Raw genomic sequence first — 72,089 nt, 5'->3', positions numbered from 1 at the left:
CCAAAATGTGCTTATTAAGTACCCCTGAGTTTGAAGGGGACTTTGCTAGGCTTCCTACAACATGGAGTGTCCTCCCTCCACTACCCTTGGCATAATTGAACCCTTGCTGGGGTGTGATCTTGTCAGGAGTTCAGCCTGCACTCGAGTAGGACCCTGGCAGAGACACATGCCCGACTGGCATGTTCCCTCCCTCCTGATTGATAGTCCGGGAGCTTCATAAGCTTTCTTCAGCCTGAACATCACAGCGACTGACGCCAACCGACACTGGCACACTTAGGGATCTGCAGAGTTTGCACAGTTGCATAACAGACCTCAGCAACTCAGCATATTGGCTAATCTACTTTATTTACATATAAACAAACACGGAGCACTGCAAATGGCTCCCTCTCTCTCTAGCATCAGACAGCAAAGAGCGAAAGAACAAAGGACAATAGTCCCACTTCATGGAACACAGTAACACAAACATCCTGTCTCCGTCACTTCCCACTCTATGGAGTCAAAACACACACCGTCATGTGAAAGACAAAAATCCCATGACTGCAATCATAGATCAGGAATTCTAGCAATTCTTTCCTGGGGATCCATGCTCTTTTTACCTACACCACAGTGTGCCTCAGGCCCTAAATCCCAGATCCAAGTGGAGAGAGCACAGAAGGAGGAATTCAACAGTCTGCTCTTCTGATTTGTTCCATCAGCACAAATGTCTCTGCAAACCCACTTTGTGCACACTTTCCCCAATGTACACATTTTTAAACCCTTTCTTTTCCCTTCTTTCTCTGTTTGTTGGAGAATTGCACCACAAAATTCAGAGAACTAGAAACCTTGTAGGATATCTCAGTGTGCACATTGCTTCAGGAAATGTGGATTAGGTAATTTTGCATTAAAATATTAACACACCTCTTCCCCTTCCTAAAACAGGACTTAGAGAAAGAGATTGGGTGGGTGAGTAGGAGAATGTGCAGGCCCCATGTTCCTCCCAGTTTCCATTCCATTTGTAAAGTTTTTGTTTGCTTATTTTAAGCAGAAGCAAAAACCCGCCACCAAAAACACACAATTGTCATGAGGGGTCCAAGGTCGATCTTTAAAGCTTAGTATTTATTTTCTCCACAGCCAATCCAAGTTGTTAGAAACTCTTGCTGCTTGCAGTACTGGCACACTGAGACCTTCCAAATTGTGGCTGTAAAGGGCCCAGGGATGGACCCAATGTGATGATACACCATTCCTCCCAGGATGCCATGAGTCCCTCCCAGAGCCATCTGCAATGACAACTGGAATGTTTGTGTGACAGTTGCTGCCTCATCAAGGCCTTTTAGCTGACTAGACCTATTGATACATAGCAGAAGTTGAGGGGACCAGACTTTCAAGCTGTCAGACATCATCTGCTGCTGCGTGTAAGTTTATTCAACCTCCCAGCACAAAGTGAAATATAATTTGTACACAACTAATAATTTAAAACCAGAGTTAATTAGCTAACTCCTGCTTAAAATGACTTAACAGGTCTATATTTGACCGTATGTCCTCTTGAACATGTCAAAAGTACAGGTGTGACATTTTTATTTCCAAATAATTTCTACTGACATATTTGGCGCTGAAAACCTTTCACAACTTGGCTGTTAACAACACTTAATTATCAGGAAGATTTTCTCTTTGAGGTGGCTGTATGTGTGTACATGTGTTGTCGCCCAGTTTTTAGAAGGACCACGAGGGCCCTCTTCTCCATCTGGCCCAATGCATGCAATTTCTCAGCAGAACAGAAGATCAGGGTCTCAAGATAGATGCTAGATGTTCTCTAACTCTGTCTTCAACAATTAAGAGTGGCAACTCTCGACAAAGTAAGAAAGTTAAGTGTGAGTGGCAAACAGCTGGCTTGAAAAGCCTCTGGAGAAACAAACTCATTTCCCTTACATTTAATTAACAAAAAAAGGAGAATGTGTTTCTGAAGCAAGCATATTTTAAAAAGTATATTGGGGGGTAGGGGGCAGAATAATTCTTTTCAAAGAAGTGGAAAGCTATTGTAATGCTGTCTCCGTGGAAATGACAGAAAAACAAGAAAGAACTGGTAATGCTTTCAGAATAAAAGCGGCCCTCTCTGAAGCATTTAACTTAGGAATGCATCTAACTCAATACTGTTTACACTGACTAGTCAAGGGGACGCGGGTGGTGCTGTGGTATAAACCACTGAGCCTCTTGGGCTTTCTGATTGGAAGGTGGCAGTTTGAATCCCTGCAATGGGGTGAGCTCTCGTTGCTCTGTCCCCGCTCCTGCCAACCTAGCAGTTCAAAAGCACACCAGTGCAAGTAGATAAATAGGTACCGCTGTGGCGGGAAGGTAAACGGTGTTTCCGTGTGCTCTGGCTTCTGTCACGGCATGCCAGAAGCAGTTTAGTCATGCTGGCCACATGACCTGGAAAGCTGTCTGTGGACAAACGCCGGCTCCCTCATCCTGAAGCGAGATAATAATATAAATAAATATTTTTTTTATTTATATCCCACCCTCCCCTGCCAGAGCTGGGCTCAGGGCGGCTAACACCAGTAAAATTACATTTAAATACAATTTAAAAAACCAATTTAAAATACAGGTTAAACCATAATTTAAAATGCAGCCTCATTTTAATAGTAGCCCATAGATCAAAACCGTAAGGGGAGGGAAACAGAAGGGTAAGACTGAGTCCAAACCAAAGGCCAGGCGGAACAGCTCTGTCTTGCAGGCCCTGCGGAAAGATGTCTCTTGTGACAGAGCGTTCCACCAAGTCAGGGCTAGTAATGAAAAGGCCCTGGCCCTAGTTGAGACCAATCTAACCACCTTGCGACTTGGGACCTCCAAGGTGTTGTTATTTGTGGTCCTCCGTGGGGCATACCAGGAGAGGCGGTCCCGTACTCGCCTTTGACTGGACTTAACTGTCCAGGGATCTTTTACCCTTTTTTTTACCTTTTACACTGACTAGCAGTAATTCTCCAGGGTTTCAGAAAGGAGACATTCCCAGTCCTCTGTGGAGATGCAAGGGATTGAATCTGGGGCTTTCGATGTGTCAGAGATACTCTGCCACTGAGCTGTGGCACTCCCCTCAAGCAATTAAAGGCAAAGAGGCCTTATATTCAAACTCCTCACACTTTGGGCCTTGCTGAACTATGGAAAAATATCCATCAAGTTCTTCTGCCTTCCTTTTCCAACAGTTCTTACAAGGGTGGACTTTGGTCTTTCAAATTTCAGCAGTGACCCGCGCAAGGCCAGAATTAGGAAAAACTGCTTTGCAAAAATGTATATAATTAGGATAAATTCACATTAAAATACTGATGAATATTGACAAGGACTTCTTTTTTTTTTTAAAAAAAAAAAAGGAATCACACCTTGCTGTGGAAATGTGGATAACTTAACAGAAGAGTAGAAAAATGAGAGAACGGAGACTGTTGGATTTGCCTATCCCTAGCTGCACGTAGCCCAGGGAAATGTATTTGGGAAGAAAGAAGGTTGTCCCCATTGGCCACTTAGATTAGTGGTCTGGTTTTTATGTGAAAAAGAAAAAAAAATAAACAATTGGTTGATCTACTGAGCATGCATTCGTTGATGTTTTCTTTGTTACTTTTCTTATCGCTTAGAAATATAAGTGTAATGTTGTTAATGTCAATATGCATGGAATTACTGGATGAATGTTGTTAATAAACATAGTGAAAGTGGTTTTTTAATAATAATAATAATAATAATAATAATAATAATAATAATAAACAAACAAACAAACAAAGGACTCTGACACCTGGATGATGAGGGGGGACAAGATGGCTGCCGAGTGCTTGAAGCAGGGTTTTGAGCTCTAAGGCCAACTCTAAGGCAAGTTTCTGCTCTATAACCAACCCTTAGCACTTGTTTTTATCCTCTCTTCCGTTTTACTTCTTAACTCTTTTCAGTGCTTCGTTTTGTTGTTTTAATTTATTGCTTTATCTCACCTGGATGAAATGTTAGTTGCCCATCCCCTCCCCCACTCAAAAAGGAAACTCTATGGTTAATCAGTAGTTTCAGCTTTTGCTTTGCTTTGCTGTTAAACAGCTCAAAGTTTTCACAGTGGAACTGGCTTTTTCTATTAAGAAAAGGTTACCAAAACCTTCATTTAATTGGCCCATTCAAATGAAAGAACCACGAATTCCAAGCAACAAGCACTTTCATACATCAGCATGAAAATGGAGAGCTGTTTCCCGAAATGGGAATGACACAACCATGGTTCCCTCCCCCCACTTAATGTCTTCATTATTAGTGTAACCTCCATTCCGGTCTTTTTCTCATCAAGTGCTCTGTAAATAAGTGGCAGCATTTTAGAGTGGAAATGACAGCAAGGCTGAGAAGAGCCGCACTCCTTGGATAGCTTTTACCTTAAACCTTAATATTATTTAGTGCATGAGAAACACTGAGGAAGTTTCCTTGGATGGAGCTATGGAAACAGAGCAATTGAGAATTTGTTGTACTGTTCTAGGGCTTGGTGATGTCAAATATAGGCCAAAAGTATATTTAAAACACGCCCACCCCCCAAAAAACCACCACTCCAAAGGCATGCATAAACAAATTGAAGGCAAAAGGTGCAGCATAATATAGGACCTTAAAGGGCTTGATGATGTCATGTTCCTTTTCAGTATACAAAGTGTTTTACTTTCGCTTATCTTTTCTACAACTAGTAGACACCATCACAAGTGCACCTAAAGGGTAGGATGCAGAGGAACAAATGCCTCTTCACAGGGAGCTGTAGAAATTGTAGCTCTGTGGAGGGAACAGGGGATCTCCTCACAACTCTCTCTATCCTCAACAAACTATAGTTCCCAGGATTCCTAGAGGGAAGCTGTGACTGTTTAAAGTGCTACCATAGTGCTCCCTATGTATAGTGCAGATAAGGGCAAACTATAGTGACATCCAGTGATGACTGTCTACTGGAATCCATCAGAAGAATGGGGAGGGAGAGATTTCCAGGGAGCTACCCTGCAGTGTCCTGCACTCTCCCTAACTGGGTCACCCAAACCATTGGAGCAGATTGGAGGGGTGAAGGCCATGACTGGTGGAAAGTGGATTGCTGAAAACTGGCCCCTTATCTCTTCGACTGATTCCCTTCCATCACCAGACAGTCCCTATTAAATACCAGCCACAATGACTTCCTCCTCATGCCAATGCTTCTAAACCCCCCCTCAAAAAAAAAAAAAAAAAAAAGCAATAAGGCTGAGCCAAAAGGGTCAGCAAAGCTGATGAACATTTTAATCAGGTGGGCAAACTGTCACTCTGCTGCAGTGTGACCCCCTCCTCCCCTGGCTTTCTATTCAGTTTGCAAGCACTTTGCCAATCTAAAACAGGTGAGAGAGAGAGAGAGAGAGAGAGAGAGAGAGAGAGAATGCTGTTTTGGAACTGGAAAGGGCAGGATCATAAACAACTGGGTAAGATAGATACTGGGTTCAGTTTCAAGAATAAAATGTATGATTGTACGGGATGTGCAATTTGATACTGTCAAATCTTCCTCTCTTGGCAGATGGGGAAGAATTACCTCCCCCAGCAAAAAATAAAATAAAATAAATTGCAGATTGGCATCACAGATTGCCCCTTTGTTCTTGACTGGATTGCATACTCCCTGAAGAAGGAGGTATATATACCTTGGGAGTACTCTTAGATCCATCACTGGCACTAGAGCCACAGGTATCCTCAGTGGCCCGGAGTGCTTTTTTCTGGCCTTGGCTGGTACACCAGTATTGGCCATTCCTGGGCAGGGATAGATTGGCCACATTGATCAGGGCCTTGGTAACATTGACCCAGGACTACTGCTCTCTATGTGGCTGTGAAATCACTTGAAGGCAAAGGCTGTAGTCCACAGGTAACCATCTACTTTGCAGGCAGAAAGTCCAGGTCCAATCAAACCCCAGAGGGCCACTGCCAGTCACTGTAGACAAGACTAAGCTAGAAGTACCAATGTAAGGCAGCATATGTTCCTACTTGGGAGAGACCTGAGAGGGGAAGTGGTGCTGAAGAACAGCAGCTCAGGGAAACAAAGACTGCGAAGAGAAATGGGATTCCCCACCTACTTGACTCCACTTCATACTCTTTTAAAGCAGAATGTTTACTCCAGAAAAAAAATTATAGGTGAACATTTAGGGCAGCCCTTGAAAGCAAGAATAGATCAGCCTGCGGTACGATGCACTGTGGGTATTGTACTTGCAGAGATTTCACGTGTCTGTCCTTGACTTACTTTCAAGAGTCTGCTGCAATTGGATTCTTGAAGATGCTTCCTCGCCCCCGCTCCCTTTCCTGGTTGTTTCTCACCTAACAGTGACACTTTCCAGCATGGCTCTCTTGTGCTGTGTCTTGACATTCTGCAAGGACCAGGAAGCAGAAGATAAAAATCTTTCCTATTATCCCTCCAATGCTGTGTCACAGATGCCAGCTCCAGCACAAATTATAAAACTGCAGGGCAGATTTATTGCATGACAGTGACTATAACAGCTTCAGAGGGGAATAATGACTTCACATCAGGAAGCGTAGGCCTCTTAAGACCCTGCCTCTATGCTGGAACTTTACAAAGCAAGCACTGAAAAGATGCAGCTTGGTGTGTGTGCCAAAATAACTTTGTTAGAAGGCATTTGAACCTCATGCAGCGTCCTTAAATCTGGGTGTTCGGTTATAAAGATATTGCAAAGAGATATGGTGAGGCATCAATAAAAGGGTGGCAGTGCGGTAGCAACCAGAGCATTTGTGTGTGTGTGTGTGTGTGTGTGTGTGTGTGTGTGTGTGTGTGTAGATGATTTCCCACAACACTAGGAAACAAAACAGCAAACACAGCATTTTACATTCTGCTTATTTTTTTTACACACGGAGAAAGGTACCTCCTTTTGCTACATACACATCAATCTAGGCCTGCTATAAACCAGATCGGCATCTGCAAACATACCTCCCAAGCACCATATTCTAGATAATTGTTGTTCGGCTCCCCTTTTCCTCTTGAAATTGAGAATGTCAAGTATCATTATATAACATGAGCTGAACAGCATAATTCAATTGGCAGTCTGTAGAATGGTAATGCATCCATTTCCTCCAGGAATTGCTATTTATTTTAAAGCGAGAAGTCATTCTTTTAATGCTTTACATTAAACATAGTGCGCTGCATATACTGTTAGACTCCAACTCTCATCAGCCCCAGCTAGCATGGCCAGTGGTTCAGGATGATGAGAGTTGTAGCCTATCAACATCTCGAGACACCAGGCTGGCAACCCCTGATCTATATTGACATCTATTGAGCTCTATCCTGAATCCTGTTTCAGAACTTAGCTTTGAATAATGCCCAACTAATCATGTACAGCATGAACTCAGCAAGCATGCACAGCCTAGGGATTTGGATGAGTTATGTTCAAGGTACTGGCAGTATGTTCTATGAGTGTTTGAGCACCTCACCCCTTAATTTTTATTATTGAGTCATATAAGCAGATTGCTATGGCTTTAGAGATGGAGGGAGAAATTCAATTCAGATCACATTTAAATGCAAACCTACCTAATCTGAACTTTGCAAAGCAATACACAAACCAAAAGGAACCAGACCTTCAGAATTTCTCAGATCTCACAATGCAGTTCTCCAGCCAAGTAATCTGTCCCAGATTGCATATACCAGGGTAGATTACAAAACTGGCGCACAAAATTACTGGTTGCAAAAATATGTATATTAGGCAAAATTGCATACAAAATTTCATATAGTGGGTGAAATCTGTACTAAAATGCTGATGAATTTTCATGCAGCCTTCTTTTTTCATTTTCTTTAAATGCACACTGACTGATGTGGAAATGTGGAGAACTGAATTTAAGATTAGAAAAAAACAAGAAACAGAGAGAAATTGAACTTGACAGTTTCACTCATCCCTGTTCAGCTTAATGTGTTGGTGCCACGAAGAGGTTAATGACCAAGAAGTAGAGAAGATTAACTTCTGGTCTAGCAGGTTTTTCAGCAGATACATTTCACCATATTGTATGTTGTACTGTTGAAACCATAGATAAAGACTGATTTGGAGCTGTTTATGAATTTCATTTTAATTTGCACACTACCCCATAAAAAGAGCCCTAAATCCAACCGCATTCACAATGGGAATACTGGAAAACAAAACACAATGAGAGAACAGAAATCACAGCTTTTGCTAAGAGATATGAAATAGGAAGATTTGCTTGCAATTTCATCTTGCAACTCTCATTTCAGCTGAACTCTACTTCATATTAAGAAGATGGATATTTGAAATGTAAAAAGGAAACCATTCTCTTAGGAAAAACATTTCAGTTCCATTTAGCTCTGCACAAATTCATTTGTAAATAAATTCCACTTGTTAAAATCCACCATATGAGGAACGCAGCTGGAAGAACTTAAAATAGTAACAGTATCCCATGGAGAATACTCATTTAAATCAGTTCATCCTTCCCTTGTGTGATAAAGGAATCTCTATCCATCTTTGCTTAAAGTTATTAAATAGCTGGGGAAGGTTTAACTCAAATGTTGTTTGTATTTATCATCTTCCTTAAAAACAAAGATAAAGTCCCTGTAGCTAGACTTTCATTAAGGTCTAGCAAGAGCTTAGATTGTTATTCAAAGACATGAGGTGAAAATCTCAAAGCAAAACCTGATTGGGCTTCTTCTGTTCAATATTTGGAATGTGACTAGTGCTAAAGTACAATTTGCATGAGCACAATTGGGCAAATGCATCATTGATTTTAGGGCTTATCCACACTTATATTTTGCCCTGCACATTCTAGACATAGGTCCACACTTTCTCTGTCCATGTCTGACCACTTACTTACCCACCCCCCACCCCACCACTTTCTCTGCAAAAGCCTGCTCTTTACTGTTGATTCAGAGCAAATGGCAATCTGTGGCGAGCACAATCTTTACTGCTGACTTGGAGCAATTTGAGTTTTCCTTGGATTGCCATTTGCTCTTATTCAGTGGCAAAGAGTGGGTTTTCATGGGGAAAACAGCAGGGCTAAATAAATAAATAAATAAATAAATAAATAAATAAAGTGTGCGCTCAGACCTGGACCTCAGAAGCCCAGATCTATGCAGTGGCATAGGAAGGGGGAGGGGGCGGTCCACCCTGCGGGCTATCTCTCAGGGGAGTGACAAGAAGGCACCCTGTGCGGGGGCGCCCCACCGCCCCAGGGCACAGCAGCGTAAGCCGCTGCCATCACACCACCACAGCCATGAGTGGAGGATCCTTCCGCTGTCCGTACGGTGCATGTGCGCCACCACCATATGTAGTGGCACCGCACATGCACCGTATGTAGCAATGCCGCACATGCACAGTACGTAGCAGTGCTACACATCCGCCGCTGGGCGGTTTGCCCTGCCCTGCTGCAGCCACGAGCAGAGGACCACGCCGCCGTGAGTGGAGGATCCCGCTGCCACCTGTACGGTGCATGCGTGACACCGCTGTATGCAGTGGCACACACGTGTGTGCCGCCAGGCGGTTTGCCCTGGCCCTGTGGGCTCCGGCCCCAGGTGCCGGAGAGCTTTCCTTCGCCCCTGGATCTATGGCTAGAAATGTTGAAGGTAAGTGTAGATGAGCCCTAAGACAAGTTCTGATCTCCTGCATCAACTTCAAAAGGACACCTTTTGGTTTCATTGGCTCAGTAGCATGTGTTCTTGGGGTGAGATTCAACTAAGTTTTACTCAGAGAAGACCTATTGAAATTGGCCATGTTCATTCATTTCAGTGAGCCTACAAACTTAGTTGATTGTCACCCTCGGACTTTCTATCACCTTTTTCATCAATGGCTATAATCATAATAATAATTTATTATTTATACCCCGCCCATCTGGCTGAGTTTCCCCAGCCACTCTGGGTGGCTTCCAATTGCGTGTTAAAAACAATACAGCATTAAATATTAAAAACTTCCCTAAACAGGGCTGCCTTCAGATATCTTTTAAAGATAAGATAGCTGCTTATTTCCTTCACATCTGAAGGGAGGGTGTTCAACAGGGTGGGCACCACTACCGGGAAGGTCCTCTATCTGGTTTCCTGTAACCTCACTTCTCGCAATGAGGGAACCACCAAAAGACCCTCGGTGCTGGATCTCAGTGTCCGGGCTGAACAATGGGGGTGGAGACGCTCCTTCAGGTATACTGGACCAAGGCCATTTAGGGCTTTAAAGGTCAGCACCAACACTTTGAATTGTGCTCAGAAACGTACTGGGCTAGATTTTATAAGCTTCTGAACATAGAATTTTATTCTGGTTTCCATCTACATACACAGGATCCAAGTTGGCTTGTGAGACCATTTCTTCCACACCAGGTTCATCTGCCCCACACTTAATATCATATGTGATAGTCAGTGTGGGGCATGTAGAGAAATGCTTGCATCAATGGTGCAACGGATTTTCCCACCCTTACCTCTACCATAAACAAGGGGGCTCCTTTTCCAGACACAAAGACTTCAACCTTGAAAGATGCAACTCCGAAGATCATGTAAGCACCTATCTATATCATTCCACAAAGTTGTTTTCATAGATCTAGTTTCACGAGTCATTCTGGGACTCATTCCATAACTTGAAAAAACACAAGTAGCAATCTTAATACTATTCCTCTTCCCATAGATCCATACAGATCTATGGATAGCATAAGATTATTATTAAAATGAAGGATTGTATCAGTGGTGTTTATGAGCATGAGTGAAAAATGAAAACCAGGACACTGATTAGATTAGAGATAGTTGGACAGGAATGCTCTGCCTTCTTGTTGGCTCTTAAAGAGCTGCACTTTTGACTAACTTCCTTTAAAAATATAATGCAATGTATGGTATTTGAACACATTTTGCTTCAGGCATGGGGTTTCTGGACTGTAAAGGATCCAGGAGACAGAGACAAATTAGTTTTCCCCTTCAGCAAGGGATAATGTATTTGGAACAGATGTTTCTCAGATATCTAAATTATCCATCTACTGGAATACTTTCAAACAGGGCAATATCAGGTTCTCAAGACAGGAGAATGTAACATGTCAGTGATAGAGGATGGTAACCAACAAAGTTGTCCCATCAGGCAAGGACCAGAGCTCCCATCAGCACCACTGCTTAATTGGTTAAATCGAAAATGGTGTATACAGAGTCAATGATTCACCATCAAGTGAATAATAATAAAAATGGGGATTTCATACAGTGTATTTAAGTAAAGCCTTTAGGGTTAGAGGTTGTACCAATTGCTGAATGTGCATGAATGCAACTGACTTTCACATATGCAATAGGACTTTACCTTTCTCTCCTCCCTGCTGAAACCCTCTTTCCCCATATCCCAAGACCTGCTGTGGAAGATTGGGAGACTAGTCCAAGGAGTCACTGCCTTATTCAAGGTTTAGAGGAGGTGTGGTCTTAGAATCATAGAATTGTAGAGTTGGGGGGCACCACAAGGCTCATCTAATCCAACCCCCTGCAATGCAGGATGTAGGACTCGAACCCATGACCCCAAGATTACCGTGCTAGATAGATGTGAAGTCCTCTTCCCCATCCTCCCAGATGTTGCAGTTTCTAATGTCTTGCTGAAATGGGGCCAGTGCAATGATTACATCATGGTAATCCTCCAGGTTTATAAAGTTGCATGCATAGTTTTTTAAATAAAATATCACCTGTAGCTCATCAAACTTTAAACAAGCGAGGAAACAGGCAATACCCAAATGCCTCATGGCACTTTCCTGCACTGTCTTCGCTCCTCCAAATTTCTATTTAATATTTCAGTTCCACATCTAGTTCTTGATAATTTTTTGTGGTGATTTTGTGGGTGGGGTGGAGTGGAGTGGAGTGGGGATGTCAGTTTCTACTAACAATCCTCGGGCTGCAATTTCTTTTCTCATTTTGAAAACACAGAAAGCAAATAGATATATTGGTTTGTTGGTTTGTTTACATATTGCCACCTGGGTACATTTATCAGTGGCACTCAGGCAGTTCTTCGCTGCAGCTAATCCTATGGACACTGTAGGATCTCACTTGAGAAGCTGTTATAAAAAGATAACCTTTCAGCAAGATTTAGATAAATGATATGCTTAAAATTAAGCTGGTTATTTGCAGTGCTGTGCAGTCATTCTACTACAGTTCTAGGGAAAAAAACAGTTTCATTCAAAGAGGATGATGAAGTGATGATCAGGATAATTATTTCATGATAACTCCCAATAGTCCTGACTAAAAACACCGAGAAGCAATATAAATGTACACGTTTCTCCAAATCCATCTTCATTAAGTTTTCTACAACTTAGTATATTTGAGCTAGCTAGAGGTCTCTGTGTAATCTGTCATGAGAAAATCCCGAAAGGTATACAAGGAGCATGTAAAGTGTGCTAAAGGGCAGAGCTGGTCCATGTTCACATTACACCAGTGAGAAACCTTCACATGCTAAAGGAGTAGATGCAACTCTGTTTATCCCCTCGGGTATTTTGTGGGCATCTGCACAGAGTACATGAATCATATGTAATGATGTCCAAATTACGTAGGGAATCACTGGTGGCTACTCCTCCCACCAGCCTGCTGGGGGTATGAACAATGTGGCAGGACCCTAGTGTCAGTTGTATGTATGCATTGTGCATTTCAGGGTGCATTCCAAATCCTTTTTGCACAGATCTCCTCTGGCCTCTCCCTGTGCCATTATACCACCTCATCAAAGTCAGTAGAAGCCTACCATTGATATTGTAGATGAAGCCAACCTTCTATTAGTGGTAGCAGAAATATGTGTGAGAAAGAAAGTAGATGCTCAGGTCTGTTTTTTTTTGGGGGGGGGGAGTTGTGTTTTAATATTAAACAACAATAAAAAGGCTCACTTCCTGAGGAAACTTGGATAATTCCTTTTGCATCCTGAAATCCCATGTTATTATTTTATTTCATTTTCTTGTAACTTTATATCCTGCCTTCCATAATGGGTTACCTGACAGTCTCCTATGTAGACATTGACCAGATGTAGTCTCTGCGTAGCTTCAGCTCTGTGAAGGTTTTATGTGCCTTCCGATCATGTCCTGCTTTTTATTTTAACCTTTTGAATTCTTCTTTCGCCTCCTATTTTTATCTCATTCACTTCACTTCTCCCTAAAACCCTGTTTTCCAATTCATTGCATGCAGTGCTCTTTCGAAAGAACTCCAACTACCATACTTGGGTAAACGAAATGTCAAGCCTGGCGAGGTGTTTGTCTTTCACAAGTTGTGTGGCTCATGGGAAAGATGTGAACTTCCCCCTGACCCCACAATATGATCGAAGGAGGAGATGGTTATAATCTCCCGATGTTTCCATGGGGACACATTGATTGTCTAATCAATTATTATTACATGAATAATCCATGAATATGCAGTAGCCCTAATCCAATTAGATTTCAATTAGGCCTGTTACAGTAATGAGTTACTATTTTAATTAGGCCTGCAAGTTAAGCCTTGATTTATTTATTTAAAATGCTTTGACACAGGGTCCCCGCCCTTAACAGTAAAACCAAAGAATTTTCAAATGAGTCAAGTAAATATTAAAATTAGTAGCAAAGAATACAGTTGAAATAACAATATATAAATGATTGGGACTAACCTTAGCACCATAGAATCAAATTTTCTGGATGATACTCCCAATTTCACACTAACAGGTCCTGAATACAGATGATTGCACTTCAGCCTTATGGGATTTGGGGCTTCTTCTTCAGATGCCGTCCATCAGTTGAACTTTTGGTTGTGAGACATTTTATATATTTCCCATTGATAGGTGATCAATGGAAACAGACATAGGTAGTATTGGAAGAGGTGGGGGGCTTTCATTGGTACGATCTTAAAATAGATGAAACGTTAGGGGGGGGATCCTTACAATGGAAAAAAGCAGGTGAGATAAACATGCTATATGTATAATTTTCTATTTAAAGTTTCTTCATCTAATACACATTTTATCATCCAAATCCTTATTGCCTCTTTCCATGCCATTGAAGAATGTCTCTAATTCTGTAAAGTGTGGAACTGCCAGTTTCCTTTTAGTAGCAGTATAAACATAATTCCAGGCTACCTATACCAAGCCCTCCTACACTATCTGAACGCAAATACATCAATCTGTTTCTCTCACGTTTACACGGAGAAAGGTTGCTTATTGCCAATAGATTAAATGCAAATTCTTAGTATGCATTTAGGATTGCCTGGGCATAGGGCTCTCCCTCCCCTCTCCAGGGTGAATATCTGAAACCTGTGCCAATCCCCTCTTTCCCTCAATAACAAGCATGTTATCTCCCAAATCAACCTCCCTATGGGTAAACATTGAGCTATTGCATCCCATTCTCCATGAGACTGAGATTAAGATGCATCCATGTTACCAAAATGGTGATTATTTCCGAGTCAGGCACATGAACTGTAAATGAGATTAGACAGCTTGTAATATTGCTCATTTTCATTAGTTTTCATCAGCATGAGAATGGATGAAAGGCTGTCTCATTCTCTCCCCTCGTTATCAACTTTCGCATAAAGATGATATATATTTTAATGGCTGCAGTTTTCTAATACATCACCAAACTATATGAATTTGACCTTTCACAATGATGCTGGGGATCTTTATTGACTTGCTATTGTTGGCTAATTGTGTTTTCCGAGACAAAGGCACAGGAAAACATTCTGCTCATCCATGGAGATGCCATTACAAAGAGTAACTGCACAGTTTGTTGTTATTCCTTGGGAAATTCTGTCTGTCTGTCTGCTTTTCTAGGTGCAGTCCTGTTCATTAACAAAGAATACCTGAAATGCCATCAAAAGGTTTTCAGAATTTCTCCCTCAAAGGTCATTTGCAACTGAGGAAAGTGTATGAAAGACGTAAACATATATGCTTCTATTAAAGTTATAGCCTTACACTCATACCTGCTCTTTTGAACAAGAAAGAAAGCATAACAATGCAATAATAAATCTAAATGAAAACAAATATACAAAAGCACAACCTGGAAAAAGATGATATTCATTTTCATAGGCAAGTATCTCAAACATCAATGTCATTTTTCATCATGATGGAAATAGCCATGGAAATAATAAAGAAGGGACACATAACCTTAGATTAGTCACATTTGCACTTCTGTATCATCCATAAGGTTGGAGAACAAATTCAGCTGTGTTCACATTTAAAAGCAAACTTACCTAATTATTTTTTTCCAAAACAACACATGAACTGAAACACAGTCACCCTTCGAAATTGCGGTTCTTTGAATTTTGCAATGCAGTTCTCCAGCCAAATATTGTGTACGGAAATGCATATGCCATGGGAAAATGTGTATATATGTGTATGCATAACATACAAGAAAGACCTTATATTCAAGGAAGTTGCTTTACAAAAAGGTGTTCATTAGGGAAAGAGCGCACTAAATTGCTGGGGCATTTTCATGCAGACTTTTTTAAAAAATGCAAACTGACGTGGAAATTTGGAGAACTGGAAAAATGAGAAACTGAGAGAAACTGAAAATGGCAAATTTGCCTATTCCTAGCACTCACAATTAAATAGTCAAAGGCTAACATAGATATCATGGTCAGAGACTAGCTCTTAAGACATAGTGAGTGAGGATGAAATCCTGTACCCCAGGCGTGGAGAACCTGATCTGTCTGGTGGGCCAGTTCCTTATTCGCCCTACCCATCATAGGTCAGATTTAACAGATGGCCATGACTGCCCACCTGTCAATGACCAATGTCGCAGTGACATCAGGTGATCATTGTTGGGAATTCAAAGCACCATACATGGCTCACAAAGAGCTCTGCAGAGTGCCTTGAAGTGCCACTGATCAACCAGCTTGAAATCATCACCTGACAGCTGATGGGTGGTGAATTCAAGCCTGCTTTCTGCAATGATCAGCTGCACCCTTGAGTTGTCCTTGTGGAGCTCAGTTGCACAGTTGGTCTGGCCACATAGCCATCTGCTCTGTGCCTGTTGCCACACACCCAAGGACCCACTTCACGCAGTTACCTAGCAGTAAGCTCCATCACACTCAGTAGGGCTGAGGAGGCACACATAGGTTTGTCCTGCAAAAGTTCTACTGGTAAATTCACATCTGGTGTACAGTAAACTCTTTTAGCAATGAAGTCCAGCTTCATCTAAACTTCAAGCCAGGCCCTTCCTGGGGAACGATTTAGGACACCCCTTTCTTCACTGACCTCAGACAGTTGGATACTGGCTATCATCTTCTGAAACTTTATTCCCAGATTTGGTGTCAGCCTCTTTCTTCAGCTGAGCAGTAACAAGTAGGGAAAGAAAATAAGATGAAAGGGACCTAAAGGGTAGGTCAAGAAGCAACAGCTTTAAATGGTGGTAGTGAAGATTTACATTAAACAATAAGGCATGTGTCTTTACTGGAGCAGCTGGACAAAGGGTTAAGTCTGTTGAGACAATTGAGGTCAGTGGAGGATAAAGGCTGTGGAAAGGCCCCTGCGAGGGGTATGACTTTGAAGCATTGGTGTGAAATGCATTATAGATTACAACGACCACTTCTATCTCAGTTTCTGTAGTTCTGTGAGAGTCAAGTGCCTCACTCTCGAGGAAGAGTTCACAGCAATTAGATAACACAGTGCAACATGTGGCTTTGAAAAATCCATGCAGTCTTTTCAACCTGAAGGATGGAAGATATTTTAGCAAGGGGGTGGTGGTGGAACGGATACAATAAATCCTCAGGTCTGACAGTTACAAAAATAAATCAGCTGAAGCTGAGAAGAATATGAAAATGATACTTTCATTTCTTGAAAGGGGGCCGTGGTTGAGGGTGATATTAAGTTTCAAAAAATGTAATGGATTATTAAACTGACAAAGTTTCTTTCCTCCTGCAGGCAACAGTCTGGAAGGTCCCACTTAAATCAGACTAATGGGGTAAAAATTCCCGTGCAATGCACTATGTCGAACCTCACATAGTTGAGAAATTAAATGCCAAAGGGAATGACTACACAAGGGGCAGGGGAAGGAAAAGAAAGGAAGAACTCTTACATTTCATACAAATTGATGTATCAAACTGAAATAACAGAATTATGTGACAGCGTAGGTTAACAATAGCAGCTATAAAGATATACATGATAAATAGCTGTAGTGTTCCACATGTGTACAGCCATAGTGTACATATCTGCATGTTCCCACATGAGTACAATCAAAAGGAATGATCACATGTGGTGACATGTGTATATCTAGACCATTCTACTATCAAACTGATAGATAAAATTGGTGAAATGAAGTGGCATTAGTTGCTAAGCTAAGGCTATGTTCACATTAGACAAATTCATAGAAGATAAGGTTATCAATAGCTACTGACTATGATGGCTATGTTCTACCTCAGGCATAGGCCAACTCGGCCCTCCAGATGTTTTGAGACTACAATTCCCATCATCCCTGACCACTGGTCCTGTTAGAAAAGGATGATGGGAGTTGTAGTCCCAAAACATCTGGAGGGCCGAGTTGGGCTATGCCTGTTCTACCTCCTTAGTTGAAGGCAGCATGCTTCTGAATTTGAGTTGCTTCAGGAGGGAAGTGTGATGTTGCATTCAAGCCCTGTGGGCTTCTCTAAGGCATTTGGTTGGCGAGAACAAGATGCTAGACTGGATGGGCTACTGACCTGATCCAGAAGGCTCTCATGATGTTTTTGTGGAACTGTGGTCAAAAGCCACTATAAGATTAAGGAAAGCTTGCATTCCCACCTTACCCATTAGGGCAACCAGAGGCACCAGCTTCTCCAGAGGATTGGGGGAGCTGACGCAACATCACATGGCATCTTGATGTCACATGCATGACATCGCACAACATCACATGGAGCCAGGGGGCAGAGCAAAATGCCCTCTGAAAATACCTTGGGGGGACTGAAACTGCCTTGGCCCCTAGGAGTCAGTGCCTATAAGGGCAACTAAAGCTGTTTCAGTGCAAAATTTGGGCCTGGAACCAGACTGAAATGGATCGAGAGAATGTGCTTCCTCTAGGCCAATCTGTGATGCATTTACTCTGCTCTGGGGTAATAGCAGTGAATATTCAGTCACTCACTGAACTCTCCTCTGGTGTGTTTCTGTCTGTTTGTGCTGCAGAACAATCTGACCTACACTCATGCAAGAAGGGAGTGTGTGTGTGTGTGTGTGTGTGTGTGTGTAGAGGGGAAACGCCGAAATTATATGTCATTATTCAGTCACATAACTTGATCTCAATTATATCGTCTCTGCCTGTAATCCGTTTTCTCCAATGTGTGCATGCATCTGCATATATGAGACAACTCATTGATATGCCACATTGCAGAGATAGATGCAGAATGGGAGGGTTTACATTTAAATTTAATCGCAAAGGGTTCATCAAACCTACAGACTTTAAAAGCCAGAAAGAGAGAGAGAGAGAGAGAGAGAGAGAGCGCCACATTGTATCTCATTTATGTTAATTAAATATATTCAACACGACCAAATCCATGTGGCATATATTTGGCACAATGTGAAGGGAAGTTTTTTATTGCTGCCTGCCTGGCAAGTCCTGCTGCCTGCATGTTTTCGTTTACCCTTAAAGTGGCACCACTTTAATCAGACAAAACTGTTGACAAATAATAACCCATATTTAATGGCATTATGAAATATTTATACAGGCATATGTGGGTTGGCAGTCAATGAAGTGCTAAAAACAACCTTATTTTATTTTATTTTATTTTATTTTATTTATTTTATTTTATATGGTTTGTAGGCCTGATCACATTTTTAAAACTACGAAGCTCTTCTAAAAAGCCATTCAAAGGTGGTGAAGAACAATTAAAGTTAATGCCAAGAAAAGTTTCAGGATTAAATGCAGTGCATTGGATAAAGTTACTGACAGATTTCTTACAGAATCTTTTTTTTTTAATTAGTAGATAATGAAGCTCATTACAATAATTGCAACATTAATCCTCACAGACCTCTCCCGAGTGAAGGCTGGAATTATTAACCTGATTATGGGTGTGAAATGAATTTTCAGGAGTCTCCCTCCCAGCCCCAAAATTTAGGTGAATTTCTCACTGTGAGGTAAAAGAAGAAAATCACAATGTTTGCCTTGAAAATTGCCCAAGAGAGTGTCAGATATTTCTGAAATTGTTGACCCACGTTCTCATCAATTAGCACCAGCTGAAGAAACCTTATCTTGCATGGATTCCTACATAGTTCCATTCTACCCTTTCTCCAACAATAACCTGAGGGGTATTTCTTTACAAAATATATATCCTCTACCCCCCATATTCACAAGAAACACAAGAGGTTTTCATCCATTTTGTTGTACTTCCCTTTTACCTGCAGCAGATGGTATTCAATAATAATAATAATAATAATAATAATAATAATAATAATAATAATACCCTGCCCTCCCTACTCCCACCATTTATATATACATATTATGTGATTTCCCTCCTTTTTATGATGTTTTTATTTTCATTTGTCCAAACTATTTGCTCTTTCCTCCTAAATCATCGTCCCTTCCTTCATGCTGTTTCTTGTCTCCTCAAAGAAACATGGCTTGGTATTTAAAAACCTGTGTTGCTTTAAAGTCTCAGCACTTTAATGGCAGGACAGTGCCTTTCTTTTCCAAAGTGCTTTCGTCAGCTTAAATTAAAATGACATATGTAATTCTGTTTTGCTGTTTATGCCCTTATGGCTAAATGAGTATAGTTTTACAGAGATGGCAAACACATACTGTTTTTCATTGACATTGACTGAAAACCACTATTTGTGTACATTTGATAAAATGGACCAGCGCTGCAACATTCAGATGACAGTGGAAACCAGTGGACAATCAAATTCTGATCTGAGACTCAGTAGAAGAGAGGAATAGATTTTTTGCTAGAGAATTCAAATTTCTAAAGCAGGAGTGGGGAATCTGTAGCCCTCCAGATGCTGCTGAACTACAATTCCCATCAACCCTTGCCATTGGCCATGCTTGCTGGGGAGTTGGAACCCAACTGAAGGACCACAGGTTTCCCATTCCTGTTTGAAAGCATCTTCAGTGGGAAAGAAGGGGCAGAACAAGGAAAACAGGGTTGGGTTGGGCCCTTACCTTCTGAGAAAGGAGCAGGTTTACCTTACTTCTAGTGGTATCTCCAAGTGGTCCATTTGACATTTTCCTATATAACTTAAACAGCTGCTGTTCAGCTGAAACTCAAGTGCTACACTCAGCCTTTATGTGTCTGCCAACCAGACACTGTTTTGTATTCATGCAATTTAATCAAAGTGTTAAAGTTATATAATAATCAGTGAAGAAACAGTGGCTGGTCTCCACAAGTGGAGACACGTTGTACCCTCACCCACCAGGATCAGTTTTTTCTACACACATTCCACCTAAGGTTCTTGGCTTCATAGGGTGATCTGTGTTCTGTTAGAACAATCTCTAACTGGGGGACCAAAAATGTCAAGGTGGCCTATTGCCAGAGAGGAGAGTAAAACACAAACTCCAAATGACTTCGACCATTAATCCCAGCTACCTCAGCTCACAACTCAAAATGCACGGTGACAAGCTGTCTTAGCAATTTTCATAGACATCCAGACAGAGGAAGGGGGAGCACATTAAATGGCACATCCACCATAGATACGGACAGAGAAGAATTCCAGGGGGAAACCTCCATGTTACTCAAAGATATATGAAGTGGTCACCCAATAAACAATAAATAAATTCTTCCATTTTTATCATAGCTATTTTTCTCCCTAAACAGATCTCACTGTAAAGGCTGTGAATCAGAGTTTGTTCATGCCGACTTTCACTTTAATTCTTGAAACTGTTGCCTGACTTAATTACAACTGCTTCTGGTACAGTGATACTATGAATTTCACATACTTCTGTAGAAACAGTTTGATCAAAGAATAGCATTGCCATGGGGGGATTTCACCCCATCACTGCAACTGATCACCTCTGTGGTGCTCTACTTGGTGCTGATATCCAGATTCTTCCAGCAGTGAAGAATACTATACAGTGGTACCTCTGGTTATGTACTTAACTCGTTCTGGAGATCTGTTCTTAACCTGAAGCACCACTTTAGCTAATGGGGCCTCCCGCTGCTGCCGCATGATTTCTGTTCTCATCCTGAAGCAAAGTTCTTAACCTGTGGTACTATTTCTGGGTTAGTGGAGTCTGTAACCTGAAGCGTATGTAACCCGAGGTACCACTGTACTGCTAAGAGTTCCCCAAGGTTCACAAGACAATAAACATTCAGAGGTTATTATATCATAAATATTATAAGAAAGCAACTTCAGTCCACCTGAACAAGGAGTTTCAATATGTTTTATGGCTTCTACAGGTCACCCTTTCCCTAAGTCACCCTTCTCCATAAATGCAAGCAGGAAAACGCTCATGCTCACACCATAAAGTTGTGTCAGCTCCCTGTTCACACATGTCCCCCTAATATGTCCATAGGGCTAACCCCAAATTTATAGGGTGTCATGGGGCAGAACCAATACATGTATCTTCTGTACAATGTGGGAATGTGCATTTTCTTACTCATAAGAATAATGCATAAAAAGGGAAAGTATTGCGCAGCTCTCTATTGTATCCTGGAAGGATATCTTTGCTAGTCCCTTACAGCAAAATCAAGGCAGTCTTGTAAAACTAACAAATTCATTACAGCAGAAGCCAGGGATAGTGAGCCTGTTGTCTTCCTTTTTTTTTATAATAATTTTTATTAAGGTTTTCCAAATTAAAACAAATTAAAACAAATTAAATCCAATTTATAAACTTTTTGCCAATAACCAGGACTTCCCCTCCCTACCCCCTCTTGTGTTCCAAATCTTCCAAATAAGCAATTAAATTCAACAAGTTCTTATCCCCAAATTACACTCATCATCAGTAACCCAATTTATCCAAATTCCCATCCCCTAAGATCGATCTATTCCCTTCCACAAGTTCCCCCCTTTCAAACATAGTACAGATGGAAATAAAATAAATATGAGTAGTGATTTTACAGCCTTTGGATTCCAACTTTCCCTCCCCTCTTTCCCCTTTGCTTTTCACCTATCCCTCTACTTCTAATATCTTCCTGGAGTTCCCACATTACACTATGTCCCTTAGGTTCTTTGCCAGTCTTTAATTACGGGTGTCCAATCATAGAAGGAGTCTATCAAAAAAGGGGCCCATTTCTTCTATCCAGGTTTTTATATCCAGGAGTAAAAACTCCAATTTTGTTTCCATAAGCTTGTCAAACCTGGATATCCCAAATGTTCCCTCTCCCAGTTCTGTCCAGTTCTTGTTATTTCCTTGTTCTTGTCAATCATTCTCCTCCTTTTTGTTTCTCTGTTCTCCCACAGAAATGTTCTTTTTCCAAAAGTTTCTAGTGTCTCTGCAGAGGCTTGTTATTCATGGAGCAAAGCATTGCATCATGTTCCTTTCATTTTCCAACAAATAGTTCCATTGTTTCCTGTAGTGTATAGACCTCTGTAGACAAAATAATGTTCCATTCCTGCAGTTTCCCAGGAGATTAAAAGTTCCATTCAACTGTTCAAGTTTCCTGTCAAAAACACATGCAATATCCCTCGGCTCCTCTAGATGGATTACAGTAGCAAAGTTCCCTTCCAGAATCACATCCACCAGTCCAAGTAGCTTGTTAGCCGATATTTGAAACAGTTTATATTCAATTTATAACAAATATAACCGGCAAAGTCCTTATAACAAAGTCTCTATTTTAATCTTTTTTTTTGACAGCTCTTTGACAGCTGTCAAAACCTCCATCGCTTTTCTCCAGGCAGTTTCACGAATCGCTCCAGGGATTCCGGGGGGGGGGGTGCTTTTTTAAAACAATTCCACTTTTCTCCTCCAGCTCAATCTTATAATTTTCCCTCGCGAAGTTGCTGATTCGGCGAGATAAGGTTACACTCAATCTTAGTTGTCCAGTCCTTTGTTTTGGCTCTTCTACAATTTAGGGGTGGGCTGGCTTCCTTTTTTCCACCTCCCCCGTTCGCTCCGAATTTTAAAAATTTATCCCTTTTTTTTTTTAGTCCATATTCCAATTACTCACGGGTTCTTCTTTTAGAGCCAAATTTTCAATAGAAGAAGTCAGCGCTCTCCGCCGGATGGCATGCGGCTGCGCTCGGCAGGGATAGCAGAGAACTCAAAGCACCACGCTTCTCCCCGGCACCCGATCCGTAGCCTTTAAAAAGGCTCCTTCACGAGTCGGGAGAGCGCTAACGGTGCCAGCCGAGTCTCCATGTCCACGGCCTCCTCTGGCCGTGGTTTTTAAGGGTCCCCGCATCGCCGGTGCGGTAGGACCCAGCCCCTGCCAAGCCGGCTCCCTCCGGAGCTCGGAGGGAGTCCGCCATTCGGCGATGGCGCCGACCCGGAAGTCCGGAGCCTGTTGTCTTCCAAATCCCATCAGACTGAGCCAGCATGGCCAATGGTCAGGGATGGTGGCAGCTGTAGTCCAACCACTTTTGAAGGACCTCTGGAAGATAACATGTTTTCCAGCCTTGGAATAGACATTCACGGACCAGATGTGTGAAGCGTAATTCTAAGCTGAGTAGGAGCTATAGATGACTAGTGTGCTGCCATTTTCTCCTCTAGATTTTCCCTTTAATAGAGTATTCCTTTATAATTGTCTGGCCTCCTTTTTACCTGATTTTTCACATCATTGAGCGGCTGTATCATAGGTATTTGGCTGTAGCAGATGGGTCTTGTGGTGTGTTCTGCAAGGAAGCTGGACAAATAGACCAGTCTCTACACAAAATAATAAATGAGAACAAATCTCACATCAGAAATGGCTCTATCCAGATGCCAGCAGGAGAATATTTCAACGCATCAGGACACTCTGCAAGTGACCATTTGTTAACAAAGGCACTTCAAAGGGAAACTTCAGCGTGAAACTTGGTGCATTATAATTCATCAGGATATTCAATCACCTGCAGTTGAATTGAGAATTTTTATCATGCTGCATATGTTAATCTAACAGTGTACGCTTCTCCTATCACCAGCCCTGCCTTATCAATTGTCACTGTAACCATTTTGCTTTCACATAATTATCACTGCTCTTTTTGCATATCATTTCCCTCTGACCTCATTCATTTGCATTCCCACCACACACCCCAGCATCATGTGCAGAGATGCCTGCACATTATGTATAAGACAAGGTGGCCTCTTCTCCATGAAAACTTATGCCATAATAAACAGTAATCTTTAAGCCATGGGTGGCTAACTTGTAGTTTTCCAGAAGCAGAACAATTCCCCTCATGACCATGCTGCCTGAAGCTGATGGGAGTCCAGCAGCATCTAGAGGGCCAGAGGTTAGCCACCTTTGCTATCCCCTTGCCAGATATCTTAGATCATTTGCCAGGATTCAACCCCCTGCTTTAAACCTGTGAATGCCCACCAATATTATGAAGACTGTGATTGTTTACACGGTCATTTCTTCTAGAAAGAAGGAACCTCCAGTTTTCCCAGAGGGTTATTGGTTGACTTTCAACTCAATTTATTCTCTGATTTGCTTCCTGAATGTGCACATAAACCAGAGCCTAAAATGAGTTCAGAGATTGTTTTCCAGGATTACTGATCATGTGAACCATTATTATTGGTTTCTTACAGCTAGAGAGAAAAAAATGAGTTTGCACCAGCATGCCTGGTTCAGAGGGGAGGGAGTTATACATTTTATACATTCTACATTTTCTTTGCCAGACAATGAATGAAATATGAGTATGTGATGGGAAAACAACGTGTGATATTCAGAGAGCAGTATATTATCTATTAAAAAAAACTGAAGAAATCAAGTTTATATTCTTCCTGATCACATTCTTTGGAAAGAAATATTTCTAAATTCAAATTATCGGAATAACTGCACAGTGCAAGCCCAGGCTCAGTACTAAGTATGCTCACTTATGTAACACAAACTCACAATGTGATGTGTTCTGACAAAAGTTTCATTTCATTTCATTTGTTTTTATTTCTGGTATATAGCTCCAGTCATTTAATTTTACCTTCAATTGTTCTCTCTCTCTTTCTCTTTTGCTTCTGCTTCATTCAATTTTCATTTGGTTTTCATTTTTACGTAGATTGCAGAAGAGCCCCAGCATGTCTTCTGATGCTTAGAACTTTTTGTTTTTGGTCTAAGATTGCATGAATTCCCCAGGTTTTCTACCACTTCCTGAAAGCATCAGACATATTTTAGACAGATTGGAGAATGTGCCCTAATTTACAGACTGAAGACAGTGTCCAATGAAAACACAGAATGAACAATGAAAAAGGGGACGAGGTCCTTTAAAACTTCCCATTGCTTAATGCTTCAGATTGCAGTTTTCATTGCCCCACAGAACATTCTCTGAATACATCCATTTGCTAAGCAATGCAAGACAATGCTTCAAAGAGCCTTTGCAGATGTTGATAATGCCCTGTGCTCCACATTAGACAGTTTTTACATTTTTATTTATTTGCTTATATTTACATTCTGCCTTTCTTCCATTGTGTGTCCTGTCTCTTTATTCTGGACTGCATTTAAATAGATTGTAGGTGCTCCTTAAATGTTGATACCATTATCAATGGGAAGTGTTTTCTGTGGGTTCATCAGTCTGTGCTAATGTAATTTATGCAGCACAGTCCTAGGAAACTCTACTCAGGAGTAAGCCCAGCTGTGTCCCTATTAGTGAATTAAGGATTGCAGACTTATATTTATTTTTATATATCTTTAGAGAAGTACAGTTGTAGGCAGAGTAAATGGGTGGGTCTTTTCCATCAAATGGGTGCTCTACAGCAGAGCCTTCCAAACTTTTCATGTTGGTGAAACACTGTTTAGACATGCATCATTTCATGACAAAGTAATTCAGTTTTACTAACAAACCGGAGGTTAACCGAACCCATTCCCAGCCCTTGGAGAAGTGCTGGGAGTGTTTGCATAACACACCTACACACTGCAGCAGACCCACAAACATGACATGATATACAGTTTGGAAAGCTCTGCTCTATAGAGAGAAAGAAACTGATCCCATTGAAAAGTTTCTTGGAATCAGCCCTCCCTATGTGTTGGCAGGCCTTTAAAAGTGATTCTAACACTTGGGGATGAAGCCCCAGAAATATCTCCCCTTGCTCTCCTGTAACACTTAAAGGATACCACAGTCGGTGTTGTTTGCAAAAGGATTTAAAGCATTTGAATTAAACTGTGAAATCAGCAAGCCCATCAAACCAACTTTTCACAGGTTACTCGACTCTCAACTATATTTCAAAGAAATCATATTGCCACCCTTTCCCCCCCTTTGGTGACATTTTCAGCTTTCTGCTCAGTGCTTGTACAATTTTCTGGAAGTGCTTTCAGACAGGCTATGATCATATTTCAAACATCAATGCATAAACAACAGTTCTAAAACACCTACTGTGTTATGCTGGGTGATAAATAATTCTTAAAAGTTCTGGATAACTTAAGAGTTTTTTACTCTTTACAATGGGAATTGGTTTCAAGAATACAGTTGGAATATCTTTACATTATAACGGCAGCAATTAACCTGAAAACTTTTCAAAATAGATCCCGTATTTCATCATGAAAATCTGCAAAATGGGAGGGAGCAGAAAGTCAGGCAACTGCATTAAACAGGAGTAAATATGGGGAAGGTGTGTTATATCTATCATGGGTTTTTTTGAGTATTGTAATTCTAATGAATCAAAGGGAAATGTCTTAGTAACACAATTTCCATTTCACCCTTCTCTGTGATTCCTTAAGTTTCAAGGAAATGTGCCCCTGTTACAGTTTAAATTATCCAATCAGGGGATTCATGGGGTGCCACAACGTCACCCCACCTCCTTATTTGGGCTCCAAAGAGAAGAAAGTGGCAAGCTGCCTGTTTCCCTTCAGCCCAATGGCCACCCAGTGACCTAGGGCCCCTGCATGCTGGTAGGTTTCAATGAGCACACAAGGGCAGCATTAATGTGTCAAGGCAAACCTCTGCAGACTTTGGTAGGGGAGGTTTAAACACATACACCACAGTTCTCCTGCAAACATCACAACCATTCCCAGTATGCAGGACACACACACCCCGCGCATCCTCCCCTTAGTTGGTCTGACTTTTAAAATACGATTAGTACCAGCGGTAGGCAACCTAAGGCCTGGGGGCCGGATCTGGCCCAATCGCCTTCTCAATCTGGCCCGCGGACGGTCCAGGAATCAGCGTGTTTTTACATAAGTAGAATGTGTCCTTTTATTTAAAATGTATCTCGAGGTTATTTGTGGGGCATAGAAATTTGTTCATTTATTTTTTTTCAAAATATAGTCCGGCCCACCACATGGTCTGAGGGCCCACGATTGAAAAAGGTTGCTGACCCCTGATTAGTACAACCCCCCCTCTCTCTCTCTCTTTACCTACCTACCTCCCTTTTGACTAGCAGCAACATATTTACATACACAATGGTTTATAGATAGGCAAGAAGAAGAAGAAGAGAGAAGAGTTTGGATTTGATATCCCGCTTTATCACTAACCAAAGGAGTCTCAAAGCAGCTAACATTCTCCTTTCCCTTCCTCCCCCACAACAAACACTCTGTGAGGTGAGTGAGGCTGAGAGACTTCAAAGAAGTGTGACTAACCCAAGGTCACCCAACAGCTGCATGTGGAGGAGCGGGGAAGCGAACCTGGTTCACCAGATTACGAGTCTACTGCTCTTAACCACTACACCACACTGGCTCCCATCCCATTCCAAGGGGTGCATTTATCCTGGCCACATCCCAAAGATTTCAGTACTTTAGCAGCATATTCCTTCATTGAAAAGTTATAAATGCTGGTTGCCTTAAGAGTCAGATTGCTTCAGGGGGGATACAGGGTGCCAAACCAGTTTTAGAAACCGCCGCACACAAGGAGCACAGTGACATTATCATTTGATCCAGAATGTTTATGCTGACACCTTCCAAAAGACCCAATAAAAGTGTCTCATGGAATGCAGATTGTTTGGGTGATTTATCCAAGCAATATATACATATATCATGCGGTCTGTGTGTTTCAATATTAATACCTCAATAAAGCATGTCACTCCTTGTGTGAAACTTCTCTCCTTTTTCAGGCAGAAAAATTATGCATTGTGAAACTTTGTTAGTGTTTTCCTCCCTTTCGACATAAATGAACTCTGACAAGAGAGGGTCTATGCGGAAGACTGACATTAGTCATTCACAAATTGATACACTTCCCCTCAGGTTCTGACAGAGAAGGCAATGTAAACTATTAGAGCATTCGTAACCAGCCCATTGAATTTTCCTTGATGTGCACTCACATTTCTTAAAAAAGCTACATAAAAGAATTTTTAAGGGCCCAATGCCAGATTTTCTCAAATTGAAAGATAATTGTTCTTTGCAATTATAAATAGACCAAACAAAATAAAACAGATAATAATGGAGCCATTGTGATGTAGCAGAAGGTTTGAATTTAACTTGGAGAGATCTGGGTTTAAACTCACACTCGGCCATGATGCTCCCCCAAATGATCTTGGGACAGGCATATATTGGGCTAATCAACCTCACATAGGGCACTTGTGAGATTAAAATGAGATAATCTAAACTATGGTGTTCAGAGACCCTTGGCCAAAGGGTAGGATAGAAATTAGATACGATATAGGTACCGTAATTGCATACTGTGGTATTCTAAACCCTCTTACCTTGGAGTTAGCTTTATTGAATCCAATAGGACTTCTTTCTGTGGAGATATAGTCAGGACTGCACTACAATTCCAAGTAACTGTTTATATGACCGCAGCCTACCTTACATTTAAAGTCATGCAGAGGGAATAAATGAAAGTCCTTTTAGTACTAATCTAGCCACCACCAAATATATTTTTCCTACAATTTACATTGACCGCTAAATATTTTACTACATAAAAACAAACCCACTGAAGTAGCATTGTTGCATGGAATTTGTCATAGATGGTTTCAGACTGAGTTGTTTCTTTCCCCTAATTAATACCCACTTACCCAGCAGAGGAGTGATCAGTTAATATTACAGATATGTACAGTGACAGAATTAATTGTGCACAGTTCACAGCTATTATCATTAATATAATTAAGGCCAATTTCATTTTCCTAATGAGATCATCTTTAAAGAGGCCGGGAAAACCACTGGTGACAGTTTAGGTGTCCATCTTGGCTGGAATGGAAATCAAAAGAAGATTCAACAGTCAGAGAGAGGAAGTGAAATTGATATCTTGATTTTTAAAGTATTCCTGTGTTATCCAATGCATTTTCAGCAATGAATATTGCACACCCTATGGACATGGGAGGGGGGAATCCCCCAAAATTTCACTGAGACTTATCTAAAGTTTGTGTAGGAGATTATACTGATCTTATCAGAATGATTTCACTTTTCTTAGTCTTGCGAAAGCTCTTTCCTTTTGAGAGTCTTCAGATGCTTTTACTGGGTGAAAACCTTATCTTGCTCTTCTGATATTGCTGAAAAGTTGGTGAAAATTGGTGACAGGTCTACTTTGCCCATCAGCCAAAATTATAACATTAGTTAATGAGTGTTTTAGGGAAGGCTTATCAACTTGCTTTCTCACTATGTACAAAACATATTCTGATGTCAATGTAAAATGTAAATTTGAATCTCTTTTGGTTTGGTATGGTCCCAGGGGACAGAGTAATGGAGATGACTATGAAGAGAAAAAGGGATGTGGGTGGTGCTGTGAGTTAAACCACAGAGCCTAGGGCTTGCTGACCAGAAGGTCAGCGGTTCAAATCCCTGCAACGGGGTGAGCTCCCAATGCTCTGTCCCAGCTTTTGCCAATCTAGCAGTTCAAAAACATGTCAAAGTGCAAGTAGATAAATAGGTACCACTCCAGCGGGAAGGTAAACGACGTTTCCGTGCGCTGCTCTGGTTCGCCAGAAGCGGCTTAGTCATGCTGGCCACATGACCTGGAAGCTGTATGCCGGCTCCCTCGGCCAATAAAGCGAGATGAACGCCGCAACCCCAGAGTTGTCCGTGACTGGACCTGATGGTCAGGGGTCCCTTTACGAAGAGAACAGAGTTGTTGTGCTGGATTAAGTCAAAGGGCTACCAAGCATCTTGTTTTCCACAGCCGACAACCATATGCCTCTGGGAAGCCCACAAGCTGGATGTAAGGGCAGTAGCCCCCATGCGCTGCTGTTCCATGGAAGCAAGTGGTATTCAGGTATATTATGCCTCTGACCTTGGAATTAGCATACACCCATCAAAATGAGTAAGCATTGGTAACCTTATTCTCCAGCAACAATGCTACTCTCTTCGTTCCCCCACAATGCACCAGGTCCTGGTGTAGCCCTGACATTTGCCCCACCATGGTGGGTGAAGATGTTGGGCCTGTGATTTCTGCACCTTAAACCTGAATGTGGAGGACTACACTATACACCTGAAATGATGAAATGATCACTGGAAATGACCTGTGGTTACAGATGCTTCCTGGGGATTAAGATACACTAGGTTTTGTTCCAATGTCATCTGTCCATCTCCCTTCTTTCCATTAAAGGCACCAGCATCTTCAAGTCATAGGATCAATCCTTTATCTCTATTTCAGCAAGCTCTCAAGTTCTTCCAGCTGATCCAAAATAACTGTGCTCAGAAGTATGTTCAACTTAATTCAGTAGGATTTACTTCCTGATAGGTATTCTGAAGTCTGCAGCCTAAGATGAATTCTTTCTCCATTCACAGTATTGGAGATGGTTTGTTGCTTTGCAAGCAGAAAATTGGTATGTCCTCCGATTTTGCATTTGAACATAAGTTTCTGTTTTTTTCCCCTTCTCTTATTATTTTTTGTTAATTCTTTTAATTGTTAATCTTTGATTGACACATAGTACCAAAATCAGTTATTTAACACCCTTGATCTTAAGTCATTCAGCATCAGCTTCCTATTGGTAATCCAGATGATTTATGGTTACCAGAGCATAAACAACAGAAGTGGGAGTTACCAGAGTAGAAGTGGGGTACTCCTGTCCAGATATGGGTGCAGCTGGGCTACCTGTTGAAGGTGACGGAAGGCACTTCATGCCACCAAGGCTACCTGGGTCTCAAGCAACAGTAGTGGATCCAGAGGTATCCTTGATCAAGAAATAATAGCTGTAAAGAAATATTCTATAGCTAAACCCTGGGAGAAAAAGGTGCCACCAATATAATGGTTTTCACTCAAGGGAGCCACAAAGTTAACAAAGCTCTAAAACTAAACTGGAATTATCTATGCCACCCAGTATTCTCCACTTCTGATGGGACTGTGCTTACCTCACCATGAGAGAAGTTTGCCCTTATTTCTTTTGCGTAGACAGGCGGAGTCCCCAGATCCCAAGCGCCCCCCCCGTCATGTGGAATAACGACTCAAGATTAAATTAGCCACAACTTTATTAAATTTCAAATGTGGGTAGACCTTGGCTCAGGCATTGGGCGTTCTCCCTCCCCAGTCCCCAGCCGGGGACCTAGGGAGCATCAGGGTTATCCAGTGTTTGTGTGGGGGATGGGCCGGCTCTGGAGAACATATGTTCAAGCAGAGATAGCCGCCCCCATTACACCGCCGCCGCAGGGGAGAGCAATGACGACCTTTCGGCGTATGGTCAAAGCCTCCCTTCAGAAACCCCTTTAACGGGTAAGCCTGGTATCACCGCTGGAAAGAGGAAGATGGACAAAAGGATTCCGCCCAAGGCCTGATACCGCCAAAGTTGTGACGTTTTGCTATGCGAAAGGCGAAACCTGCCAATGCAGGGAAATTCCTTTCTGGCCCTTTGACAGTGACCTTAACGTAGCAGAGCCCGCATACCTGTGAAGAAAAGTTAACCTGCAAAACCTGTGAAGAAAAGTTAACCTGCAAAATAAGGCATTAACTGAGGGTGGGTAGGGTGGGAGAAGCTCTGGAGCCAAGTGAGGATTCCCAGGTAAGGATTCCTCCCTCTATTGTGTGGGCAGGTAATCCCTCCCCTACCTGGCCTGATCTCTTTGGCAACGCTTCTCCCAGGTGGGATTGGACAACTGACTGGGGTAGGCGGAGACCTCCAGGTATCCCACCTGAGGGAAGGCAAAGCCAAGCCTATGCTGATGGAGCCACTCCAGATCTAGGGCTGTGCGAGTCCACGCAAAGGGCGCCCCCCGTTTTATGCGGGGAGCGGTCATTGTATATACATTACATTTACTTAATCTCTTCCCCACCCCCAACAGCAAATAATATCACCCCTGAAGGTTACCTTAGTTGGAAGAGTATGAGGCTCTTAATCTCAGGGTCTTGGGTTCAAGCCCCATGTTGCGTAAAATATTCTTGCATTGCAGTGAGTTGGACTAGTTGATCATTATGGTCCCTTCCAAACTGATGATTCTATCATTCTATGAATTCATACTGTTCAGAAATGCTGATTCGTTTTAAATTAAGCCTGACATTTTGCTGTGTTTGTGTCATCCTATTTTTATCCCAAATAAATCTGTGGTGGTTCTCTGTGAAGCCTAAAAGAGGGCTCCTATTCATAAACCTCACATGGCTGAAATCTTTGGTTATTTTCTTCATAGCACAAATGACCTTTATTGATGTTTCTGCATTTTGTTCCCCTTTTACATTATGCATTATCTCTGGTCAGCACCAGTTTCCTCCTTGCTTATAGTGTTTTCTCAGTAAAGTGACATTTCAATTTACCTTCCTATATGTTTTGCATGTTAAGTGTGCTTTAAAATGGAACCGCTCTGTGGACATTTTCCCTCCAGAAAGCTCTGGCAAAAATCAGAACAACATGTTTGGATATGTCCATGTCTGCATCTTCTCACCTAATGTCAGGTAAGGGTGATGCTAGGTGAAGGTCCCTTAGGCACCTCTGAAGGTGAACAGGGTAGTTGTGAAACCTGTGGGCAGGATATGGATCACCCTTGGGACTCAGACATCCACTCAGAAAGGCTGACTCAAAAGCAGGTGTTTAAGGAAAGGAACCTCCCTCCATGGCCAGGGGCTAGCTCATCCAAATAAATGCAGAGTGGGATTCAATGAGTGATTCCCATCAGTAGAAGCCCTGAGTAAGGGCTTCCCCTTGCAAGCAGGGATTTGCCCCATCTCATCCCCCCATGCACCCCCAAAATTCGCTCAGGAGTGGGTAGGAGAACCGCAGAAGAGGCAAGCAGGCGATGAGAGGGGTGTGGCCATTCCCTCTAGCAAGCTGATGGAACAATCACATAAGCACAATGTTGAATCCGTCCCACAGGCTGGTCGGCTGAGGTCTCCTAAGAGTGAGCTTCTCCTACAGAAATTGATCCCTGCAGATCATAGTGTTAAGTTAATAAAATGTGGAATCAGTTCATGTTTTATTAACTCAACAACATGATCTGTCTAGATTCTTTATTTTAGGCTCTGGTGGCAAACAGATTTTTCTTTTTTCCATGAATTATCACAATGTAACCACCCCAACCCTGGAAAACAAATCACGGCCACAAACCCTCTCTAATTTCAGACAAGGTCATTCTCATGATTGCTTTTGGCAAATCATCAACAAGGCAGACATTTCGAAGTCAGGTCTAAGCAAAATCATCATCACAATCAGCAGAGCTGTGACAAAATCTATTTTACAAGTTCTTGAGTTTTCCACTGTCATCAAAGAGGATTCTATTTTCCTGTCTTTTTTTCAAGGGCATATTATTTATTATTATTATTATTATTATTATTATTATTACATGGGTATGGGTGTTGACCTCACCTTATCATTGCAAGGTAGCCAGGGGTGATGTGTGGTTTTCTTTCTTTCTATTAAACATCTTTCCAGCTCTCAGTAGCACCCCATACCCCCTGATCGAAAAAGTCCCCTTTAGAAGGTAGTACATCATGATGTTTCCCCAGGACACTGATTGAAGCACAGGCAACCCAGTAAGGCTTCAGAGTACAGACCAATGGATAGCTGATTTGCAGAATGAAAGGAAGGACACTCACAAATATTTCTTTGCATCCACAAATGTAAGCACATAAAACACCCTGCAACCCACCTATGAGGATTTCACTGAAATTTTCTGTCTCCTTTGATTGCTTTCAAGTGCAATTTATTTTCTTCTTAATTGGATAATTGACAGGTTTCCACCTTTCAGCAAACCACAAAAGGCAAGCACAAAAAAAGCCTTTCACTCCACCCACAATAATTTCACCAACATTTCCTTTCTCCTTTGATCATTTTCACATGCAGGTTCTTTTCTCAATAATTGATGGAGAATGACTGGGGGGGGGGGGAGTGGGAGAATTTTTCCACAGAGCACAAATAGCCAGTCCATAAATCTCTCCCTTCAGAGAAACCTCATATTTTAAATCTTTCATTTCAGCTAGCAATCACGTGGAAAAGATGCTTTCTGTTTCTTCCCATGAAAGTTTGATTCATGGCTCAATTGTGGTTTAACATCCATTTCTCTTCTGATAAACATTCTTTAACTACTTGCCAGTACTCACTGATGGGGCTATAAACTGTGATTCAATGAATAGATGCTCAATGAATAACAGCTCAGAGTTCTAAAACACAATTGCACCCGAGGTCTCTTATCTTTCTCTATCTGCAACAAGTACTCTGTTCAATCACAAGACATTCAAAGTGTAAAATGCATTTTAGGTCCCTGTTAGTCATTCTCCATATGATGTGGGTAAACTTCAAAAAGATGGCCTTTTAAAAAGTAGTGGCTGCTTCAAAGAGAACCTGATTAAATTTCCCTGGCATTTAGAATACATCTGTAAATTCTCTATTAGCACTTTTATAATATAACATTCAGGAGAGATATGTAATACTTTAGTCACAGCTTATGCAGCCACAGTTTAGTGTTCTTTGCTAGCCTGTATTTCAAATTTGTGTTAGGCGATGTTTCTGTCTGCTGCTGAGCACCTCTTTGCACTTAGTTCTTTATGTTGGTTGATGATATAGTACATATGTGTGTGTATACATGCACACACAAACACACACACACAATATATATGTGTATCTATGTATGTGGGGCAGGGGAGAGAGATAATGTACCCTCAAACGAAATTGTGGTTCTACCTCCTCACGAATAGGTTAGCCACACATAGCTGTTTCTATCTTGCCTTCCTTTGGGACAACTTTTTACACATATTCTTTGGGTGTATTTGCATATTACTTGGATGCAGCTAAGGCTGTTCATTCATGAGCCTGACATCCCATTAAGAAAAGGGCATGTGGAGGAGATGTGGAAATAGTTTATATCTCTCTCTCCCAACACAGCTGAGTCTGAATGCTACACTAGTTGTAGAAAAGCCTGAGGTGTTGTGAGTAAATCAAATGGTGCATTTGTAAAAGCGAGTGTCCTGGATTGGATACTCATGAGTAGATGCAGGCTGATCAGGGTCTACTCATACCATACTCGTACCATAAAGATTCCACTGAGGAACAGGCTTCCTCCTGTCCCAGGTGTTGGTCCTAAGGAGGGAAGGGGAAAAGGAAGGGTCCGGTCAGCTCTCAAGTGACCGTATTTGGTTTAGGCTTGGTTGGGATATATTAATGAAATTATCACAGCAAAGGATAGCAGTGTATAGCTATCAAAGTCTTATGCAGTTGTGGTTGCACTTAAGACATGAAAACATTATCAACCCACAGTGATGGGTCAGGACCAGAGTACAGGAAGACCTCCTGTGCCTCATGGCTTGGTGACCTGCTATATCAGTGGCATCTACAGACATGAGATGAAGTCAAATGGTCACTCCATTTGGGATACTAGACTGGATTAAGTGCCAAGACTGAATCAAGTTTCATTTCTGAGTTTGGACTGAATCTCAGAATCTAGTCAATAGTCCAGATAAGAACTGGATAGAAGTAAGAAAATATTGGCTCTACGAAAAGTATTTCTAGAAAGAAACTGACTTCATCCTTCCAAAATTGAGTGCCATATGTCTACCAAGTTTCATAGCAGCTATTTACTCTGACCAGCAGTAGCTCTGCAGAGTCACAAACACATGGAAGGTCCTATCCCCATGTTGGAAAGCCATTTGCATCATCATGGTACCCTTCAGACCCGGGCAACCGCATGCCAGCTTGGGAGGGCTGACAACATGAAGTATGTCAATGAGGGTTGGGGATAACTGTACAGTCCTTCAGGCCTTTTCATCAATGAATGCCTGATGAGTGCTATTGCAGATCCATTAACTGGAAATGTCAAAGGTTTGAGCATACCCCAAATTACTCCATTGATATTCAGTTATATTCTTAGTTTAGGACAATCAGGAAACATAAAAGATCAAAGGTTTTATGGGAAGACTTCTACATTGAGATAGAACTATGAGCAATTTTGTTCTCCTTATTTCAGAATATTTGCCCTTTTAATATATGTTCTAGTAAAGTATTCAAGCCACTTACTCCATATTCTGAGTTCTTAATACTTTCTTCCCCATCTAATATCCACAGTGATACACTGGAGCTACAGATTAATTAGAGAAGATAGTATTCTGTTACATTTGTGTAATAATCATAACACATGCCTGAAAACTGTTCATTAAGTCTTCAAGCTAAAAAGCTGTTGCCTTAGCTTACGTAATAGAGTGCATAACTTAGGAAGCTCAATATTTTAGCTTGGCAACACACTAAATAGTCATTAGTGCATGTGTATGATCCTTAATACACTGGAGAACAGTAAGGTAAACGTAAAGGACCCCTGGACAGTTAAGTCCAGTCAAAGATGACTATGAGGGGTGGTGCTCATCTCACTTCAGGCCGAGGGAGCCAGTGTTTGTCCACAGCTAGCTTTCCCGGTCATGTGGCCAGCATGACTAAACTGCTTCTGGCACAATGGGACACCATGACTGAAGCCAGAGTGCATGGAAACACCATTTACCTTCCCACCACAGTGGTACCTATTTATCTACTTGCACTGGTATGCTTTCAAACTGCTAGGTTGGCAGGAGCTGGGGCAGAGCAACGGAAACTCACCCCGTCTTGCAGATTTGAACTGCTGACCTTCCGATCGGCAAGCCCAAGAGGCCACAGCACCACAGTACGAACAATAAACTGCTGAAAATAAAGGGATCTGGCATTCATATCAGGGCGATCATTGAACTCTTTTCTGAACTGGCTATTTCAAATGAGTTTGGTTTATTTACAGAAGCCTCCCTTTCCCCAGACTTCCTTCCTTGTACCTCTTCTTTCACTCAGCCATTCCTTTTGCTTTATTTGTGATTCTCTAATAAGGAGTTTGCCCACCAGCAACTGAATAGACTTGGTCAGAGTATGTCAGTGCAAAAGGTTCCTTCTGTTTGATCTTGTCTCTATGCCATGAATTGGGAACAAAACAGTCATGATGTAATGTCTCCCTAGGAAGAAGATAAAGCATTTTGGGGGGTTCCAAATTTTCAAATCAATGCTTACAAAAAAGATACTGGTGTTTAGAGGAGTCACAGTATGGGATAGCAATCTAGGATACATATTTGAATAGTGCAACCACCTACCTAAAAGTAGAACATCACCCAAGATGGAAACAGCCAATGTTCCATCTTAGTATAGGCAGATGCAGAGACAGACCTACATTTTTTGGATCCTGAAGTTTGAACAGTCATGAGGGACCCTTCTCAACCAGCAACGAGGTCTGGGTAATTACTGTTATCTTCTTCTTCAGTCGGGTTGTTCCATGGCAGATCACCGCACCTTTACAACATCTGTGCTACTGACCCTCATTAGGAAGATGACTATATCTCCATTCAACTTGCAGCACTCTTAGCGAGTAACTACGGTTCTCAGTATTCTTTGGGGGAAGACATGACTTTTACATATTGTGGTATAACAGTTCTTTAAATGTATGGTGTTGATGTGGTGGAAGTCTCAAATTTCACAATGTGGAGGGTCAATTGCAAAAACTTGCAGCTTCAACACTTACAAAAATAATGAGACAATCTATGCTAGTTTTTAATTAATTGTGTGAGAATTCATGCTATTTTTAAATGATCCACCTTTTGCATTCAATGCTGATCTGTTATCAGAAGTTGGATTATTTTTTTATTTAGCTATCTGAATGATGATTATGTTGATTTATTTATTTTTTGATTTATTTTTTTTAAAGAAGTCTCCCATCTCTAGGCTGGGGCTGAATTGCCCACATTGTTATTTAAAATATTGTGTTTCTATAGATGACCTTTTCATGAACCTGTTTTCTAACATTGCCCTTTTCCCTACATCAACTAAACCAAGTGATTAGTGAATGTAATTATTTCCTTTCTGTTACCGTTTGGATGTAATGACTGTTGTAGAGGCGCCAGTTATCCAGAATTTTAAGTCTAACATTAACAGCTACGTTATTGCTAATTTTAATGGACAAGTTTTATTAATAAGTATACACAATTGCAAGATGTCAGTGAAAGTTCAACTGTATTAATTTTCTCCTTGGCAGCACAAGAAATCAGAAACATAATTAATCCTCTGTTTCTCATACCCCAAACCAAGACGTACCTAATGGGTGAACATTACGGTTTTGCAGTTGGTTTCAAACACCTCCATCTACTGGGGGAAAGATCACTGGCAAAACAAATAGAACAGAGGATCAAAAGAAGAGTCATGCTCGATCAGATCATAGTTTGCCCAGCATTCTGAGATCACAGTGTCATGCCTAGGGATGGGTAAGACATTTGATTCAGTTCACATCTGAAAGTGAACCTACCAAAGTCACACTTTTTGAAAAAAAAAAAATTCCTTCCAGTAGCACCTTAAAGACCAACTAAGTCAGTTCTTGGTATGAGCTTTCGTGTGCATGCACACTTCTTCAGATACACTGAAACAGAAGTTTCCAGACCCTTCTATATAGTGAGAAGGTGGGGAGGGGTATTACTCAGAAGGGTGGTGGGAATGGGTGGTTGGCAGATAGCTGTGATGAGCCTGTTGACGACTCTTAACGACTGCAATAGGTCTTACAGGGAGAAGCAAGGGGTGAAAAGGTGAAAAATGGCTTTGTCATGTATAATGAGATAAGAATCCAAGGTCTTTGTTCAGACCAGGTCTCTCCATGGTTTTAAAAAAGAGATGAACCGAAACACAGCCATCCTTTCCAAGATACATTTATTTAAATGTTTGCAGTGTGATTCCAGCCTAGTAATGGTTCAAAACTGCATATATTTGACTAAAGTATGTGCCCAAAAATGCATGCAATAGTGAAAATAACATACAAGCATGCATTGAAATCAGGGAAATTGCTTTGAAAAAATGTATATAACACAAAAATTCAGAGAAATTCACACCCAAATGCTGGTGAATTTTCATGAGGATTTTTTTAAAATTGAAAATTGCTGTGGAAATGTGAAGAACTGGCTCAAGATTAGAAAAATGAGAAACCAAGAGATACAATAATTGACAGATTCAGCCTTCCTTTCTAACAGTTCCCATTGTGATGACACTTCAGGCCCCCAGGACATACCTGTCTGTCAACCTTCCTGAGAGAGTTTTTTCACTGTTGATTATTGTTTTGTGAAATTACAAGTAGTGCTGTGCTGAAACCTGGATAAGAGGTTTCTGTTTTCCTGTCTCCTTCCCAAGGCACTTCAGAATTTCTTTATAATTTTTAAGACTAATTTCATTTGGTCTTACCTTATCCTTGTAAGATGGTGGTGTGTTTTTCTATGCTCTCTTTGCTTTTTTAAACATATTTTTTTAATTAAAGATTTCTTGGTTCACAAAAGTATGCGCAATGTCTCTTGTTTCAAGTTACATTTTCTACAGATCAGTTTCATTTGTTGAGACATTAGTGTTACATTAGGAAGAAAGGGAGGAAAGAGCTTCAGGGGGTCATGGTGAGTGGGGGTGGGGTCGGGTGGTGATGTTTCTATTTTATTTAATGTATGTGGTGGGGTTTCGCGTCAGCATCACTTGTGCAGGTTCGCTTTACTATTTGTGTGTGTTCCTTTGGTGGTGAGAGAGGTTGGGGTTGGCCTAGGGTGTGGTTGTTTCTTTGTGATTGACTGTAGTGAACTTTGCTTTCATGTGTGAGTGGATGTTTTTGAATCAGGTTAGCCATATTGATTCGTATGCTGTTTGTGGATACTTGTCGTTGTCTTGTTGGGCTGGTGGTGTGTTTTTCTTTCCATTAAACACGGCCACAGTGCTGTACAGCCTCCCCAGCTGCCTGCATTTCCTGATCTGAAAATCATGCCTTGGTGTCTTGTGCTGGGCTTGAACTGAAACAAGGGATGTTATGGACACTATCTACTGAGTATGTGAGATCACTGTGCTCACCAATTTTGTTTTTGAGGCTTCCTCCTTTTGCCCTTCTTTTCAAACCTCCTGTATTGATTTCTTTAGATATAAAAAGACTTCACTTAAAACAAGAACAGCAACAATGGGCAGCTACCAGGTGTATGCCAGGCAATTCCCTTACTTCCCTGCATTTATAAGGAGGCCCAGTGATGGAGACTTTAGGTAACATGGGCATCCAGGGAGGCTGAAAAATGCAGAGCATTTCAGAGAGGACATGTGGAATGAAAGAAATGAACCCACCTCAAAAGTTAGTTAAGCGCAACAATCACCCCCCACTCTACACTGCCAGTTTCACCAACATTTACCTTCTCCTGCTAGAGCAGGCATAGGCCAACTCAGTCCTCCAGATGTTTTGGGACTACAACTCCCATCATCCCTGACCACTGGTCCTGCTAGCTAGGGATGAAGGGAGCTGTAGTCCCAAAACATCTGAAGGGCCCAGTTTACCTATGCCTGTGTTAGAGTTTTTGAATGCAATTTCCTTTCTCTTTAATTGATGGATACTGCTCAAGAAAATTTTTTGACAGAAAAATAATTACCAGGGGCCACACATACTTTTCCAAGGACTACCTACTAGAGGGTGGAATCCAACTTAATGTAAGGGCAATCATGTTGTCAGCACATGGCTTTCTGCTTGCGTGATGGAATATTCTCCACCTCCTCTTCCCCCACGCCCCCTGTAAATCTGTTCTAGAAGCTCCCCCAACCGCATCGTGGTTTAAATTGGCCCTGGCCACGCCCCCAAGCCACTTGATTGGCTGCTTGGGTAACTGGTATGGCCGGGCCTCCCCAGCATAAGGGGGGATGCAGACCCGCCCCCCATGCTGAGGGGGGAGGCTTGGTGGCTCACCTGCAACGAGTCCCCACAAAGAGGTAGAGCTGATGTACGTAGTTGCTCACTAAAATTCAAACTAAATTCGATTTCATTACCATTTGTACTGTTAAGCAATATTCCCTCTCCCACCCCAACCAAATCTCTGTTGTTATTACATGGTGATTGACTTTCTGACTTCCTGCATTCCTTATTATGATCATCATCATCATCATTATTTGCATACTGCCCTATACCAGGGGGTTTCAGGGTGGTTCACAGAGTAACATCAAGGTATAAAACCACAAAATACCTAATAAAAATAAAAACAGCAACCCAGTAGCCCCTTCCCCATTCTATTCCTTGAACTACCCTCATATAAATTACAGATTATTTGGTGAATTCTGACTGAGAATTCCATTTTGGGTTGCACTTGATGGCCTTATGTTTCTTACCAGCAACAGATTCAAGGATATTCCCTCATTTTTCCAGGATTTGTTGGAAGTTATAAATAGGTAAGGATTCTCATAGTTGTCTTTCTCCCATTTCTGCACTTAGCGGGGACTGATTGGCTGCAGACTATTTAGTGCAGTAGCTGTCAGTCAAAGGCAGTTCTCTCCAACTCTGATTTAAATAGGTTCTTCCTGGAAAGAGTTTTTTAAAAATCATATGTCTCATATTCATATCACGTCTTCTGCCAGATTCAGATTCCTTTGCACTCTTTCTATTGCTTTTTCATCTCCTTTGACTTTGGAAACGGGGGTTAAGTCATATTTCTACGCTGAGGGCTTTGTGGGTGTCTTATGGCCCCCACAGTTTATAAAGAATATTAAGGCAGATCACATACAGGAAATGGAATTCCCTTTTGGGAACATTTGAGGGCAAAGGAGAGCCATTGCCTGTCTAGGAAGTATGTCATTTGTTGTCCATGCCTATAGCATTAGAGCAAAAAATACCTTTTTGCTTTAGGCTGGCTGGTAGTGTTTAAGTACGAAGAATAAAGATTTCACTAGCCTGTAGAAGAAGAAGAGTTTGGATTTGATATCCCGCTTTATCACTACCCTAAGGAGTCTCAAAGCGGCTAACATTCTCCTTTCCCTTCCTCCCCCACAACAAACACTCTATGAGGTGAGTGGGACTGAGAGACTTCAGTCCAAGGTCACCCAGCAGCTGCATGTGGAGGAGCGGGGAATCGAACCCAGTTCTCCAGATTACGAGTCTACTGCTCTTAACCACTACACCACATTGGCTCTCAGAAATAAAGGAAACGGGTCTTTACTAAACATGCAAAGGGTGGGCTTATAAAGCATCCATGACAGATGACCATCCAACCTCTCCATGGAAACCTGCAATGAAAGAGAGTCCACCACTTCCTGAATGACTCCATTCCACTGCTGAACAGCTCTTACAGTCCAAAAATTATTCCTGATGTTTAGCCAGAATCTCCTTTTTTGCACCTTGAAGCCATTGGTTTGGGTCCTCAAAGCTTTGAGGCAGCAGGGGAACAGCATCTTCATTTTTCCAAGAGGAACTTGAACACGTTCAACTTGTTAGGGAGAAATGCTAACTCCTCTGCCAGCATGGCAGGACTTTGCAAAAGTAACAGGGCTACCAACACATCCACAGCTTTCCTGCAAATGATGGCCAGGGCAGGATGTGAGGCATGGGGCAGGCATATTGCTCTACCAGGCCAGACCTGGCACACAAGCCTGTCACCATCTTGTGATGGCAGTGGACCTGGCAGGGGATCTCTTTCCATTCCTTGACAGACTCATTTTGGACCTTCCTTAGGGCTGACACTGCCCAGGAATCCCTGGGCAAATCTTCCACACTCCTTCTCATTCATCAGGTAGAAGGGGAAGATCCACACAGAATAATGCAATCATGACTCTGCTGATGCTGGCCACCTGGAGGTTTGGCAACACTAGGCAGAGGGATGCTTTCATCCAAACCACACACTCTCCCCCGTCCAACACAAACTACATGGGCATATAGCTGTGTGTCTGCAAAGCCAAAGACACTATATGTGTTTTCTCCCTTGTTTTGTCTCTCACTGGTTGTTAGAATAATAGTTTTCCTTCTAACATGTTTTCTAGGCCAGGGCATTGCATGAAACTCTCATGTAAGGCTGTGGTGGTGGTGATGATGACAACAATGGCTGACATCAACTTATTTGTCAACATATATTCAATCGTCTGAAGGAGTTGTGCAATGAAAACAGCAAAAAGTGGAGGGGGTGAACCATTAAAAAAACAAAACCAGAAGTGGGAAAACTACAATGTAATAATTTTGCACATATTGCAAAATTACAATACAATACAATATAAAACAATCAAATCCCCCCAAAGGCAAGAACATAGCACATTTTGAAAACATTTCAAGCATATTCAAATGATATTAACAGTCATATCTATATTAATTTATAAAAACACAAACATCAGCATAAAAACAAGTTAGATCCCATATAAAACGCAGCATAGAACTCCATAAAATACATATAAAGGTAAAGTAAAGGTACCCCTGCCCGTACGGGCCAGTCTTGACAGACTCTGGGGTTGTGCGCCCATCTCACTCAAGAGGCCAGGGGCCAGCGCTGTCCGGAGACACTTCCGGGTCACGTGGCCAGCGTGACAAAGCTGCATCTGGCGAGCCAGAGCTGCACACGGAAACGCCGTTTACCTTCCCGCTGGTAAGCGGTCCCTATTTATCTACTTGCACCCGGAGGTGCTTTCGAACTGCTAGGTTGGCAGGCGCTGGGACCGAGCAGCGGGAGCGCACCCCGCCGCAGGGATTCGAACCGCCGACCTTTCAATCGGCAAGTCCTAGGCGCTGAGGCTTTAACCCACAGCGCCACCTGCGTCCCCAGCAAAATACATATAAGAGTGCTTAAAATCCTACACAGAGGAAAGTGCTGTTGTGCTCAGGTCCCTCTTACAGGCTTCATATGGTCGTGTGGTTGGCCACAATGAAAATAAGATACTGGACTAGATGCATCATTAGGCCTGATCCAGCAGCCAGGCTTTTCTTAGGCTCTTAAACTAATTAGTGCCAAATGCTAAAAGTACCATATTTTTTGCTCTATAAGACTCACTTTTTCCCTCCTAAAAAGTAAGGGGAAATGTGTGTGCGTCTTATGGAGTGAATGCAGGCTGCACAGCTATCCCAGAAGCCAGAACAGCAAGAGGGATTGCTGCTTTCAGTGCGTAGTGATCCCTCTTGCTGTTCTGGCTTCTGAGATTCAGAATATTTTTTTTCTTGTTTTCCTCCTCCAAAGCTAGGTGCGTCTTGTGGTCTGGTGAGTCTTATAGAGCGAAAAATACGGTACATTTAAAAAACAACAAAACAACAACCTAGCAATCCCCTTCCTCTGGTGAAGCAGTGGACACCATGCCCATAATATCAACATGAGATATAGATGGTCTGTGTCAGCCTTCACCAACTTAGTGCCCTTTGGAAGTTTGGGGTTACAAACTCCATTTGCAGCCAGCACCATTTGGACCATACTTTCAACTCAAAACAGGGAGGAGGGAGAAGATCATGAATCTCCAGCTTACGTGCATTTGGACTTCTTTATCTGCATGCTGAGTGGGATGTGTCTGCCGTTATGCGAAGAGGATCACCCAAAGGCCTCAGACAACCCTAGCTCAAAATCCCAGATAGAGCTGTTCAGCATTGCTAACTGTAAATGAGTCATGACGGCATGCCTAAAATGGCTACACCGCCTAGTATGCTGTGACCTACTACAGGGCAAACACAGAACCATTTGTGGGATAAAACACCACCCACAACCTTTTCAAAGCTAAGCGCAAAGCATCCCTGAATGCCAAAGTGTGCTCAAAGTCCAATTTGATATTCTTGCCTTTCACATCAAGGTTCCTATGGGAACTCATGCTTCCACTAAGGCTACAAAATGATTCATCTGGAAAACATAGAGCTGGACTGTAATTTTACTCAAGTCTTTTCAAAATGTGTGCTTAAAAAAAAGCCCTTTCCCAGTAATGCCTGAAAGTGCTTAATTGGTTACAGGTGGTGTTGCCCGGCAACCATTTCACCTCTTTATTCTGATTCCTATTTTAATACAATTATTATTATAGTGCGTTGATTCAAACACACACACAATTATAGAAACTGAAGGATAAAAATACTGTTTGTTTTGGTTGACCCTGGGACGTTTAGAGAACAGACATTAGAAGGATATGGAAAAAGAAAGGTGCTGGGGTGTCAGTATGTCAGATATAATCTATATATATTTGTGAGTGTGAGGACACTAGACCACAGCCACAGAGGGTTAGGTGCCAGCAGCAGGACAAATAGACTGCCCTGGTTTGTGCTCACACTGTAGTTTAATGCTTGCAACACCAGCAAAACAGAAACAACCAGGGCCGTCATTTCCATTAGGCAAAGTGGGGCAATTGCCTTTGGCAACACACAATGCTCCATTCTTCTTGAATCCCCTAAACTACCCTGTTCTGAACTACCTAACCTGATCTAGCCTAGCCTACTTTGCTGCTGTCTGGTACAGTGGAGGATATTGTTCCATATGCCAGTGATGAAATAAGATTCAGCTGTCAGGTCGGTTGGATTCTGTATGTGGAATCTTATCCTTTGACAGAGAAATGTCTTGGGCAGGCCTTGGTGGGCCATTTATATCCACTGCCCGTGTGGTAGCTCCAATGGCAAACTTTGCACATGCAGAGTGACGGTCTAAAAGGGGTTTCTAAATGTGTTCAGCTGAATTTGCTTAGAAACTTTCCCTTAGAAGATTCAGGAACCCTGATAATGGCCAAACATCTAAGTGGAGCCAAGTCATGCAAGGATATTGAGAGTTGAGTTGTGCTGGGGAAAGTGGAGATACTCAGTTCAGTTTGCATTTAAAGGAGAACCAGCCTAATCCACACTTTCTGAAACACACATCCTTTGAAATTCTCACTTCTCCAAATTTTGCAACCGACTTCTCCATCTAAAGCAGGGGTCTGCAACCCGCGGCTCTGGAGCCGCATGTGGCTCTTTTACACCTTTGCCGCGGCTCTGGGGCAGATACTAGCAAGGGGAGGAGGCGCACTATGCGCCCCAACACTCCCCACTGTGGCGGGCGCTGTACTGGCTGTGACGTTGCATGGGGGCGGTGCGTGTGTTAGTCACGCACCGTCCCGACGTCACCTTCCCGCCCGCCCGCTACATTGTAAGGGGCATGTATGCTGGTCACTGCATTGAAAGGGGGCATGTACGCTGGTCACTGTTTTGAAGGGGAGTGAAGAACACACACACACAAAAAGGTAACTTGTTAATTTAACGTTTATTTCTATGAGGAGTTGTAATTCTGAGGGGTCAAACAAAGAAATAATAATAAAAAGTGACAAAAAAGTTATTTTTATAATGACGAGTTTTGCGGCTCCCAGTTGTTGTTTTCCTTTGGAAACGGGTCCAAGTGGCTCTTTTTGTCTTAAAGGTTGCAGACCCCTGATCTAAAGTAAAGGGTCAAAAAAGGCAAATGCTTGGGTCACATACTAGTGAAAAGAGAAAACAAAAATGCATTATATTGGAGAGGTGAATGCATATAAAATATGTAAATTAGGTGACATTCCCAATAAAATGCTGGCTAATTTTCATGGGGACTTTAAAAAATGAAACTGATATGGAAATGTGGAGAACTAAGCTTATGATTTTCCCAGTAGTGATGTATGGAAGTGAGAGCTGGACCATCAAGAAGGCTGATTGCTGAAGAATTGATGCTTTTGAATTATGGTGTTGGAGGAGACTCTTGAGAGTCCCATGGACTGCAAGAAGATCAAACCTATCCATTCTGAAGGAAATCAGCCCTGAGTGCTCACTGGAAGAACAGATCCTGAAGCTGAGGCTCCAATACTTTGGCCTCCTCATGAGAAGAGAAGACTCCCTGGAAAAGACCCTGATGTTAGGAAAGATTGAGGTCACAAGGAGAAGGGGACGACAGAGGACGAGATGGTTGGACAGTGTTCTCGAAGCTACGAACATGAGTTTGACCAAACTGTGGGAGGCAGTGGAAGACAGGAGCGCCTGGCATGCTCTGGTCCATGGGGTCGCAAAGAGTCGAACACGACTAAACCACTAAACAACTACAAGCTTATGATTGGGGGGGAAATTAAAAATTAGGAGAAACCAATATTGTCAGATTCTCCCATCCTTAATCGTGCCACAGATTAACTAGCTCACACAGGCTCCTTGGGTGGGGTTTCATGGGTCTTTTGAACCATGAAAGCAGTGCACACTTGTAAACTCAGACAAGAGTAACAAGCTGGGGAAGACTTACAAATACTGGATGGCTGATTTATATCAAGTCAGATCATTGGCTGGCTCATTGCTCGCTTAGTTTTTCTGTCTGTTTCTCTGCCATTGCAGTGGCTTGATAGCAGCAGGTGCCTGACAAACAAAGAAAAGGAGAACAATCTGGTTATGCTTAGCACATGAAATTTACAGCAGACAGCAACAGCCCACCTGCAAGTTGAGATTTGTGCACCTGTGACAGCTGCAGTGCAGATCCCTAATGGGTCACATCGGAGTGTAAACGGGGGGGGAGGGGGGACCCAATCCAGACTTTCACACACAAGTGATGTGAGGGAGGGGATTGAGTGAGGGAAAGGAGCAGAGTCTCCCATGCCCACTTTGGCTCTATCGCCATGCCATGCCCAATGCCAACCCCTCCTCAAGACTGTCCATAAGTTGCTCCTATGAAATGGAACCTGCAGGGTTTAAGGAAGGGGTGACTTGGGGGGCAGCATAGTGTGCAAGCTGAGTGTGCAGAGTTATGGCCCTTCACACAATGAACACTGTGTGTTCGTGAGTGCTTAGACAGGGCTAGAATTAGCAGCTTGTACATATCCATATTTTGATGAACTCAATACCCATTGCTGCTACCAGCATGAGTTTGACCAAACTGCAGGAGGCAGCAGAGGACAGAAGTGCCTGGCGTGCTCTGGTCCATGGGCTCACGAAGAGTTGGACACAACTAAACGACTAAACAACAAACCTTGTCACAGATGGCTATTTGCTAAAAAGTATGATACGGAACAGGGACATGAGTGATGCTGTGGGTTAAACCCCAGAGCCTAGGACTTGCCGATCAGAAGGTCAGCAGTTCGAATCCCTGCGATGGGGTGAGCTCCTGTTGCTTGGTCCCTGCTCCTGCCAACCTAGCAGTTCGAAAGCACGTCAAAGTGCAAGTAGATAAATAGGTACTGCTCCAGCGGGAAGGTAAACGGCATTTCCGTGCGCTGCTCTGGTTCACCAGAAGTGACTTAGTCCTGCTGGCCGCATGACCCGGAAGCTGTACGCTGGCTCCCTCGGCCAATAAAGCGAGATGAGCACCGCCAACACAGTTGGCCACGACTGGACCTAATGGTCAGGGGTCCCTTTACCTTTATGATACGGAACAAGCAATCGCTACGGTAAAAGCAGTCTTTTCAAAATTTCAGTTACAGATAGGTAGCCGTGTTGGTCTGCCATAGTCAAAACAAAAAAAATTCCTTCCAGTAGCACCTTAAAGACCAACTAAGTTAGTTCTTGGTATGAGCTTTCGTGTGCATGCACACTTCTTCAGATACACTGTATCTGAAGAAGTGTGTATCTGAAGAAGTGTGCATGCACACGAAAGCTCATACCAAGAACTAACTTAGTTGGTCTTTAAGGTGCTACTGGAAGGAATTTTTTTTGTTTTCAAAATTTGTTTTCCATAAAAGCCCATGGTATGGTTCACAGAACACATGCACACACACTCCGGCTAAGCATGTGCATTTCTGGCTGTTATCTTATATGTGGAATTAATTTTATTAGCAGAGGTTCCCAGGGGTGTGTTATAATGGGGAAGTCAAGGATCGTCATAAGATGATCTACTGATACTAATGATGCAGAATAAGCCATCCTGTTTAGGTTGACTATACAAGGTAAGCTTTATTTCTTTGAAGTTGATTAGATTATGTAGAGATGGTGATTAATAGGCTTTCATCCTTGCTATGAGCCTGTTTGCTGGAACGTGGAGCAATTTAGATTCTTTCTGAAGGCAGGCATTACTCCAAACCACCCACCCACCCTGAAATACAAAATTATTTCCTACTGTTTGAACGCATACGGACCCCTTTTAAACAAAAGAACGAATCAAAATATGTTCAAATGGGCTATTTACAGGACTCTATTTATTTCAAGGGTGCCTACAGAAAAGAAGCAGGCAATTGCTGTCTGATGTTGCATACAGCAACCTCTTCCCAAGCCAACACAATTGATTTTCTGTTTTGGAGTGTGTGGGGGGTGGTAGATTATACAGTGCATAAACCATTCTTTGCAATTTCCATAGACATCTTGTTTCATGCCTGACTGCTGGAAATCAGCCTTTTGTTTGGGGTGCAGGCCTGTGTGGTTTATGTGTCATTTGTATTACCTTGTGGGTGCTACTTTCATTAATTGCTCTGGATGTTAATGGTCATTTAATCCCATGTTCTACAATCCGGCAAGCACTATTTTGCAAAGGTTAATGAAGCCTTTAGGCAATTATGATCTTTACAATACTCCCTGACCTTTGTGAAATGGCTTGCTTCTTCTTCTGCTTCTTCTTCTTCAAAAAACCACTCCTGACAGTAAGCGTTTCTTGGAGCAAAGGAAAAAGAAAAAGGCTGTCTTGATCAGCATTCAATCCAGTAGCACTGTAAGGCAACCGTAATGCTCATCCATACTTTTGCAGGGGCCACATAGCATCTCTCTCACACACAAATGGGTATACCATTACTAGTAACACTGTTTCCACATTAGCAAAGAGTCCTGAAACTTCCCTACCCACTATTACACATTGGAGAAGGGTTTTACCCCCTGCTCTGTGCTGTATTCTCCATCAGAATACCATGCACTATTAAACTTGCACTCTTGAGCTATTTTGCTGCTTGTTTTCTTCTTTTACAGTAGTACCTCAGGTTAAGTACTTAATTCGTTCCGGAGGTCCGTACTTAACCTGAAACTGTTCTTAACCTGAAACACCACTTTAGCTAATGGGGCCTCCTGCTGCTGCTGCGCTGCTGGAGCACGATTTCTGTTCTCATCCTGAAGCAAAGTTCTTGACCTGAAGCACTATTTCTGGGTTAGCGGAGTCTGTAACCTGAAGCGTATGTAACCTGAAGCGTATGTAACCCGAGGTACCACTGTGTGTGGGGGGGGGCAGCTGTTTGGGTTAGTTTCCAAGGTAGGCATGGGGAAGAAATTCAGTTTACGAAATGGCCATAGCTTCTGCTTAGCATGTGGAAGGTCCCCAGTTCAGTCTTGGGCTGGGACTAAAGACGGGTTGCTGGTCAGTGTAGACAACACTAAGCTAGACGATCCAATGGTCTCATTCCGTTTAACCTCCTATGTTCCTAGAGATGGGGAAACTTTTGTTTTGACCGCCTGATCCAAGGTTTACTTACTTTCAATAAAATCATGAAATTAAATTTGATCCACAGCACCTCATTTTCCCAGGCCACTGGTTTTTGGGGAAGGGTGGGGTGGGATGTCTACAAACATTTTGGACAGCTCAGTAGAGCCATTCTATTTCCCTCTTCCTCAGTTCAGTTTTATGACTTTCCACATGATTTAATGGCTCCTTTTTATCCTACTCGCTTTCTGTTTTCCAACAAACAACACCTACCTTAATTATTTGTTTTTCATTCCATTTTTTTAATCTTGCTTTTCTTTGGGTTTGTACAAACTTCTCTTGAAGTCCTTCCACTGCTGCTGCATGAATGTGTTTGTTGCTTTTTATCTATAGTCGTACCTTGGTTCTCTAATTTATTCCATTCCTGCAGTCCGTTTACTCCCGAAATGGTTTGAAAACCAAGGCATGGCTTCCTGCAGCCAGTCGGAAGCCTCAGAAGCCACATTAGATGTTCGGATTCCCAAAAATATTCGCAAACCGGAACACTTACTTACGACATTTGTGACGTTCAGAACAGATTTGTTCGACAACTAAGGCGTTCAACTAACAAGTTACGACTGTATTTCTATTTTCTTTCTTGGTTTGTTCTGATGTGTTTGTTTGTTAGCTCTCTCTGTCTTCTGGTTTTCATCTGCTTGTTCAAAGTTTGAAACTTCTCTCTTCAGTTTGAAGGTAGCTAGTGATGATTTAATTACATCCAGCTCTTATTCTCCAGTATTTTTGAAGTTCTCTCCCCTCCCTCCTCTAGGTGTGGTTCTTGCCTCCCATAAGTTAAACCCTTCCCTGAAGTAAGGTCCCAGGTGTGCTGCTCATAGCAGACTTCATAACTTCAGAATGGACAACCATGCTTGCAATTTGCATTCAACTCAGGCAGAAAAGAAACAGTTTGCTGGTTTTAAATGGTTGCAGAAAAATAATAAAAAATCCTGGGTTTTTCTTTCTGAGATTTCGCAGGCTTAATCAGCTGGAAGGGTTCTTTTTCCAACAAATTCTATCCACTTATGTGAAAAGGGGGATAATAGCATCTTCATTTTTCCATTATAGTCAATGATAGGGAGGGGTGAAGAGAGCTTCAGATTCATCAGGTCCGATTCGGACACATGTATTAAGTCTAAATGGAAAGACACAGCAAATACAAAACACATCATATTGTTTCACAATGCTGTATATACAAATGCAAGGCAAATCTTGTACCTGCTGCACATTCTTACCTTTTATTGCCCTACCTTGAGTAAGGAAATGTTTTTGACTGCTCCTGGCAGCAGGGCACACACAGAGTTTTGACAGCAAAGGTTGTCCTAATTATTACACCCTTGAAACTGACAGGACAGTCTGTTTTTCTAGGGAATCTACCTTTCATTCTGCAATCGTTCCTTTCCAGGGTTTACATTTGACAACTGTAATGCACTGCTAAATATATCCATTTCTTAGAACCAGTTAAGACATCCAAGATTGGATTTGTGCAAAGGCAACGTTATGATAGGAATATGTTGGCAGTATTTTGCCAAATATTTAAGACCTCTGCAAACACAATTCATAAGGGTGGCGTTTAGCATCAGGGAGGATAAAAATGATTACCATATTTCAAGAGAGCTTGTGAACCTCAACATGGATAAGACATGACATGTTCAATTTATTGACTTAATTTATTCATTGCATATGCCTTCCAAGACCAAAAGGACTGCAATACAAGTGCTTTATTGTTTATGTCAGAACCTGGTTACTGCTTTTATATATGCAAGATTCATCATTTCAGCAAGGCTTGACATACATAACTCCACACAAGCAGCTTCCACCTAAGAACAGTGCAACCTACTCACACGGTAGGGTAAATATTCTCTTATTTCCATTTTGGGGCTGAAAATAGCAGTTTCAGAGTTAGTGGAGAAATAGTTCCTGAACAGCCTATATAGCACATATGAGAAAATTGCACCTTTCTTTCATTCTTTCTTTTTCCAGTTCTGTTCCCCTTGCTGCCCCAGCAGCCAGTTGCCATCAGCCTCAACCAGCAATACCAAAAATAAAGAATGATGGGAGCTGTGTTCCAATGACATCTGAAGAGGCACAAGCTCCCCACCCCTGCTTTGGATTTCCATCTTTAAAAAATCATAAGCCCGTTTTTTTTTAATAAAAAAAAGGTGGGTAAGCTAAAGGTAAAGGGACCCCTGACCATTAGGTCCAGTCATGGCCGACTCTGGGGTTGCGGCGCTCATCTCACTTTACTGGCCGAGGGAGCCAGCATACAGCTTCCAGGTCACGTGGCCAGCATGACTAAGCCACTTCTGGCGAACCACAGCAGCACATGGAAATGCCGTTTACCTTCCCGCTGGAGTGGTACCTATTTATTTATCTACTTGCACTTTCGAACTGCTAGGTTGGCAGGAGCAGGGACCGAGCAATGGGAGCTCACCCCGTCACGGGGATTCGAACCTCCAACCTTCTGATTGGCAAGTCCTAGGCTCTGTGGTTTAACCCACAGCACCACATAGACACAAAACAATCCAAACCTGCTTCTGCACCAGACTGAGGGGATTTGATTTGGTGGGGGTGTTCCTGCATGCCTAGCTGTGTCACCCTATGCTAGCCTCCTGGTGGCTGCCTTTGGAATGTCCCCAGCAGGATGGTTTCAGGCCTGATTTGGGTTAAATAGGTAGGCAAGCTTCAGGTTGGTAGAGCAATCTTTCTGTCCTCCTGTTCCATCTTCTAACCTGATTGATGACTGAAGATGCAATGCTGCTCCTTAAAGGTCTACTTTGCTCCTACCTGGGGCAGGAAGGGTAGGGATTTAGGATTCCAGCCAACTTGAACAAATAAATCCAGATATCAATGGGTGAGCATGAATGTGTGAACAAGCATTGCTGGTGACACTTTGTGGTGTCATGTTCATGCACATCAGAAGCCCTATTTGAACTCCATTGATTTTCTTTATGGAAAAGTTAAAAGAGAAATTCTTTAAGTATATATAAGCTGCTTCCCAACATTCCCCTCCAATCCTCTGAAGCAGCACACAACAGAAATATCCCAAAAGAGCATAAAATAGGAAAAAAATGCATACATAGCATATCAATAAATAAGTCATACACACAACTCAAAAAAACCAAGTTTCACAAATTCAGTATACATTGCAAAATGGATGAATCGTGTTTCAAGGAAAAGCCTCTTAAAATATATTAACCCTGTAATGAACCCATCAGAACAACAAACCAACAAAAGAGAAGAAAAACCCTGAAGTTAACAAGATACCTTCTTGTTTACATCATGTTTGTCCTGGAAAAAAATAGCTGAATCACAGTTTGGTTCTCCTGCTGCATTCTGTCAAACCAACCCCAGTGCAAGCAGCCAGTTTCTCTGTAGTCATGAAATCCAAGCACGTAGCATAGTGTACACACTGTACCGGGATTATTTCTTCTCGACAATCAATAGCAGCCCAGAAAATAATGTTCTTGTAAAACCTGTGGGGTTTTAATTTTCATTTCATATAATTATTCTTTGTTCCAGGTAATTATATTTGTTAATAACACTGAAACAAGATTTCATGTCTTGCACTACTCTTATAAAATTGCCATTTGAAATAAATTAAATCCCCTTTGAGAATAATAACAATATATTAATTCATTTCAAGCTCCAGTAATGGCAAGAGATAGGCTATACTGTAATCTGATCAGGCAGGACAACCTTCTTAGACCTCAAAGGCATTTACATCTTGACATTTACACTTCTAATGTGATGTATGGTTATAAATCGTATTTAGAATCAGTAGCATGCAACTCTTAACACTTCTTCTGGATTTTTTTAATGGCAGAAATGAACTGAATGCATTAGGCATAGTCCCTGTGAACTCAATGAAGCTACAGTATACCATTAAAGTAGTCTGTGAATTCCTTCCTTAGTAAGATGGATGGATAACTTCAAGCAGACAGGGAGGATATAGGTGATTCCCAGATGGTACTGATTGCTGCTGATGTCCTGGGCTGGCAAAGGCAATTGAGCCAAGAGACATTCCTGAGCTAGCCGTGAGCCAATTGATTTCTCATGGGGTTGGAGGCTACAAAGTTGATCAGATCAGGAGCAGGAGCAGAAGAAGAATATATTTCCAAAGAAAAATGCTTAAAAATTGGTGTTTGAGAAACAATTTTAGAAGATATTTTCAAACAACTAGGGCTAGTTCACATGAAATGTCTCCGAATGATCAGACTTTAGGGGGCTTCCAGGCTTCTGCTATTTTCGGGTGGGATTCAATCATATCCTGCAAATTCATGTCATGCAATTATAGTGTTGCACAACAACTCAACATCCCCAAAAGATCAGAAGTTTTTCTCTTTTTTGTGATATGTGGTGGGGAGAAGCACTGGAAAGTGTGGGATGATACTTGCTTTGACACAATGTTGTCCAACCTCCTCACAAACAAATCAGGATAAACATTCATTAAAAAGCTGGCATTGTCTAATCTTCCTGCAAGCAAGTCAGGATGAATGCCCGATAACCATGATTTGGTTACACCTCTTCTTAAATTAGATATTTTATTGTTTGTAGATATTTTGACAGTTCTAAAATGGTTTCAATATTTTTATTGTGTTTTTTAATTACAGATATGTCTGCCATATAAAATAATGATATGTGTGTTTGTGTGCATGTGTGTATGGGAAAGGATAAGCGAACCCTTTCTTTCTGAAAAAAGGGTCTTTTTAATGGGGAGAGGAATTCATTATCAAGGATACTTTGACTATAGCAGGATTCAGTAGAAATCCAGTTCATTTCTGGATGCAAGTGGCAGAGTCAATTATGTAAAAAAAAGAAGTTAAATACACTTTTAGCTATCACAATGGATGGGAGGCAGCGAAAATGAATATTTAAATATTTGCTGGCCACAGGAAGGAAAAGCGATGAGAGAACAGTTAAAGTGTAACAAAAAGGAAACCAAATACAGTGGTACCTCGGGTTATGAACTTAATTCATTCCGGAGGTCCATTCTTAACCTGAAACCGTTCTTAACCTGAGGTACCACTTTAGCTAATAGGGCCTCCCACTGCCGCCGCGCCGCTGGCACACAATTTCTGTTCTCATTCTGAGGTAAAGTTCTTAACCCGAGGTACTACTTCCAGGTTAGCAGAGTCTGTAACCCAAACTGTTTGTAACTGTTTGTAACCCGAGGTGTTTGTAACCTGAGGTACCACTGTAGTAGAACAAAGTTTTATCAGAGTAAAAGAACCATCCTTTCTTTTGAGGCAGAGATTTTTTTTTTTTTTTGTGGGGCGAGGGATAAGACTGAACAATACAATACAGATGGAGGTGAAAGGCCAAAGCTAGTTATCTGAAGCAGTTTTTGATCTCACAATTTGATTTCATCCTGCCTGACTCCTTCCTCCTTCTAGCCTGACCTTCAGCTGAAGCACAGCACCTGTAAACCTGCTGCAAAGAAGATCCAATGGGTTTGTGATTATAGTTATTCTAAGAGTGGTTTAAAAGATGAAGAACATAATTCGCCCCCCCCTCCATATTTTCCAGGAATATATGGAAAAGGTCAGCAAAGAGGTCAACGTAGTTCGTCTAATTCCAAATTGCTTTTAAAAATGCTCCCCTAGAGACAATTCAAAGCCTTCTACAAGTCCCATGTCAGGTAAGCAGATAGATTCCACTCCATCCCTGCTATATGATTCCCCCCCCCCCTGCTCAGCACAGAAGAGGAGGCAAAATATGTGGCAAGCAATGAACAAGGACCACATTTGTTATCACAAAAAAAAAAATTTAGGGGGGGGAAGAAACATCATTAAAAAAAAACAACATTAACATTGTTTAAAATAAGGGCTTTAACTCAGTGGTAGGGTGAATGTCCCGAGCTCAATGCTGGCATATCTAAGTAGCCTGGGATTTCCCTTGTCTGAAACCCTGCAGAGGTATTCCCAATCCATGCAGACAATATTGAGATAGATGGACCAGCAACTCCTGTGTTCCTAATCTAAGCTCAGCTATTTTGGGTAAGCCAGCTCTGGGCAAGGGTCACAAATAATAGGTTATTGTCCCTTTGCCTGAATCATAGCATTAAGGTGAATAGGGAGATGTTTCTGGCCCACAGACTCTTGGAAGCTCATGATCACAGTTTTAGTTGGGAGGGGCAGGTTAGCCTCAGAGATGCTCCTTGTCCAGCCCATGGGTACCAAAGACTTGAGCAGCTGACCTCTAGAAACACACAGCACCTTCAAAGCTGCTTATGGTGATCTCGTATACACCAGTTCAATTTCCCACACTTTCCTGCCAAAGCACGGCCAAATCAAGCTGTTTAAAGACGCCTATGGCACAACCCAAGGCATCTGGTACAGAGTAATAAAATAAGATAACCATGCTCACATGGCTAATGTAAGGACAGGCAAAAGAAAATAGAGTGGGGAGAAACATGACTGTACTGCATAGGGTGAGAGGGAACTTGGGATACACTGAAGCCACTCTGGGAGGCTTCCAGCAAAAACAAACTAGTAAAAACACAATACAACATCACACACCAAAAACTTCCTGGAGCACAGCTGCCTTCAGATGTCTTTTAAAAGCCACATAGCTGTTTATCATATTTACATCTGATGGGAGGGCGTTCCACAGGGTGGACACCCCTACTGAAAAGACCCTCTGCCTGGTTCCCTGTAACCTCACCTCTCTCAATGAGGAAACCACCAGGAGGCCCTTGGAGCTGGACCTCAGTGTCCAGGCTGAACGATGGGGGTGGAGATGCTCCTTCAGGTACTTCAGATGAGTATGCTGGTCACTTGCAACTTACAGCCTGAATGCCAAGTTTGGTGGGCACCATCCCACATCAATGTATGCACTCTTACATGCACATACAATGTTGTAAATGTCTTGGCTCCTTGCTGCGCTGCTGTGAATTGCACTCCCCAGCAGCCCCAGGCCTGACTAGAGAACCGATGTTCTAAGGAAGTGAGAGCCATCGCACAGGTTTAGTTCATGTTGAAAATTGGCGTGCTTAATCACCTTATTCATTTATTCCCAGATGACAGAGCACAGGTTCCTAATGAGTGGGTGGTGAGAAATTCAAGGGGGCCCAGATGGCCAAAGTGCCATCCAGGAGACTGACAAAGAGGCCGATTTGAAAAGATCTGAGAAAGAATGATTGTGAGACAAAATGAGGAACGGAGGGAGACAGCTGAAGAAAATAATGGAGGACAAGGTGATCCACTGTCAAAGGCATTATGCCTCTGAATATTTGTTGCTGGAAGCCACAGGAGGCATGGAGTTCTGTTGTACTCAGATCCTGTTTCTGGGCTTCCTATAGGCATATATTTTCAGTTTGTATTCTGATCTGTTGAAACAGATCTGTTGAAACACCAAGAATGGTGTTGCAACATTTGGAGAAATGTGAAACCCAGTGGGTAGGTACAGATCAGGTTGTTTGAACTATGAATGCACAAAGATTGAATTCCTCAATCATCCATAAACCTGAGACAAAGAGACTCACGAAATACAGTTCACAGGTGGATTTTAACAAATATTTTTGTATGCAGCTTTAGCTTAACAGACACATTTGCAAAGCAATTTTCCTTGATTTAATGATTTTCATAGAATCATAGAATCATAGAGTTGGAAAAGACCACAAGGGCCATCGAGTCCAACCCCCTGCCAAGCAGGAAACACCATCAGAGCACTCCTGTAATATGGTTGTCAAGCCTCTGCTTAAAGACCTCCAAAGAAGGAGACTCCACCACACTCCTTGGCAGCAAATTCCACTGTCGAACAGCTCTTACTGTCAGGAAGTTCTTCTTAATGTTTAGGTGGAATCTTCTTTCTTGTAGTTTGGAACCATTGCTCCGTGTCTGCTTCTCTGGAGCAGCAGAAAACAACCTTTCTCCCTCCTCTATGTGACATCCTTTTATATATTTGAACATGGCTATCATATCACCCCTTCTCCAGGCTAAACATGCCCAGCTCCCTTAGCCGTTCCTCATAAGGCATCGTTTCCAGGCCTTTGACCATTTTGGTTGCCCTCCTCTGGACACATTCCAGTTTGTCAGTGTCCTTCTTGAACTGTGGTGCCCAGAACTGGACACTGTACTCCAGGTGAGGTCTGACCAGAGCAGAGTACAGTGGCACTATTACTTCCCTTTTTTGTGTGTTTGTGTTATTCCACCTATATGCATTTCTATGTACACTTCACCTAAGTGTAAGCAAATTGTTGTTGTTTAGTCGTTTAGTCGTGTCCAACTCTTCGTGAGCCCATGGACCAGTGCTTATTACCTTGGCATGAGATTTGCACTGCAAAATTATGAGAAGTGTGAATCTCAAATGATGGCTGTGTTTTGATAGGCATATTGTTTCAGAAACTGCAAATTAGGCAGGTTTGCTTTGAAATATGAACCGGATCAAATCCCTACCCCATTTCTACCTGGAAGCCTCTCCAGCTACCACCTGGGAAAAGGAGTCTCTTCCTTCTTTTCACATTCCAGAACATGAGTCATGGGACTTGAAGGCACACAGGTCCTCATTAAGAAGATAATATATGAATCAGCTGTGTTTTAGAATGATAATAATGACCTTACTTTGAGTGCAAAAATGATGCTGATGTTACTGAAAAGTCGCTGTTCACCTCGTTGACATGAAATGAATCAGGAAGAAGTAGAAAGTCAGATGTATCAGTTAGATTTCCTTTGGTAAAATGCCCGTTGAATGCTAGTATTAACTGAAGCCACTGAAAAAACAGGAACATTATCCAAGGAGATCAGCTGAATGAACAATGCTTGCCTTTACCTCTGCCTGCCTTGGATTGGCTTGGAAGCATCCCAAGACATTTTCACCCCAAATCAGGAAACAGCTTGCCTCACTTCTGAAACAATATTATCAAGCAGCAACTTGTCACTGTGTGATGCAGTTGTTATATCATTGAACAAAGTGGTAAAAAGGATTTCACCAGAAATCGGGTGTAAATGAGTGGTAAAATAACCGAACAGGTCTTCCTTGTCACTAATGGCCTGGGAGAGTGTCTCCACATGGGAGTCCTTAAACTTCTAATCCACCCCTTGTCCTGCGTAGACTAATACTAATACAAATTGTGGAAGAATTGTTTTTAAAACCTTTACATTATCCTCAAGCACCTGGAAATAAGAGATTAATCACCAGAATCTCTGGCAGGCATTTTAATGATATAGTTGATTCCTTTTTCAATAGCTACCTATTTATGAATCAGATACTGAAATATATTGTGCTAAAAAAGGAAACCTGGGAGTCAGCAGGAAATTCAGAAAAGCCTGCAGTCTATTGCCCTACGTAGCTATCAATACCAACTAGCCGGTACTATGTCTTTTTCGTTTGGTATAGATCTAGTCATTTGAGAGCTCCTTAGGTAATAAATATATTTCAATTGATTGCCCACAAATGCTCTGTGTTCTTCATCCAAGCTACATTTATGGCTGTCTTTATTGTGTTCCCTGAGCTTATTAATCAGACCCTGATATTCACTTGGATATTCAGAAAAGGAATTGATTTTTGCAGGAATAGCAAAGGGGGAGGGAATGTCTATTCTTTTTCTAAAGGGATGCATTTATTAATAATAAATCCATCACCAAGGAACCAAAACAATCCGTTTTACCTGGCTGCTCAGGGCAAGTTGTCTGAAAGGGGATAAGTGTAGCACCCAAAGGTGCACATGCACCCACAGAGGCCTTTCCTGGTGCCCATGGAGTCCACTTCTTGCTTGATGTAATTAGACTTGAAAGGAGCAACACCCCTCCATAATTTCCTCAGGTATGCAAACTGCTTTGAGGCAAGTCATCCCAAGAAAATATACCAGGCGAATTGCTTTCAGCAAGACTCGTTAGAAGAAGAAGAAGAAGAAAAATCCCTTCCCTTCTCATTGACTGGCTTATTAAGGCTAAGAACAGAAGAGGAAGAGAAGGTGGAAAAATAGACACCAGCCTGAGAGAAATTAAAATCGCATTCCTGCCTTAAAAAGATCAAACACAGCCTTCAAACTACCAAGGAATCCTTTAACCAACCACTTTTTATTTTCTAAACCAGCCTCACTACCAACTATTGTTTGAAGATGAAGAAGAATCTGGGAGAGACCTGACCCAGCACTGCAACAACAGTGCTGGAATAATAAAATCAACCTTTTGTTTAGGTATTTTCTGTAATGGGTGGAAACAACTATCAGACCACGAAATACCAGAGACTTTCCATCTTTGTGAATCTGAGAGAATGCAGATCAACCATATTTAGAATGAAAAGACTACGTCAGGTGTTTCCTGAAGGGACATTTCCTTTGTAATAAAACAGGCTTAGCAGGAGAGAGGGAGGGATGGAGAGAGAGGGAGAGAAGCATTTCATTGTAGTCAATAGAATATGTTGTTGTGTGTGAGTCTATGGTGCCCACAATAGTTTCTCTGGTTTGCAAATGGGCCCATGGGCCTCAAAAGATTGCCAATCCCTAGGGTATCATATAAAAGTTATGCCTTGCCAAGGACACCAGGCCAGGTAGGGGAGGGACTACCTACCCACACAATAGAGGGAAGATATTACCTGGGAATCATCCCTGACAACAGCTGAAAAGCCACAGGTAGAGGCTTAATGAAGGGACAGCACTGATGTTATAGCTAGGAATACAAGCAAAATCTTACCGCCCCGGTTAAAAGAAACTAAACTAAGCTAAACCAAGCTAAACTAAACTTGTGAGAGCATTAAGGAAAGGTCAGAATTTCATAGAAATGAAAAAGATTTCTAAATATTGAAGAAGAAAAATGGAAAAACTTTGGAAACTCTTAAACTGTTCTCTTGATTCAAGAAGAAGCCAGTAGGCCCTAAATCAGCCTTCCCCATCCTGGCCTTTCTGATGCATAGGAGCCAACTCCTAGGGGGTGTGGTTCCTTTGCCCCCCGAATAAAATATTTGAGGGGACTGGGCCTCCCAAAGTTGATGGGCACTGCCATTCAAATGGTTTGTGCTCTCTGCATCTTATGATCAGTTATGTGGGTCAGGGCTTACCTGGGGGCCCAAATATATTATTCAAGTTGGCACCCTTGTTCTGATGTTCTAGGACTCCAGCTTTCATGGTCATGCTGATGAATCTTTCAAATTATTCTCAATTTGCACTGGCGATCAGCATTTGCCATTTTGGTCACCCTCTTTTTTTAAAGGCACACTTTAAATTATGTGATAGCTGAAAAGTCAGTACCTGATGTGTCCAAATGATGAACCACTAATCCCTGCCAAAAACACTAAAGTGTCATCGGCTGGATAAGCTACTTCACATTCACGTTACAGAGTATTCCTTTCAGAGGTGAAAAATGTCCGTGAACCAGCATGGGAAGAATATCTGCAGTCTTGAATTTTATTTTCATCTCCAATGGAAGTGTGACCAGTTGGAGGCCCGTAATCACTCCTTAACATTTACTCCCTGTTCTCTCTGAATACGTTTACAGCATAGTTTCATCTGTCACTCATGGCTACTAAATGCACACCTCTATAACGCTTAACATGCACCTCTAAAAGAATTGTGGTACTTCACCATCTGCAGTCCCATTAACAGTTTTATACAATGCTGAAAGAAACAGGTGTTTGATCACTTGGCTGATCTTTGGAGAAATGTTCCGAACAGCAGTAGCTCATCATCTGTGGCAAAACACATCATTACAGATGGACTCGGAACCGCTGATGTTATAATGTAGTTGGTAGAGAGAGGATGATCAATGTGCTCTGAAACACAGCAGAAGCTTAGCCAAGGGTTTATCCAGCAGACGTTTATCCAAGAATAAACTAATAGGATTAATGGGAAATATTCATGTTTTCTCATAGAGTATGTGGAAAGCGCAGTAAACAATTAAAGCTATAGTATTACAAAAAATGTTTTGTTCGGGATAGATTTGACATTTTGTTCAAGCAACATATTTATTGTCTGAAAGTGCGGCGCTTGCCTGAGATCCTTTAACTTCACTTACACAATTATGGCAAAAATATTCAGGAAAACAGTTTAGGGAAATCGCACGATTCTCTACAGCTCTTTAAGCTGTAAGGGCTCCTTCAAATATCACATCCTTCCACCCACTCCCCCGATTCTGTTTTTCTGTAGGCAGTTTTGTGTTTTCTGTTCAGGTATGTACCATCATCATATCTCACAATGTGATCAGGGGTTTTGAAGTCACTGTAGAGTGAAAGCTACAAGCCCACACACATGGATAAAATAAATGCACTGATTTCACATTATAGAAATACCCTGTCTCTGATAACAGAAGTAGTAGTAGTAATAGTAATGGTAAACAGTTAGATGTAAGGAGATACAGTGGTACCTCGAGTTACAAACACCTCAGGCAATGCGGAGTTTCATGCTCTGGCACTGGGGGGCGGAGAACAGGCGGGGTGGGGCTGGCATACGTCCCTGGGGCATGGTGCACCGCCCACAGGGGTGTGGTGTGTGTCCTGGGGCATTTCAAAATGGAACATTCCCTAGATCCAGAAATGAATCTGTCTCAATTTTGCACGTTACAATTTTACCCTTAATTCCATTCCTTTCTGCATTAATCTGCATTAACGAAACCTTTAAATGTGTAATTTAATAATGAACATTTTTCTCTCTCAAACTACATATTCAGATTTGTATTTTTGATTTAAATATGCATTCAGGTGTTTGTGTTTTTAGATCCCCAAATATATACTTAAGAATGCAATCTTTAAGGGGTGGGAATTGAGGAAAGTTGATGCTTTGATACTTTGGCCCTTATAAGTGTTTAACTTCAGACAGATTTGCTTTCTACAGTGGTACCTCGGGTTAAGAACTTAATTCGTTCTGGAGGTTTGTTCTTAACCTGAAACTGTTCTTAACCTGAGGTACCACTTTAGCCAATGGGGCCTCCCACTGCTGCCGTGCCACCGTGGCACGATTTCTGTTCACATCCTGAAGCAAAGTTCTTAACCAAGCTACTATTTCTGGATTAGTGGAGACTGTAACCTGAAGTGTCTGAAACCTGAAGCGTCTGTAACCCGAGGTACCACTGTATTTGTAAATGGCAGGGATGTCAGTTGTAACTAGGTTCCATTCAACCCAGTGGAGCAGATTTACAGCTAATATGTCCCACAGCCAGCCCAATACATTTTGGCACATGAGACAAATAATAAATGGTGCCCCTTCTCTGCCAGGGAAGAAGGGGAAAGTGAAGATCTACATTAGGAATAATGGAGGAATAAAGATCTACATCAGGACCTGCTGTCTCTGGATCCTGCGACCTGGGGCAGTTGTCTCACCTTGCCACATGGGTGGGACGGCCCTATACATTGGTTCAATGGGATTTACTGTACTCCCAAAAAATGTTCATAGGACTGTAGGACTCGCTAATATCAGCACAAACAAGGACAAAACATCAATGTTCACTCTGTTTTAAGCTGGGAATTACTATTTTTGTTTTTTACGAGAAACACCTTTCAGTTAAAATCTTATGCTTTTCTGAAGAAGAAATATTTTTCATGGGTGGTGCTTTATGAATAACTAATGCCTGCCATATTCAGATTATAGCAATCAGATACACAGCTCATGCAAAAATCTTTTCATATAAAACTGATGGGGGGGGAGGAATTAAAGTCCCATTGACATTGACAGTTAAAGGGCATTCTTCTTCCAGGTTTCCAGATCCCTCTTTATCAATGCCAAGGCACACTATGAAGTCTCTGGGGCTTATGCTGCAGTTTGTTAGCTATTCAGAATAAAGAATATGGAAATATTTAGAGTTTATGGTTAGCAAATTAATAATCACATAATTATTCAAGTACTCATCTGAGGAACTGAGTGACATGGAAATAGCTTCCTTCAAATGAAGGGCTTTCTGCTGCTTCACTCTCTGCCAATTCAGTGTTTATCTGATTTGGAAATCAGAGATAGTTCTGTTTAAGAAATGTTCACTGATGTGGCTTGCAAGGAATCATACGCCCATGGAAATCTCCTTTCCGCTCCTGCATCCCCTGTTTGAAGACAAAACATGTGTAAAAAAAAAAGGTCTCAAAAAAAGACCAAAGAGGATCTTAACTGAGCAGACTTTTTTTTAAAAAAAAAAAAGTGGGGATTGGGATAAAGACTGAACCACCACATATGCCTGCTTCCAGCCACATAGTGAAAGCTGATTAGCAACAAATTTTAACGAGTGTCTTCCACATGGTCATCCAAATATAGACAACAGCTCCAAATAATCAAAAGTTCTTGTTCGTCCCATTCTACCATGACAGACACATAGCTAGACGATCAATATGCCACTTATCATACAGCTTTGAGTGGCTTTTTGTTGTAGTGGTTTTACAATCAAGTGGTATATAATTTTTATGAAAACAAATCCACGAAAAGCTGTTTCCAGGCTGTTAGGTTGATTTATAGCCATTTGAATATAGGAGTGTTCACCAGGCTTAATTTTCCATTGTAACTGCAGTACAGTATAATTTATTTTCCTTGCATTCCAGGAAACTAACTCTTGCAAAAAGATCAAAGTTACTGTTATCTACCAACTAAAATTCACACACACTCACACACACACAATATAAAGCTTTGTGACCTGCTTTGTTCAGTTGATGAACCATTTTTCTTTATTGGGGTGGCAAATCAACCTAGTTACCAGTGGCATACTAGGTGCTGACAAACCATTAACCTAAAAGTGGCAATAGTTTTTCAGGTTGCAATTAGTTACGGTGACTGATATGGATCAAACATCGGCCTGTCAGCTGTCCTAGATTATGAATGCAAGTCATCTCTCCACACACACCCAGTCCTCCCTCCGTCATGGCAATTCATTAGTTCTGCTGTTCAAGAGCAGCTGTACCATTTGAGATGTAATTTATTCAGATTCCCTCAATATTATTGCTGAAGCGTGAGAAGATAAGTGATTTGATGAGGCTATGTATTTACTGTCAGATAATATTATAGGTTGAGTGTGTGGTCAGAAGCGATAGTTTCTAATTTTTAATAAAATTAAAATAAAAAATGCACTTTTTAAGGCGAAAGAGGAAGCATAGGATAAAAATCATCGAATGTGTCAGTCATGTCATTTATGGTTATTCGGAGAGCACTCCAAAAGGAACCATTGTCAACCTCATTACAATTTCACCTTGCCATCCCTACATATTGATAAATTTTGTAAAAACCAGCCTTGCTAGTTAAGTAGAAATGTTCAGGGGAACAGAAGGATTGTAATATGCTTCATCTGGTCAGCATGAAAATAGGGGTGCATGCTGCACAAAACTACCTTCGGGGGAGGGAGTGGAACAGCTTAAGTACCTTGGTAAAAAGGTAAAGGTAAAGGACAGTTAAATCCAGTCGCAAACAATTCTGGGGTTGTGGTGCTCATCTCGCTTTACAGGCCGAGGGAGCCGGAGTTTTTCCGCTTTGCAGACAGTTTTTCCAGGTGATGTGGCCAGCATGATTAAGCAGCTTCTGGCGCAACGGAACACCAACACCAGAGCAGCGCACGGAAACACCGTTTACCTTCCTGCTGGATCAGTACTTATTTATCTACTTGCACTTTTTGGCATGCTTTCGAACTGCTAGGTTGGTAGGAGCTGGGACCGAGCAATGGGAGCTCACCCCATCACGGGGATTCGAACCGCCAACCTTCCAATTGGCAAGCCCTAGGCTCAGTGGTTTGCACCACAGCGCCACCCATGTCCCAAGTAACTTGGTAATAGAGGGCTTTTTGCATGGTCTGTATACAGTGGACGCGGGTGGCGCTGTGGGTTAAAGCCTCAGTGCCTAGGGCTTGCTGATCGAAAGGTTAGTGGTTCGAATCCCCGCGGCGGGGTGCGCCCCCGCTGCTCGGTCCCAGCGCCTGCCAACCTAGCAGTTCGAAAGCACCCCCAGGTGCAAGTAGATAAATAGGGACCGCTCACTGGCGGGAAGGTAAACGGCGTTTCCGTGTGCTGCGCTGGCTCACCAGATGCAGCTTTGTCACGCTGGCCACGTGACCCGGAAGTGTCTCCGGACAGCGCTGGCCCCTGGCCTCTTGAGTGAGATGGGCACACAACCCCAGAGTCTGTCAAGACTGGCCCATACGGGCAGGGGTACCTTTACCTTTATACAGTGGTACCTCGGGTTAATTCATTTTGGTGGTCCGTTCTTAACCTGAAACTGTTCTTAACCTGAGGTACCACTTTAGCTAATGGGGCCTCCCGCTGCCGCTGCGCCACCAGCACGCGATTTCTGTTCTCATCCTGAAGCAAAGTTCTTAACCCAAGGTACTATTTCTGGGTTAGCAGAGTCTGTAACCTGAAGCGTCTGTAACCCGAGGTACCACTGTATATGTGTGCAACATTGTAGAATTGGACTATCCAAAAGCGTAGAAGGCACTTGGGATTGTACAAACTGCCAAACTGCGACATAAGCAAATTTTGCCCAAAGCAAGACATCTGCAGGTTCTTCCTTGGCTGAAATATCCAAGGGACTTTAAGGAGAGCAAAAAGTGTTGGCATAAGTCCAATGAAACCTCTTAGGACATGTCATGGAGCTATGCTATCAGGTCATAAAACTGTGTCACAGAAAACCTCTTGAAGTCAAAAAAGGATACCATGAAGCTTTTGGTAAGAATAAAGAACCGTTAGGGATGGATGGCTCAGCCTTTTCCCCTGTCCATGTCAGTTTCACATGTATTGATTCATAAATCTGTCCTATTTCTGCATTAGCCTGCAGAATAAATACACAAATCTACACACAACTTCAGATTTAGATGTATATTTTGAGGCGTGTTTTATCTTAAATGATTTTATCCTAAAATATGCACTTTTCATGCATTCTGGTACTTTTATTTTCTTTAGCTAAGAAATGCATCACCAGATTTGGAGAAATATGGGTGCCAATAAATAGCTGTGTATCAGTCCACTCATTCAGTCAAGAGATGTGGATCACATCTGTTTATATCAAAAATTGTGAAGGATTTCTTATTCTAGCTACCCCAATCCCAGCCATATTTCTGTAGCAGAGTATCATTGCATTTCCCTTACTGCTACAAGCTGCCAAAGACAATGTCTTCCCCCAGCCATTTTGAGTGTTTTCCCAATCCAGGATATGAAGCCATGGTTTGACATTGGCTTGATATAGGGTTGTCATATTTCAAGAAGTAAAAATTTGGACACAGTTGCTCAGCTTTTGGGGGGTGATTGTCCAGAGTTGTTGAGCTTTCTTCGAGTCATCATCCAAAGTTGTTGAACTTTTTTCCAGCGATCAGGAGCAGGGGGCAGCGGGGTGGCAAGTGGGCTGGAGGCAACCTCTCCACAGTGCTTCCACTTCTGCCAGGGAAAATACAAAACCTGGACATTAAATATTAAATTAAAAATTCCCATAGGGCGGCCATGTTAGTCCACACCCCCTGGAGATCACCAGAATTTTCCTGTATATATGGCAACCCTACTGGATAGCCTGGCTTATTCAGAAGGCACAAGCATAGTTCTCCAATTCATATGTTAAGGGAAGCTATAGCTTATTGTGGCCTCTTTCCTTGTTTGTCCTACTTGCACAAAGGGAGAAGGAAAACGATTGCCTGCAGATGTATGAAATTCATTCGTATCTCAGCTTATTAAGCCAAAACCTGACCACCTGAATGCAGCCAATGTCACTAAAAATACCATTAGCCAGGTTTGTATCCTTATGGTTTCCCCATGGTTTCTTACAATTTGTGAAATTAGTGGCAAAAAGAAGTATGTTTGTCGTATTGCTTTGATTTAAACCAGATTCTTCCCCTGTGTTACATCATTCAAGCTGACATGGAAATTAAGTGACCCAGACTGCACTTATTTATCTAGGAATGAAATGTCAGGAACACTAATATCTTCTTCATGGTTTTAAATCTGATATCCTTATGCTCACACTGACTTTTGCACTTTAATTTGCTGTTTTAGCGCACGCAGCAGTCCCTGGCAATGTGTGTCTGCTCTTGGATACAGGCCAACTATACTTAAAATATGTTTGAAGAGTAAAAATTAGCAGGCTGCCTTATGCTTTAAAGAAAAAACCTTTTCACTAATACTGGAATAAGTCATTTCACACTTTCAAAAGGAAACCGGAGGTTTCTTTGCACTTTCTGACTTCAACATATTGTTGTGAATTTGGCGTGTGTGGGTGCTGGATTCCTCTAATCTCTAGATCCAGCAAGTGTTGAAAGCTGATCAAGTCAGGCTAGCTTCCTGAACCCCTGGATGAAGCAAGTCCTAAAATATAAGCCAGGTTAGCTTCCTGATGAGGTAATCGCCTGGGTGATGAGCCATTCAGGGAAAGAAAGAAAAAGGAGGACTGAGTGTGAGATGCCAAATGGGTGGGGCCCCTCCTTCTGAGATACTTGGAAGGAGAAAGCCTAGCAAGTTTAGAGCAGAGTTAGCAGTGATGTGACCGAGAAGTAAAGCAGCAAGCTGGAGAGAAAGTTAGAGCACCATATTTGATTTTGCATGAACCTAAAGCTACAGCTGTGGGAGAAACAAGTCCCTTTGGGGTGTTAATGCTGTGAACCCCTCTATCATAGGCTCAGGTTGTATATATAGCACATATATATATAATAAAGATGCAACAGTCTCATTTCTCATCACTGTGCCTTATTTCCCAAAGGAAACCACAAACCCCTGGAATGTCACACCTCTCAGAGGTTGGGGTGAGATGCAACAGTATTATGGACACCTGCGAATCACTAGTTTTACACACATGCATACTCACCTCCATTACAGATGGGGAAACCTATGCTGAAATCCTACAAATAAGATGGTGTTTTATTTATAGGCATAGCGGGGAGAATGAATATTGCAGAGACTGTTGCTCATCCATTGCCATCTTCATTTGTTCCAGGAATGAAAGGTGACAATTCATTTTATATTCCTATGGTGAAATCGGATGTGGTTTCATTTGAGTTCCTGATATTTATCCATAAAAAGATGCTAATGAAAACATGAATCACCCAATGGAGATGATTTTGAGAGAGAAATTCAGAATGAACTTCTAGAGAATGAGAAGTTGGCTCTTACTATTCAGCTGTAACACATTTTGTGTGTGTGTGTGTGTGTGTGTGTGTGTGTGTGTGTGTGTGTAAATTCAAAGTGGCTAACCATCACAAGAGAACAACTTTAATAAAATATAAAACAATCCTTAATTCAACCCAAATCACAAAACATTAGCATAAAAAACCCACGACCATGGTAATGATTACAGAGCAGTCATTAGAATTAAAATTAAATTAAATTATTTAAATTTTAATTAATTAAATTTAAAATTAATTAAAAGGAGGAAATAATAGGCCAAAGGCCTTTATAAACAACCATGTATTCACCAGTCATGCCTGCCTCAAACATGGACAATACATATCATATGGAATATAGCCTTTATGGAGAAGCTAACAAAGCAGCTTAGAGTGCTTGGGAACAAAAAAGAAGATAATTTTTGGTACATGTTTATATGGTACATGTTTATTTAGTACACTGTAAATCATGGTGTTGCCTCCTTGCCACCAATCTGTTAAGACATAGAGTAGAATACACCTAACCGAAGTAATCAGATCTAAACTATTTACTGTATGTTTTCCTGTATTATTTACACTGTATAGGCATGAAATGTTTCTTGAGGGGTGGGGTATATGGAAATTGTTTATTATGTGTATTTTTAGAAAAAGAAAAGGGGGGTGTAAAAGGGTAGTTACTCTTCCTGTTCCATATACAGAAACCAACTGAAGCGTATCTGAATCCAGTCAGCGCTTGGGTGGGTAATCACATGGGGCCTACATTGGACACTGCCCTGGGTTGTATGGTGGAAGAAAGGCAGAATATAAATGGGGGGGGGAGCAAACGAGCAAATATCAAGAACTGCTCAACAGACTCCTAGATGACAGGCTGAAAATGAAAACAAAGATAAATCAACCTCTTCGCACAAGAAGGTTGCCCAAAGGGGAAGAAAATGTGGGTGGGTTGGAAGTAGGACTCTGAGTAATAAAGAGAATTTCTATCAAAGATGCCATCACTTCAAACGTTGCCAGAACCCATCTAAATATTCCAGTCGTATTGGAACAATGTGTTTTGTTTAAGTGTCTGACAAACGCTAACTAACTAATACCAAATGACAGGTGGTTGCTTTTATGTATTTCACAAAAGGCACAGTTTTGCATAACACTGCTTAGGCTGGCGAAAATATTTCCAGTGGACAATGTTTTATTGATGGAGCTGATGGCTTTTTCTTTCACTTCCCTGTTTCGGAATAGATTAATCAGCTGCTAAAATCAGGTAGTTTAGATCATGACTCTTTCGCCGGGGATGAGTCATGGGTCCATCACCATAAATGATGGACAAGTGAGCAGTCATGTTGTTTGCTGCATTCGCCACCGATGGAATTGTATTGGGCAGCTAAAAGACCAGCCCCTCCAGGCTAGCTTTTCCATTGGGAATGATCTTCATCTCTTTGGACTAGCTGCTTAACACGTCTAGAGAAAAACGTTTTGCTGACATTCCGTTTGCTTCCCTGTAGGAGCCTCCTAACTAAATTAAAATGCATGTCATCCTCGAAGGCGCTTGGGAAACATGAGGGAAGGGTGGAGAGAGAGAGAGAGAGAGAGAGAGAGAGAGAGAGGCAATGAAGATATATAATCTATCTATCATCTATCTATCTATCTGAAACATACAGCAGGAATTCAGCTTGTTAAATGGACTTCTTAAGAATTAGGGAACAGAAGTGAAATTAATGAGGGTTCTTAGAAACATCTGTTAACATATGGATAGCACTAAGCGACTCTGGGGACAAAGCTCCTTTTTACATTAAGACATGGGTGAAATGCTTAGAATAAAGAGCACCTCATGTACTTTAAGCAGGACTAAATATACTATAGATCTAAGAAGAGATCACTCAGGTGAACGTTTTTAGGGAACACCTTTTTTACCTCTTCCAAATTGACTTCCGGCATCGCCCTTAGAATAATGTGAAAGGATAATGACACCCTTTGGCATGAAGCAAGAAGCAGAAGGTATGACTGTGAGGAAACGAAAGTCACTTCGGGCCTTACAGTCGTCACCACCACCAATAGGATTCTTTGTCTCTGAGGATTTTCTCTGAGCTTCTTCTGCTATATCTCACTTGGTTTCTAAGGGAGACCCTCAAAGGCACTAGCTGAACAGTTCACTGTGCTGACAAGCTAGTCTAGAATACTGATGGACTCAGGCCACCCCACCCATTAAGTAAAGTGAGGCAGTTGCTTCAAGCAGCTGATTTTGGGTGTCAGGAAAAGGCAATGTTTTCATTTTAAAAAAACTGTGACTGATGTTATTTTTACTGCAAGAAAGTTATTGGAGAAGTGCTTGTCATATTTTCTGTCTGCTTTTATACTACGTAGCTTGACTAGGGAGGACACCATTTGCTGCTACACCCCAGTCAGCAAAATGTGTTGAGTTAACCATGCGCCAGCTCTTTTCATTGGGAATAAATGTGAGGAACAATGATCCCCAACAGCAACCTTCCATTCATATACAATGAAATATTTCAGAGATGGGAAACCCACCAGACATTGAAGGACTCCAACTCCCATCAGCCAGTGTTCAGGGATGATGAGAGTTGTGGTCTAATAACCCGGGAGGGGGCACAGGTTTCCCATCCCTGCTTTAGGTGAACGAGGCAGGGATAAAATACAGCTGCCCAGTTACAGAACATTGGCACTGGAAAGTCTGGTATGATGTATTATATGAACACACAAGCACATTTGTTAATTTCAGAAGTACAACAAAGGATTGTGCATGAATCCCAATGATATGCCTCAATATAACCTGCTTTTATATCAAAAGATATATAGAGAAAGAGAGATTCTATCCCATTTCTGTATGACCAACAAACAGCTCACC

At 41.9% G+C, this 72,089-nt stretch overlaps 2 long non-coding RNA genes across 2 annotated transcripts in view; both read right to left on the bottom strand.

The window, feature by feature from the left end:
- Positions 1 to 23,562: 23,562 nt before the first annotated feature.
- LOC310833904 lies at positions 23,563 to 33,781 on the bottom strand. The gene is made up of 3 exons (XR_014558996.1): positions 33,526 to 33,781; positions 24,861 to 25,027; positions 23,563 to 23,610 (listed from the first exon to the last, which is right to left on the bottom strand). It is a non-coding gene; the product is annotated as an uncharacterized lncRNA (long non-coding RNA).
- Positions 33,782 to 63,840: 30,059 nt separating this feature from the next.
- Positions 63,841 to 72,089, bottom strand: part of LOC310833940 — a 22,987-nt gene continuing 14,738 nt past the window's right edge. The window contains exon 3 of the long non-coding RNA XR_014559010.1: positions 63,841 to 64,223. This is a non-coding gene — a long non-coding RNA (uncharacterized lncRNA). The remainder of the gene's footprint in view (positions 64,224 to 72,089) is intronic.

Source organism: Podarcis gaigeae (assembly GCF_964106915.1).
Source record: "Podarcis gaigeae genome assembly, chromosome: 1".
Taxonomy (NCBI): Eukaryota; Metazoa; Chordata; class Lepidosauria; order Squamata; family Lacertidae; genus Podarcis; species Podarcis gaigeae.
Note: the sequence above shows the minus strand (reverse complement) of the source record. Positions and strands in the feature narration are given on the sequence as shown.